This window comes from Oreochromis niloticus, linkage group LG15 (assembly GCF_001858045.2).
Source record: "Oreochromis niloticus isolate F11D_XX linkage group LG15, O_niloticus_UMD_NMBU, whole genome shotgun sequence".
Taxonomy (NCBI): Eukaryota; Metazoa; Chordata; class Actinopteri; order Cichliformes; family Cichlidae; genus Oreochromis; species Oreochromis niloticus.
This window is the reverse complement of record NC_031980.2, coordinates 29,993,340-30,065,428: the sequence shown is the minus strand read 5'-3', so window position 1 is coordinate 30,065,428 and position 72,089 is coordinate 29,993,340. Positions and strand designations below refer to the sequence as shown.

The window sequence follows — 72,089 nt, the reverse complement described above, 5'->3', positions numbered from 1 at the left end:
TGGCAAACCTAGTGGATGTTAAGAGTCTCTGTACTGAAAAACACATCTAAAAATCTACATATGCAAACTCAAGTGAGAGAAGTCTTGTTGCAGTACAATAATTGTTTCAAATATTTTTCATTCTCCAGTTCTGCACCTGCTCCTCATTAGGCTCACAAATAACGATCCTGCTGCAATGGATGGAAGAAAAAAATGCATTATGTTCCTATGTAGAGTACAGTCATCAACTTTTCTTTTTTCTGGATTCCCACACGATATCTCTTTACCCCCTACTTTGTTTTGGATTTCTTGTGAACTTTGCACACTTCAAAGCATGTCGGATTGACAGTACTGCAGAGTGAGAGATCCTCTTCATCTGACTTTTGGAATTATGCAGACATCTCTCCGGAGCACCACTTCAGAACCTCATCTCTTTACTTTAAATATCTGGCCTCTTCATAACACCTATGCAGCACCTGAAAAAGAAAATATTTGTGAAGAAGTGGAGGAGGAAGCAGAAGGGGGGGAGACCTAGTTTAACACAATTCAATAGCAGATCAGTTAAACATCTGACACGCTGATAAACAAAATGACACCAGCAGGCATTGTTAAGATATGATATCTTGGAGAAAAATAAGCATAAGTTTCTCCTGGACTGAAGAATGAATCTGGTAACAAAAGCAAAGTAAAGCCTAATGAATTTTTTGCCTCACTTTGTCCCTGTCAGTCTCCTGTCCTTGGGCAAGTCTCCAGCTTCTCAAGTTTTAGTCTCTGTTTTTAAGCATTGCCTTGCCAGCATAGTGTGGAGCCTTGACTTCCCTCACCTCTAGAAACCACCACACTGCTCTTGTTGTGCCTTCCATCACTGCTGTCATTTATCTGTTTTACATGTTACACCATGTGGTAATAAAATGCAGACTATAGTGTCTCACAGTAGCTGGAGTCAAGATAAAAACGAGTATGAGCTGTCAGATTTATTTCAATTTTGTGTCAAGAAAACAAAGAGATCTCTATTCTAAAAAAACCCCGCCTGAAATTTACCCACACAAAATTAATGTGACACAAAAGACTGCGTGTCACAGACCCATTTTTGTACCAATTATGCCATAATCAGTCAACAAGACCAACAGCTAATCAGCTAATACCAACACTTGGTACATTGTTGTGTACTATAATATAACTTCTGAAAGTCAGACCATTTCTTTCAGTTTCGATTCCTCTGTAGTAGTCAGACTAAATCTTTCTAACTTTGACAAATGCAACTCACAGCATGTTACAAAACTGTAAAAAAGTCCAAAAATGACATTTACAGAATAAACGACAGAATAAACCACCACCCAGATGTGACATAGTGCAAATGCAGAATTTTGTTTTCTGTGACTCTTAAATATATGTGGTCCTCAACCAAAGTTGTGACCTCTCTAACCAATGGCTATCACCACTGTGACTATGCTCATTTTTCTTGATATAAAGTTAGTGATTTAGACATTTAATCATCATTTCTAGTTTATTATAGTCGGCAACTACAGGTGGTATAACCTTACACCAAACTGACCTAAAAATCTCTTCTCCTTTTTTATTTTGCTCTTTTAACATTTTTTAAAGTAACCTCAAGTTAACCATGATTCAACACTGAGAAACCCCGTCTTTGCTTAGAATTAATCATTTTGACTTCTTTATAAATAAAGTTACAGTAAGTAAGCAAGTAACTGGTCAAAGCAATCCTACCATTAAGTAATAGTTCAGTAAGGAGAGATCATTAAGAGGAATTTAACATGATTTATTGATATACAGAACTTAACTAAGGTATTTTATGGTAAGGTATTTTATGTTTAGACGCCAAAGGCCCATTAAACCCATACGGAATCCCAGTGGTGATAGGGACTAGGACAGGGCCCCCGAAGTCTGGTGGTGTAGATGAAGAGGGAGGCTAGAATGAAGCCTGAGTAATAAGGGAGAGGCAGAGATGGGGAGGAGGTGGGTGGGAAGTCTTCAATGGAGAATGACAAATGAGCAGTGAGATTTAAAGTACATGGAGTGGAAGCTGATTGGTCTTAGAAGGCCGACAGAAAGATGATTGGCCTAGACCAGTGATGTCACCATGATCTTGACAGCATGGGAAAGTGGAAATGATGTAAAGCTTCGATTAGCCACCAAACACCTGGGAAGCAGACAGATGTGTGACTACAGAACTTCTTTAGTGAACTTACGCATACGCTTCATTTCAATTTTAACCATGAATTTGTTCATGTAAAAGGGGAGTCTTCCTCACACAGTAAGATTTATTATGGAGTTCCACCAAGTTCTGTGCTGGGATCAATTCTATCTAGATGCTCTCCTTAGGTAGTATTTTTAGACTTTACCAACTTTATATATCCATGAAGCAAGATGACACACACCAAGTAGTTATACTGCAATAATAAATTTGGTGTACAGATATACAGGAGAATGAAATTTCATTCTAAGCCTGCAATGTCTTGACTTAATTACCATCATTTTAGAGGTTAGAGCCACTGGGGCAAGTGTAGAAAGGTCCGGGACAGAGTCCAGAGAGCAGAAAGTACACAAGAAGTCTGAGTTCCTCCTTTGATAAGCCCACCACTTTCCAAAATTTCAGGTGACAACCTGGGTAAGAAATAATACAAAAATATAGCAATAAAAAGGGTTTGATACATGAAAAAACAACAACTTATATAACCATATTTAACTTGACATTTTTTTTTACAACATAATCACAACTTATGATCTTGTCATATCATTACAGAAATATAAATACATTTACAAACTTTAAAAAAAATTCTTTCTTTATGATGTTGACAATGTATTATTAGTATTAGCATCCATATTAGTATGAAGCATTGTCATCTTAATTAGACTATTTTTCAACAATGTTATGCCACTTTCTGAAAAAACAAGACACAACACAATTCAAGGCTTACATATAATCCAAAAATCTACACCCCTTGGCAGCAGAGTAAAGTTTAAAAGATTAAAACTAATAAAACAAGTTTTAAAAAGAGACTTTTCCATTTGATTACATTTTGTATGATGGATTATGCAGAAAAAGTAGAATTGGGCTGAAAGATCTATCGCTTTATTACCTATTCAGGTTGTAAATCGTGTTTTTAAAAAGTAACTAAGTGACTAAGTAACTAAGTAATTAATTACTTTTGAATTACTTTTGAAAATAAGCAATCAGTAAAGTAACGGGATTACTTTTTGGGGGAAGTAATCAGTAATTAGTTACTGATTACTTTTTTCAAGTAACTTGACCAACACTGGTTAGTATTCTGTGGTTTTGTATCAATGATGGTTTTTGTGCTTATGTATAGTTTCTTTCCCTTTTGTCTCATTATTTGTCCTAGTTAAGTCCTCAGTCTTCCCCTGTTTGTTGTTGCATTCCCCGCATTAGCTATAGGTTCTGGTCATGTCATGTATACCAAGTGTATTATTGTAGTTCTAGCTCACCTTTTGTCTTTTCTTTAGTCTTCATGTATTTTTATCTTTAGCTTTAGCTAGTCTTTCCAGCAATAAAACTGCCGCTTTAAGTTATGTTTTCTGTCTCAGAGTCCTGCATTTGGGTCCTAACCTAGCCTGTACACAGCTTACCATGACGTGAACCCAGATGACTTCCAGTAACTCGGCCTTGTCTGCCTTGGCTGGTAAACAATAAACATTTATCACAATGTGCTCTCATTTATTACCATGTGGAGTTTGTTAGGTATTTTATGTAAAATGCATCTCCAGTTAGTAACAGTTAGCCTAATGATGAGCATACCAACTTGATGACAATTAGATTCAGTCATATTGAAAAAAAGAGGCTTGTTGCTGTGAGAGCTAAGATTTAGACCATACAGTGTAGATGCAATCAATATGTTATGATCGACTTTGCTTTGTAGAATGCACTTTGATTGCTGCAGAAATTACAACAGTGTGATTACAAGACTAATTGTGCATAACAGAGTAATTGTGTTTTAACCACGACAGCCTCAGTAGTATTATGAACATCCGTTGAGCACATACAGGATGTGCACTGCTGCTGCTGAACTAGCTCTTCCCCAAGCAAGTTGTAGTAATTTTGGGGGTATAGGCAGCACTCACATCACATTTTTTTCAGCAACTCGAGGCACCCATGCCCATTCGGGAGATGAACAGCTGTTCTGGAGACAGATAAGTGGCTAGGCAGAGGAATCCATCTGACCGTTTACTTCCTGCATCATCCATCATCCCTGACAGCTTTCAATCATCTCTCATATTAATAAAACCATCACATCAGTATTATGGCCCAAGATATGCTCCAGTGAGCTACTCTCTTAGTATCTTTGTAAAGATGTGCACCATAAATTCAAACCTCGAAATTGTTGGTAAATTAGCCCCCATTTTCCTTCACACAGTGGATATACTTTTTAAAGAAAATTTAAATAGGCTGGAGTAGAATTTCTAAGCACTATGTAAACACATTGTAAAATGATCCCATTTTCATTGGCATAAAGTACTATATAAATGCAATTAAAATAAGCTATGACAATGTCTTGATGCAATCTCAATCATCCAGGAAAGTAAATCTCCAAAAGTTGAATCTGTTCATCTGGACGTAGTGTTTTGTGGGAGAAACGTTTCGTCACTCATCCAAGTGACGAAACGTTTCTCCCACAAAACGCTACGTCCAGATGAACAGATTCAACTTTTGGAGAAAGCTATGACAATGTTAGGATAGTTTCCACAGGAATATCAGACTCAGAATATTTTAATAATCCCTAAGGAAATTATGTAATATGTATTTTGATATAGGTTATATTATCTAATATATGAATTATTGCCCGTCTCACACCAACTTTTGTGATTCATAGAAGCCTTTGTTATAGAACTATTTCCAGAATAAGAGTTTTGTTTGCGTTTTATTATTTTTTTCATCTCTACAATAGGATATAATGGAGCATCTGTCATAAAACGATGGAGGCAAATAGGAAGACTTGCAATGACTATACCATCATAGGAGGATTTTATATATCTTCTTCCTAAAGACCTAGAAAAACTTATTGATGCCTCAACTCTAGACTGGACTACTGCAATTCTCTCTATCTGGGTCTTGAACACTCATCACTTAATCACTTGCATTTAGTCTAAAATGCTGCTGCACGGCTTTTAACAGCTGTTTGAAGTTATGAACAGTCTTCTTTTAGCAAATTTACACTGGCTCCCTGTCCGTTCAAAGTTTTAGATGGTATGGTGCACAGTTATTTAAGCAAACTCCTCAACATCTCAAAAGAGCACTGAGATCTTCCAGCCAGATGCTCTTAGTACAGCCGAGGTCTCGATTAAAGCATAGAGGAGATCGGGCCTTCTGGAATAACTTGCCACTTGACATTCATACCTCAGAGTCTATACAGTCTTTCAAATCATTTCTTAAAACTCTCTTTTTTACATTGGCTTTTAATTCAAGTTCAGTTTGAGTATCTTCAGGCTTGTTTTATGTTTGTTTTGTTTTGATGTTAAATATATTACCATTGCCTCATCTAATGTCTTATTTTTTATTATTTGTTTTTCTATTGTTTTCTCTTGTTCATAACTAATTGTGAAGCACTTTTGTCAACTCTGTTGCAAAAATTTCATTACTTTTACTTAATAAGAGTCAAAATTTGAGCAATGACACGTAAAACGGATGACATTATATCAAGTTAAAACAGAACTTGCACCAACTAAATCATTACATTTCTTTAGCAGCTTAAGAAGCAGTCAAAATGCCAAGTTGTACCTGTCATGGTTTCTATGTCTTGGACGCTGGGCTTTGAGTTTTTTGTGAGTTCACGATTCCTTTTGATTTTGAAAATGATTTATGTTTGAGACTTTTGATTTTTTTTAAATATTGGTTGTGCTTCAATACCTTCCCAGCAGGCTCTTGTATATATTTTGTTTATATTTATGGTTTATTCCCTAGTTTTGGTGTTTAAATCAGAGTTCCATCTATAGTCATGTCTATGTTGGTTTCTGATAAGTTGAAGGTTGTATTTACTAAATTCCCTTTGTGTCTCCTTGTGTCTCTATTCTTTGTTTTTCTTTCTGTCTTACCCTGCATTGTTAATCTCTTCCCCCTGCTTAATTGTCTTATTATCTGTTTTATTTTGGTAGCTGTTGTCCTCTGTGTGTTGTTTCATCTTCCCCTGTCTCTCAATGTTAATTATCTTCAGCTGTGTTTAGTCCCTCACCAGTTTCCTCTTCCCTCCTTAGCTCATTACCACTTTTGCATATATTGTTTCAGCTTTCCTTTGCCCTTTGTCATGTTGTACAAGTTGCTGTGTGCCTTTTGGGATGAGTTTCTGGGCTTTCCAAGGTCTTGTATTCTGAGAAATGTTTGGATTTTCTGGATTTTCTGGATTTATCCTGTTTTGGCAGAATTAACAGCTTGTTTTCAGTTTAATGTCTGTCAAACTGCATCCTTCTTTAGGTCTGCAAAAATATATGTTCAAAACACACCTGTATTTACATTTCCTTTGAGCATTGCTAGGAGGAGATCATAAGGTCATATAAGTCAAAATTACTCTTTAAAATTATATTATTTTGGGACTATTTAAAAAAAAAATTATGTAAGTATATTTGATGGCAAAATATATCTTGATTTGGGACTGATAATACTATCAGTCAAACGTTTGGACACACCTTCTCTTTTAATGGTTTTTCTTTATTTTTACTACTTTCTACATTGTAGATACATACTGTGGACATCAAACATATGAAGAAAGATATATGGAAATATGTAGCAAAGAAAAAATTGATAAATAACTCCGAAAATATCTTATATTTTAGATTCCTGAAAGTAGCCACTCTTTGCTTTGTTGACAGCGCTGCAAACCCTTGGCCTTTTCTCAATGAGTTTCATGATGTGGTCACCTGAAATGGTTTTCAGGTGACAGGTGTGCCTTGTAAGGGTTCATTTGTGGAATTTCTTGCCTTCTTAATGGGGTTGGAACCATCAGTTGTGTTGTACAGAGGTCAGGTTGGTACACAGCTGACAGCCCTATTTGACAACTGTTAGAATTCATATTATGGCAAGAACCAATCAGCTAAGTAAAGAGAAACGACACTCCATCATTACTTTAAGAACCGAAGATCAGTCAGTCCAGAAAATTGCTAAAACTTTGAATGTGTTCCCAATTGGAGTAGCAAAAACCATCAAGCGCTACGATGAAACTATCTCAAATAAGGACCACCCCAGAAAAGGAAGACCAAGAGTCACCTCTGCTGCTGAGGATAAATTCATCCAAATCACTAGTCTCTGACATCGCAAGTTAACAACACCTTAGATTAGAGCTCAGATAAATGCTACACAGAGTTTCAGTAGCAGACACATTTCGACATCAACTGTTCAGATGAGACTGTGTAAATCTAAGAAACCACTACTAAGGAAAAGCAACAAGCAAAAGATATTTGTTTGGGCCAAGAAGCACAAGGAATGGACATTAGACCAGTGGAAATCTGTGCTTTGGTCTGATGAGTCCAAATTTAAGATCTTTGGTTCCACCCGCCGTGTCTTTGTGCAATGCAGAAAAGGTGAATGGATGATCTCTACATGCATGGTTCCCACCGTGAAGCATGGAGGAGGTGGTGTGATGGTGTGGGGGTGCTATGCTGATGACTCTGTTGGGGATGTATTAAAAACTGAAGGCACAAATGCAATCCCATCCTGTTTGCATTTAGTTGGTTAATTGTGTTGAGTACTTTGCAACTGGACAATGAGCCCTCCAGGTTATGTGACCAAGAAAGAGAGTGGTTGAGTGCTGCGCCAGATGGCCTGGCCTTCACAGTCACCTGACCTAAAGACAATCTAGATGGTTTGGGATGAGATGGACCACAGAGAGGCAAAAGGACCAACAAGTGCTCTGTAGTGAAACTCCTTCAAGACTGTGTGAAAACCATTTCATGAAGCTCATCGAGAGAATGCAAAGAGTGTGCAAAGCAGTAACCAAAGCAAAGAGTGGCTATTTTGAAGAATCTAAAATATAAAACATGTTTTAAGATAAGATAAGATAAGATGGCCTTTATTAGTCCCACAGGTGGGAAATTTGTTTTGTTACAGCAAAAGTGCAAAGTTATGTAGCAGAAATTAGAAAACACTGGAATGCAATAAAATACAATAAAATAAAATAAAATAAAATACTATATACAATAGAATAAAATAGAATAGAATAATATATACAATAGAATAAAATAGAAATACAAATACTATATACAACTGAGTAGGAAAATACAAAAACACAACTTCGTCAGAAGAAGAATTGCACGTATAGCAGTCTTATTGCACATGTGTGGGTTTGTGTGTTTGATCAGCTGCAAAAGTCTTTATTGTAGAGTCTGACAGCAGTGGGGAGGAAAGACCTGCGAAATCTCTCCGTCCCACACCGTGGGTGCCGCAGTCTCCCACTGAAGGAGCTGCTCAGTGCTGTCACAGTCTCATGCATGGGGTGGGAGATGTTGTCCAACAGGGATGACAGCTTAGCCACCATTCTCCTGTCACTCACCACCTCCACTGGGTCCAGAGGGCATCCTAGAACAGAGCTGGCCCTTCGGATCAGCCTGTTCAGTCTCTTCCTGTCCCCAGCAGAGATGCTGCCCCCCCAGCAGACCACACCATAAAAGATGGCTGAGGCCACCACAGAGTCATAGAAGGTCTTCAGGAGTGGGCCCTCCACTCCAAACGACCTGAGTCTCCGAAGCAGGTACAGCCTGCTCTGCCCTTTCCTGTAGAGGGCGTCTGAGTTATGAGTCCAGTCCAGTTTGTTGTTCAGATGAACACCAAGGTACCTGTAGCTGTCCACAGCCTCGATGTCCATACCTTGGATGTTCAGTGGTTGCAGTGGAGGATGCTTGTGCCTGCGGAAGTCTACCACCAGTTCCTTGGTTTTACTGGCGTTGATCTGGAGGTAGTTCAGCTGGCACCAGTCCACAAAGTCTTGAGTCAGTCCTCTGTACTCCTTGTCGTCCCCATCAGTGATGAGGCCGACTATTGCAGAGTCATCAGAGAACTTCTGCAGGAAGCACTGGGTGGAGTTGTGGGAGAAGTCTGCAGTGTAGATGGTGAAGAGGAACGGAGCCAGAACCGTTCCCTGTGGGGCCCCCGTACTGCAGACGACCCTGTCCGACACACAGCCCTGAGTCCTCACATACTGTGGTCGGTCGGTGAGGTAGTCCAAAATCCAGGTAGTGAGGTGATAGTCCACTCCAGAGTTCTCCAGCTTGTCCTTCAGAACCGAGGGAAGAATGGTGTTGAAGGCACTGGAAAAATCAAAGAACATGATTCTCACAGTGCTCCCAGCGGTCTCCAGGTGAGCGAGGGAACGATGTAGGAGGTGAATGATGGCATCATCCGCTCCAATGCCAGGCTGGTAGGCAAACTGAAGTGGGTCCAGTGATGAGCTCACAAGGCGCCGAAGCTGAGCCAGGACCAGCCGCTCCAGGGTCTTCATCAGGTGGGATGTCAGAGCCACCGGCCTGTAGCTGTTGAGGTCCTTGGGGCGTGAAGTCTTTGGCACTGGAACAACACAGGAAGTTTTCCAGAGCTGTGGGACTCTTCCCAGCCTCAGGCTCAGGTTGAAGAGGTGCTCCATCACACCACACAGTTGGTCCGCGCAGGACCTGACGACCCTCGAGCTGATGCCATCTGGACCCGCTGCCTTCTTGGCTTTAATCCTCCTCAGTTCCCTCCGAACCTGGGTGGTTGAGAGAGACAGGCTGGAGCCTTGTGTTGAGTGTGTATTGGATGCTGTTGTTGGGGGTGGGGAGGAGTGAGCAGGGTGAATAGAGGAGGTGTGAAGTGTCTGAGGTGTCAGAGGTGGAACAGCAGCAGTGGGGGTGGGTGAGTCTGCAGCCGATGTTGGAGACTGCCTCATGGCTGAATCAAATCTGTTGAAGAAATGATTCAGTTCATTTGCCCACCTCACATCCTTCCCAGGCAGAGAGTTCTGATGTTTGTGGCCTGAGATGGTTCTGAGGCCTCTTCAGACTTCACCAACATTGTTTTGCTGAAGCTGGTTCTCCATCTTCTGCCTGTAGCTGTCCTTCCCATTCCTTATCAGTCCCCTAAGCTCTCTCTGCACCCTTTTCAACTCCTCTTTGTCTCTGGATTTGAAGGCCCTCCTCTTCTGCTTGAGGACAGCTTTAATTTCTGAAGTAATCCAGGGTTTGTTGTTGGAGAAACACCGTACAGTCCTGGTAGGTACGGTGTTATCCACACAGAAATTAATATAGTCAGTAATGCATGTAGTAAGGCTGTCGATGTCCTCTCCGTGGTCGTCACAGATCACCTCCCACACAGTCGACTCAAAACAATCCTTAAGAGCCTCCTCGCTCTCCTCCGACCATCTCTGCACTGTGCGGGTGGCTGGTGGCTCCCTGCGCACTAAGGGCTCATACACAGGGACAAGGTGCACCAGGTTGTGATCAGATCTGCCTAGGGGAGGGAGAGGTGATGAACTGTATGCCTCTTCAGCATTGGCATACAGTAAGTCCAGTGTTTTATTGTCTCTGGTTGGGCAGGTCACATACTGGGTGAAGGTGGGCAGTGTGGAGTCCAGTGAGGCATGATTGAAGTCCCCTGATATTTTGAGAAATTTCACACTGTTTTGTTTACTACATTATTCCATATGTGTTAATTCATATTCTTAATCCCTTCAGTGAGAGTCTACAATGTAAATAGTCATGAAAATAAAGAAAAAACATTAAATTAGAAGATGTGTCCAAATTTTTGACTGGTTGTGTAGGAAAAGCACAACTGAAAAGTAGAGATCAAGGAAATCAGCAACTTCAGCAATTTGTAGCAATGCCAGGCAAAAATAATCATTAGTGATTAATCTTAACTTTAAGGCATTTAGACTGAAATCAACTAGAGCAAAGGATACTGTTTGAAAAGTAAGGTCAAAATGGGAGACGCCCCCTAGCTTGGTGGAGAATGGTCGAGCTAAGATCCTGTGGGACTTAAAGACGGACAAAATAGTGATGGCTAACCTACCGGACATAGTAGTGATAGACAAGCAGAAGAAGATGACTGTATTGATAGATGTAGCTATACCGAATGTCAGCAACATCAGGAAGAAGGAACACGGGAAGCTGGAGAAGTACCAAGGACTCAGAGAAGAGCGCAGTCCTAGAAAAAGCAAAGATACTGCGCAGGACCCTGAAGCTCCCAGGCCTCTGGTAGTGGACCTGAGCTTGAAGGATACATAGATAGATAGATAGATAGACAGATACATACTTGCATTACAGTAGTGTGCTTAAACTGAGTTTGCCATCCATAGCCCTTGTGCATAGCCCTCATGAAAACTAGTACACTAAAGTACTGAATCAAGGACTCTAACTTGTCTGCATTGAGTAGATGCATACATTAGTTGAGTGGAAATTTAGGTCTAATGCAGATTATATAAGTAAGCATTAGTTTTGAAGGTCTGTGAAGGGTCTCAGTGATGGGGATGTGACCAGAATAATGCGCTGTTGGATCTCTGAGAACTTCAAAAAGCAGAGCATTCCTCAGATGTAATCTCCTTTACCTGGATGAAAGGCCCAGTCATAATGGAAGGTCTCCTGCTTATGAGGCCTCTGTGGAACAGCTCTGCTGCTTAGAAAGAGATTACAATGGATTTACAACAGATCTCACACACTTCTTCTCAACTGCCACAACTCCACCACCCCCTCCGAACAGCTGCTACTACCTTTACCTCCCAAAAATGCTTCTCTTGTGTGTTTGTCCCCAGCGTTGTTATTGGTATGTGAAGCAATTGCTGATTAGCTAAGACTGAAAGCTTTGAGCCAAAGTGGAAAGTTTACTGTGCAGTCATTCAGAGGGAGCTACATTCATGTTCTACTTAACTAATAGTGATTCTTCCTCTCAGCTTAGGAGTTTGTGGAAATTTGGGTCACTACACAATAATGGGTTGAGGATGCAATCATAAGGATGAGGTCATGAGGGGAGCTGTTCAAATCTCTCTTTGCTCTGCTGATGAAAGACCTCGCCGTCTCCCATCGAAAATGCAATATAGGACAGTCCTGAAAGGATCTGTATGCAGCACATACACAAGAGGGTGGTGCTGGGGTTGACAATGAATAATTAATTCGGCTGGAAAGTTAGGGAAATAATCCAGTGTTTGTGCACCAAATCAACGGGATGAACAACACCTAGCTGTGCATGCAGTGCAGCATCAAAGGGCAAGTATCAAGGGACAAGGCATAGTTGTTAGTGATTAGTCATGTTTATTAGTGCACACATCAGAAATTTCCTATATGGAGGAAAGGGAAAGAGCAAGGATTTCATTATGGCACTTCCAATCTGTTCAGGGGAATTTGTCATGACAGCAACACAATTGTTTAAATGGAAGTCAGTGTATTTAATTTCATGAAAAATATAGAAGAAGAATGAATTACACTTCAAATTATGAACATATTAAGAAAATATTACTATTGGATGTCTGCATTTAATTTTCTTTCTGCAAAATATCAGCTTCTGACAAGTAGTTTCATTAAACTGGCCGTAACTTAACTACAACAAAGCACACATTAAAGATCTTCATCATCTGAAATGAACAGAAGTTTGTTAGAAATGTGTGCCTGGGGTTATCATTAACTTAGCCTGTATGTAAATCCTAAAGCTCACTTAAAGTTCATGACTCAGTATTCACAGATTCGACTATATGTGGATGTTTTCATAGAGCATATCTAAAATATTCACTAATTATTTCATTTTATTTTACTATTTGACTAAATAGATTTTTATGACAAAAAAAGATTTACTAATTTTCAGATATTAATATTAATGTAAACATGGTGAAATATCAATGAAATTTTTCTTAAAAAAATATTTTCCAAACGATGTCAATTCCAAACACAAAGCCTTTAGAGGGGTCTCAAGTTTTTTTCTGGATTTCAGCTATTTGTGGGCGGTTGTGGTCACTAACTAACCCCAGCAAATATTGGGGATCGACCATATTTTATGCACTGAGCCTTGGAGTATTAAGTCTTGCATATTTGCCAGAACTAAAATATATTTGTGTTTTTCTCACTGTAATAGTAAACAGACAAGTGTACTGCAAAGCACATTGCAAAATCCATGTTGTGATTAAACTGGTACTACCGCTTTTCTCTTGTATTACTGTTCAGCTAGAATCTAGGTCAGAATGCACCTTGAAATTGTAAGGATTTTTTCAGTGGCAAAGGATAAAGGAGCTCCCAGAGAAAACCCAATTAAGCACAGTGATAACAGGCAAACTCCACACAGAAGGGTCCTGCTCAGGTTTGAACTCTCTTGCTATGCTAACTAATAGTGCTAATTACCGAGCCACCATGCTGCTAATGTCTATGCTGTATTTCACAGTATAAAGAATACAATGGAGTTATAATAAAGAAAAACAAAACCTTTGGCAATAATTAGTCTTGTTCTTGTGATATATTTTTAAAGATATTCAAGTGTAAGGATTTGTCTGTGCATTCATTTTGGGACAATAGCTATAGGGAAAAAAATTAAAGTAATATGTACAACTAAATGAAAAAATATCATACACACGCATTTCAAGAATTCCATTTTATAAGATTTACCATGTTTTTTGAGTGGTAGAGTGGATATGTTATGGTTGACAGAAATTTTGAAGATGAAAAATATACCCCAAAGAATATAAAACAAAACATCCAAGCATACATTATGTCATTTTCTCTTAGCAGCATCACTTAAAAACTGTTTTATGGTGTACAAACACACGGTCTGATGTGAAGGAATATGAAAATTATGGACAACAATAAACAAAATAAAAGGAAATAATTAAAATCATAACAGTTAGACCCACTTTTACTGCTTAAGTTTTCTTTTAAAATCTTTATATATCCTTCTTTCTTAATTATTCCTTCTACCTTGACAAAATTCCTTGTTTGAGAGAGCATACCAAACCCATCACCATGTTTTACTGTGGCGATGGTGTTCTTTGGGTTGTACCTCTCTCCCTTCTTTCTTTAAACCAGCATCTCTGAGACCAAAGAGCTCTGTTTTCATCTCATCTGACCAGCTGTGATTCAGGAAAGATCACAAAGTCTTTCCTGAAGAAATGCTTTGTGATTCAATGTCAGGTTTTCCTTAGCATACTTCAGACAGAAGTGGAGTTTCAGCAAAAACTTCACTTCTGCAGAAGAGTGGAGTTTTTCTTGGTGTGCAGCATTGTAGTCCATTCCAGTGCTTCTGGTGATTGTCTTCATTGAAACTACAATTCCAGACTCCCAAATAGTGTCTTGGCAATTGTTCTGGGGTCTTTGCACATCTCTCACACATCATCTTTTGCTTCCTACCTCTACCAGCCCAGTTCTGTACTGTGTGGCTCTCTTTAAATTTCTTGATAATACTTCTCACTACAGTTCTTGACTGGGTCAGAAACCCTGTGATAACTTTGTGTATCCAGTTCCTGTTTTGTGAGCATCCACAATTCTCTTTCTCAAGTCTAAACCGATTTGGTTTAGGCATGATGGTTTCTTAGGTGACAGCTAAATCCTTGCTGAGTTTTTATACTGTGTGTAAAATGTATAATAAGCCTCAGGTTTAACTAGATTTTATAAGTTTCAAGCATAGTTAAGCAAATTAAAGCACACGACTGCACAGCAATCGTTTGTGCTATGACACAGTGAAGACAAAAGTAATTAAAAAATCACCTTAATTAATTCAAAATTTTGCCTGTGTTTATCTATTTACCTATTTTTATATTTTGAGCCCTTAAACTAGTCATAAAATTCAACTTTTCTCTTTGAACCTAGCACATTGCTCTTTTCTCTTACAATTCTATTAGTTCCCACACCAGATGGCTACTTGGTCACATTAGTGTGAATTTTATTTTTAAATTCAGTTTTTTATTGTTGTATTCCTCAATTAATGGATGAGTGAAAATAACTGAAAGCTATTTTTTTTATTGTTATGCATCCCTGCTGTTTGCCTTCTTGGGGGTTCTTTGTCATCTTTTTGAATATTTCACTCTACAGCTCTTGTGTTATACTTTGCTGCTTTCACAGTTTACTTACGTTTAATTACAAGAATATCTGATGTGTTTGAATATCTCATCAGACCTATTCAGAAAATTAATCTTATAAAGGTCTCATTAAACCATTATGCATAAAGAATTTTTTGACTCGCATAACAACATCACACTTTCTCCATTCAGGATTTCTAATACATTTCAGCTTTTAGAGATTGTGTCTACATTAAATAAAACAGGCACTTTTCAGTAGCATATTACCTGAAGAACTGAGTATGACAGCTTTTAGCAGGAATAAAAAGAAAATGAACTGAAATGCCCTAAAGAACAATTCGTATTGGAGAATAAGTGAAGCAGAAGAAATGCTGGATTTCTTCAAAATGTTACCTTGAGAAGACAGTGGCATTACTGTCATTTATCAAATGTGACAATTATATAAATCATGGCCTTAAAGTTTTGTTTTATGTGGTTTATTCTTAATAATAGTCTCATATATCTGCCTTGTTTGTGGTGCTAATGTGTACTACTGGATTCATTGTAATTTTATTTTGGTAATATATGTCTGTGGCTGGAGAACACAAATTTCCACAAAATGTTTTTAGGATTTTCATCATATGAAATTTGAAAGCTTAAGTGGTCAACCAAGACATAAGCCATTCTTCTATTCTTTTTATTATAAACCTTTAATGCACAAGACTTTTCTGAAACCTACTAACAACTTTATTCTTTTAAAATGTTCCCAAATTTTCTAAAGTTACAAATGTATAAATATATAAAGAGACCATCTTCCCATAGGATCAGTTCGATAAGGTGTCTGTGAATAATCACCAGTCATTATTAATTAGTCATATGTAAGAACACAGCACTTCAGAACTGTGAACTCTTCATTTTGATCTCACTTAGTTACAAATTTTTAAAAAAGATCTAACTTCTAACTAACTAACTTCTTGCATAGTTGTGACACTGTTGCAATATCCATCCAGAAATGATTCATTTTATTAGGAAGAAATGAATTGTTGTAATTAGCTAATCATGTGGTCAAAATTTGTAAAGCTTGGCATACTTGGGTTCTGCTAATGTTCAAAAGAATGAGGAAAAAAACTGATTTAGTGACTCTGAGCTTGGTCGTTGGCACCAGACCAACTACTGGTTTGAGTATGAAACACATTGGGTGTTAGCGTTAATGGTAATTGGTGAGTTTACTCCAAGAAACATGAAGCTACAGAATCTTGTGACCATAGCTAATTTTCTTCGAGGTTCTGGAGTAGGCTTTCCTTTTTTTAAAAAAAAATAAAGTTTATAGTTATACCTTGCACCGTCCCATAGTTACAGTGCAATAGGCCTAGGCTGCTGGGGGCTTCTGAAGATAAGTGTGTCTTCTTAACTGCTAGATCTGTTTATACACTGCTATTGCTTTTAATTATTTTTAAACTCTGGCTCTATCCCACATGTGTCCCACTGCTCTCTTCTGTTTTCCCTCACCCCAGTCATGGCAGATGGCCGCCCCTCCCTGAGCCTCATTGTGCTGGAGGTCTTTTCCTGTCAATGGGGAATTTCTCTTTCCCACTGTCACCAAGTGCTTGCTTAAAGGGGTCAACTGATAGTTGGAGTTTTCTGTCTATCATCCTAGGATCCTTACCTTACAATATAAAAGTTATAATTTGGCACTATTGTCGAGTTTTTCTCTTGTGTCTTTACCCTACAATATAGGGTTCCTGGAGGTAACAGTAACTGCTAATCACCAACCACTTGGTTGTGTATCTCACTGTATGCTGTCCCATTTTGCATTTTAAATTTAGCTACTTTGTAATGAATAGTCTCCTGGGCACCTTTGCACAGCCTTGGGCCCTGTCAGCTATGTTAGTCCCAGCTATGTTCGATCTGGTGCTTACACCCTGTTCTTGTTCTGCCATGCTGTCCTTTTGATTGACCATTTATAACCACAGGTAGGAATTGTTAATGCCAGCCACTTCCATTTGCTGATAACACATCCCATGCAGGGGCTTGGTTGTTCGTACAGTTCCTCATCACCATCTGTCTTTAGTTGCCTGAGGTAGTCATGGACCTGCTCATTTTGGAGGGCATTTTTCTCATATATTTTCAGATGTTCCATACTTCATCTTGGATTGTGGCCCTGACACTCATTAGTTCTCACCCTCTCTCTTATCATATCTCATAGAACATCAGGGACTTTTTGATGAAGATCTCCATGCGTTGTGTGGAGTTTTCATGTCTTGACATCTATCTCCTCCCATGGCCAACTTGTTATTTTAGCTAGGTATCTAATGACCAGTAGAACACATGTTTTGATAGCTTAGATTTTATTACTGCCATTCTGATGTGTTCCCTGAAGATGTTGGAATAGCACACAATTAATATTCAGTTAATTGCCATTACTGGTATGTAACTAGTAACACAACCACAAATGTTTATAAATGACAATGGTGTAAATCAGCAGGATGAACTTTTTATTTATTTTTCTCTTTGACTTCACAGTCTGAGTACAATCAGTAGAGTTACACTGAATTATTCATGTACACAACCTTATCATGTGGCAAAATTAGGAATCTGCTTCCTTTAAATGTGAAAGTGGCTGAATATTGATGTGCCCGAGTTCAGCAAGGACGTGAAGTTCTGGACTGAATTTTATTTTATAACCATAATAAGGCAGCAAAATCCCCTGTCATAGGGACTGGCTTGAGAAACTAAGGGTCACCATAAACAACAAGGACTAAGACTTTATGAGACCCAAGAGATAAATAGGAGCTACAGAAAAAGAATTCTTGTTAGAGAACATATGTTCCGCTTACCTCTCCTGTGTAAAGGTCATAGTGAGAGAGTAATAGCTCTGGTATATTCATTGTCGTGCATCTTCATCCATTTGGTGCAAATGAGCAGTGGGGACCCCCACATCATTTACGATGGCGAAATTATGTACTCAGTTGCTGCGAGGGGAAATGCAGAATTATGAGTTCCAATATTATGACTTTCCAGGGTCTAATGAAGATTTCACTTTGGTACTGAACTGCACAACTGTTGCTGTTTTGTGCTCTATTTAAAGATATTATTGAACATTTGTACACTTTTTAATAGAGTTGGCCACTCTACAATGTGTTTTATAGTCACAGTGTCACCATTAGTACTTCCTTTTATTTATTTCCTCTCTGAACCTATTAACTGAGCACCCTAAATGGATATTAATTATTTCATGATTTTTTTTTCATTGGTGGTCAGTGAGCTGTAGGAACAGTGGCAGCTTTCTGCTATTGCTTCCAAGAATTTTCACAATGGGACAAGTAAGCTACACAATTAAAGCAGAAAAACAAGCAAGGAGGTTGTTTTTTTATTAAGATGCAGAACTGAGATCTGCATATTGTTTTACATAATGAGGACTTTCAGGTTTTGGATGTGGTGAGCGGTAAAGAAAGAAGAGTTTCAAGTTTTTAGAGTATACATAAATTGCAAAAGCAGAAAGCTCACAGTGCCTTTATTTACTTATGTATTTATTTAGAAACAGATTATTTTACCAGTGCAGTGCAGACAAAATTACCAAGTGCACACCAGAGCCAGCAAGTTACCGCCACAACAACAACATGTACTAATCAGTGGCACTATAACAGTTACCTCCACCTACAGTATTTATACTTACCTCAAGACATTATTTGAAGTAATCTGTGACTAAAGAAGCTATTGTCCTGGAGCATGCATAAATTGTTGTTTGAAAATATAAAATACTTTGAGAAATAACACGTTTCATCACAGAAACGAAAAAAAAATCCGTAGATAGTCTAATATGATTAGAACAAAATTCTGGAGTTCCTAGATGGTACATATAACTGAGAAATATGTTACATATGTAGTGAATGTTTTTTATTTTTAAGACCTGGGTCAGTTTGTCTCAAATGAAATCAAATTTTTATTTTCTGTTAAGCATTGTCCAATTTGATTCTGGTGCCAATTTATGATTCAAAGTTTGAACATATGTAATAGTGTATAATATATAAAAATAATATTTTACACACTTTACACACACACACACACACACACACACACACACACACACACACACACACACACACACACTTTTTAATTTGCTTCATATAATTTCCAAGCACTAACATCAGCATCATATTTCAAATATGTGTTTTCTTACAGAACATATTTTTTTAGATCATTTTTCCTGCACTGCCCTCACAAAGATACTCCCTCTTTCGCACTCCTGTTCCATCCTGTAATGCAGCTTGATGAAACTGACAGACTGCAAAGCATCAGGGAATTGCAGGGTTTGACAAAAAAGTGACTAAACTGAAAGCAAGAACCCCATATATCTTTCTTGGCAACTGCAGAGTATGCTGTGTCAGTGTTAAAGGTCAGAGGTCCAGTCCATTCGGTGCAGTTTCGATTCTTAAAGCAGAGTCATGTAGGACTCAACACAACATAAAGCAGCACTGGCCGAGGGCTACGCTGAAAGCACACATCTTATGAAGTGGAAAATGGAGTAAGGGAGATAAACAGTCTTGTGTTCTCAGCTTTTAGGTGAGGGGGGAAATATTATCCACATGAAACAGAAATCAAATATGTCTGCACATATGAAGGTCATCACTCAGTTTTATTTGTCACTATTCCTTGCTTTTGCTGAAGTGGGTACGATTTAAACTTGCCTTGCATCTCTTGTTTCTTATGTTCGGTAAAAATGTAAAAGTGTATCCAAATATTTAAAGGTGATGGATGTTACAAATAAAACCTTTATTTTAGAGTACTTCCTGGTTAAAAATTCGGCCCCAGTAATTGCACAAAAAACCTCAACTTGCAGAACCTGACAGGAAAAATATAAAAGACCATAATGTTAAATGTCCATGAACCAACTCTATCTTCTCAAGCAGAATTTAGACAGTAAGTTATGGTAAAATTAAATTGCAGAAGGGGGTTTGAGGTCTTTCTTATCCTTAAAGACATTTTTTGGTTTTCATCAGTCAGAGGTTACAACAAAGCAAGCAGTGATATGCAGGAAAAGGTTTGGGGCAGACTCAAAACCAGGCCCCTGCATTAGCCCTTGGCATATTAATCACCTGCTCAACCGAGTCTGAAGTTTAGGTGCTTAGCTGACTTATGTGGGTGAGATTCTTGTGGTTTATCCAGCGTGAGTGGATATTCTGCCCCCTCAAGCCAGCGTCTCTATTTCTCCAAAAGTGTGTTGGCTCCCAGCAGCTCCTGCTTCTCAATACTGCAATTGTGCTCTTGGGGAAAAATGAACTAAAATAAGAGAAAAAAAATAGACAAGAACATAGCTCATCAGAACTTGACCATTGCGAGTGGATGGCAGCAACCCGTTTGCTGGAAGCATCTAATTCCACAGTGAAGTACATTGAAAAATCAGACAGGAACAGGACTGGCAAAACACTTATCATGTGCTGCATGACACTTCATGTTGTTTAGCAATTTGAACTGGACCCTGTTTTTGTTTTATTTGGTAATGAGACAAGAATAGGTAGACAATCTGTATGGAACTGTATGGCCACATTTTGTCTGCTGGCTGCCTCTGACAGACCTCTGTAAGCTCATTAGGAAGTGAGCATTCAAACATAAATAAATATAAATTTTGCCTTTTCTTTGATAAATCCCCCATCGGTTCCTGCTTTTTACATCTTTGTGTGAAATTAAAATATAACTTTGGGGCTTTTATTTTGAAGACCACTGAAGGCAAACAAATGCATCTTCCGTGTATATGCGTTGGAATTGATGTTTGAGAGCGTGATATGGAATATATAGAATATAGAGTTTTTAACAAGACATGAACTTCTGAGTATTTATTAACTGAAGTCAGAGGTATAACTGCATACTTAGAGTAGACTGCTGTGTTTAAGGAAAAAAACCAAAAAAACCAAAAACAGAAAAACAAACTAATTAACAATAAATACTCGTACTAAATGTAGCTGTATTTTCTCGGGGCTAAGACTGTCCTTTAAAAAAATAACCTTACCAACATTTTTCTTTTTGATTTATATCATTGGATGTGCTAATAACTCTCAGCAGATAGATTTAATAGTGAAGACATTTAAAAAACCTCTGACTATGTTTGTACTGAGGCAAAAAACCCCAAAACAATAGAACTTGCCTAAAAATCCACTCATTTCTTCATGCTTGATATTGTCATGGTCCTGGGTTTTGAACTCAGTTATGGAATCTCTGGAATCTTTCTTTCGTATTAAGTGTTTTATTTAGTTTGTTAGTGTGTATACTTGTTTATCATTTTGAGGCTTTGTGCTTTGCTTCAGTTAATGTTTTTGCCATTAGTATCCCACTTAGAGTTTATTCTCTATAGTCTCTTGTTTTCTTACTTTTCCCCTTGTACCCTCCTGTGTCAAGTTTGTACTGTGGAGTCTGTTGTCTTTGTTTAGTTCCTGTCCTCCTTTGGTAGTCTTTGGTCACTTGTGTTTGTATTTAAATTTACTTCCCTTGTCTTGTCTGTGGCAATTAGTTCATCTGTGTCTTGTTTTCCCTGGCTGTCTCCACTTGCCCTGATTGCCCTTCTGTGTGCATATGTAGAGCTATTTCCCCTTAGTCTTTGTGAAAGTGTTTGTTTCTGTGCCCCTCACTGCTGGGTCTGTTTGTGATAGTTTTCAGTTCCCTCTTGGACTTTATGTTTTGCCTGTTTGACTATTTTACAGCATAATAAAACAAATCGCTTTCTGTTGAATACTGCTTGCTTCTGGGTTTGCATTTTGTGTCCTCAATTTCACACTCCACACACTCTGTAAGCTAGGATGACTCATGACAGACCTGTATGTTCAATGATTCAGAGTAAAGGAAACCTTTACTAGTTAATTTGTCAAATTAAACTTCTGATGTGAAAAATGGTACAAAACGGGGCTTGAGCAGTCTGTCTCACCCTGGTAACGCATACATATGTTACGTGTCTTTGAATCAAAAAACATCAGGCTTCTTCTTAAAACTTAGTAGAATATGTAAAAATGACACATTGCAATAACGTCACAGATTGCTGATGAAAGCACACCAGCTCCTGCATCTCGGCCTTGTTGGAGCCTTCCGAAGAAAAACAATGTGGTAGACCTTTAACTAATGACTAATAACAGGGTTGGTTCATGTTTTTTGAGACAAGTTGCATTCTTGTATTACCAGTGACTGCTTGCTGCATCCCAGTAATTATCATTGAATTTGACTTTTACAGCTATATAGCCATAAGTAATGTTTCTGAGAATTAATTGTGTGTGTGTTACAAATGAGTTGTTAATTCCACCAGTGACTTCACCAGGTTCATCATAATCCAGCCAGATTTCATGTGCCGATTCCGGTGCATTACATTCCATAGGTTTTTAGATCAAATGGAGAGGTGAGAACTAGTGAATAGTGTGGGGCAGGGGTCGGCAACCCGCGGCTCTGGAGCCGCATGCGGCTCTTTAGTCTTTATTTTGCGGCTCCAGGTGGTTTGGGAAAATAAATTAGAAGTATTTAGCTGAAGTGTATTTTATTTGTGTTTAGTTCTTTTTTTAACTTGTAGTTCTAAATTGGAAGATTATTGTGATTTTGAAATGTAAAAATAAAATTATATCTTATTATTTTTTCATCGCTCAAAAAAAGCGTCACACTCGCGGAAGCCGGTGCATTTATCGAGACTTTCGACACCAGGTAGGCCAATTATGGATCTGGATCCACATTATGTCGGCAGCTGTTCTCCACCGTGAACTATGTTAAAAACAAACACCGCTCATGCCTCACAGATGACAGCTTACAGTCCTGCGTAAAGATGAAAGCCCTGATTTGCAGACGCTGTGCGCAGAGGTTCGGGACCAGAAGTCTTATTGTAAACATATCACGGCAGACTCGACGATGTTTGCATGAACATGCTTTTCAGCATCTCTTTATTGACCACTTTTCACACACGGTTGCTGTACGCACACAGCCGGCTGTAGCTTTTCAGCTCACAGCCCGACAGCACAACAGCAGAGAGAGCACAGACTTTAAGGCGGCGAGGCGTGATTGCGGGTGCCGCCTCCCATGCAGCGGCACTGCAGACCACGCCCCGCCACACACATTAACAAGGTAAAACACATATTTAGGCATAATTTTGCAAATATCTATTTTTTTTTAGCAGCATAGTGCTTTTTTTCCCAATTACTTTTTAAAAGTCAGGTCAAGGCTCCAAAAGCCCAAAGGCGATATAAGGGTGGCGGCTCACAACAGTTTTTGTTTGCTACATGGATCATTTTAGTTCAGCTGGGTGTCTTTCCTTTTGTTATATTTCTTTAAGAGTTTAAAATGTGTTATTTACTTAAATAAAATGTAATTTTCTCTGTAGCACTTCATGGATTTCATAAGCAACACACCTTAGTTGTATAATGTCTATTGATTGTATTGTTTATTTTAATATTTGTGTACAGCGCTTTGTGACTGCCTGTCTGTGAAAAGCGCTTAATAAATAAACTTTACTTACTTACTTTAGTTGTTCACACAAAGCATAAAGGTAAAAAAACCAATATATACAGTGTTATCTTCATTTTAGATTTCAAAAAGTATTTGCGGCTCCCAGTGTTTTCTTTTGCATGGAAACCGGGTCCAAGTGGCTCTTTGGGTGTTAAAGGTTGCAGATCCCTGGTGTGGGGGAAGCAAGGACGAAGAGCACAGACTGGAGACTGATACCATACTGGGAAACAGGGAAACACAATGTTAGTTGGAGTTGGTAGAGAGTGGGCAATGGTATTCATTGAGATTTAATGGGCTTGTCTTACTTGTGGTCCAAGGCAAAAAGGTGGTGAGAGAATGTGTCAGTGGGCAAATTGGATTCCAGATCAGGGAGAGCTGGCACGGTGGAGAGTAGCCAGGCAGTTTTGTGTCTGGTAGAACAGATTTCAGCATGTGAGAGTGAGCCGGAGGTAAATGTGGGGATGAATACACTAGAAAATCCTTAAGATTGATCCGGTTTGTCCTTCAGATGAATAAATGGGCACTGGGTCTTGGATTCTGTATGGAAGATGGGAAACAGTTGTGAGAATACTGTGAGCCAAGGAATTCAAACACATAAGCTGGAGCCAATTTACCACTAAAGTAAAAAGTGCAATTTGGCAGAGAATCCGAGCCTCAGCCTGTCTTTAAGTTCTCAGCCTCCTGATGGCTAATGGCTAGAAGGTGTGGGGAAGAGAGAACCCACCCAAAGGTGGAGGCATTGAAGGAGCTACCTAAAATCACCTGGAGAGGAGATGAGGAAACTCACCCAACCTGTCCTGGACCTTAACAGATAGAATTCTTTGTAATGGTCAGTCCGATTTTCAACACAGTTTCTATAATTAATTTTACATGTTTATATGACAAAACTTGATAACAGCAGGGTTTTATGTTTGTGAAATGTTTAACGAAGCAATGTGACATCTTGATGTTCAGGACTGGACGCAGAGTGGATGCTTATTTTGTGTGCATAAAGTTTGTGTTTAATTTGCTTGGCTGAACACATCATTAACAGTTTACATTTGTTCTTAAAGGATAAAGAGGTCAGGGCACACTTATAGATTTCCAGACAATGATAAAACACCTTGATTTGTGTGTCAAACAGCAAGCTCAGCACCTTCACAAGAAAACAGGTGCTTATGGGGTGTCTAAGTACATAATGGTTTTTATTGCAGTACTATGTTGCTCCTGTTTGATTGTTTTCAGTCTATTTTTGTGTGTTGGTGGTATGTATAGTTTTCCTTAACAGACCAACAAGTAGTGTTATGAGTTGTCAGATTCATGAAAAAGGCAAAAAGACCAAAATGGTCTTCTCTGCTACATGAAGTTGATGACATAGTAGAAACAGCATATCTGATAGTGATGCTTTCCTATGGCAGCTGCCCCTTGAAGGTATGCTTTACATTAGTTTACTTTAGTAATATTAAGAAATAGCAATTAAAAGTGTCCTGTGTTCTTTTAATTATAGGCACGGTTAAATTCACTCCAAAAACGAGGTCTCTGATGAGATGATGGGTGTGAGAAGGCTTGAAGAAGAGAACGTGGTACTTGTGATAGAAACACTGGATGGAAGTTTCGAGAATACCATATGTGGAGAAAGGTATGAAGAGAGGATGGGTATTAGCATAATTTCTTAAGTATGTAGAACCTTAGAAAGAGCTTTTTAAAACATTTAAAATATTAAAGTTTAAAAAAGTTGATCTACAAAGTTGGTCTACATTGATTGCCTATTAGAAGGGCTAGAAGGGCAGTAATGTTATACTTATTTCCATTTTTTAATTTATCTTACAGATATGCAAAATTCCTAGTTTGAACGTTTCTTCCGGTACTAAAAATTAGGCTTTCTTTATCTACTTTCATCTGGCAGTTATGTCAAGTGAAACGAAATGAAAGGAAGATGGATGACTGTGTTGTGTTGTGTGTAACCAAAAGGCGCTGATTCAGGTCTGCGGTACATACTGAGCTGGAAGATAAACAGCAGGTATACTTGAATACCTCAGGATCTTCTAGACTCTCAGGACTCATGCAGAACTGCTGAAGGGGCTTGATGATGAAGATGACAGAAGGATGATTGACAGCACTTCAAAAAGCTGTTCAAATGATAAGGATGTGTAACTGTGTGACACCAGAAGAGGAGTAGGTCTTATTCACTAAACATTTTCTAATTTTTTTCTATATTTATATCTGTTTGATAGTAACTTTGATTTGTACCTTCTGTTCAGGACCTTGGGGCCTCTTCTACCAAGGCTTTTGCTATGACCTTATTCCCCGTCTTCCCCCCTACATACCTGGGAATGACAGCAGACTGTTCTGTCAAGCTTTTTTATAAAATCTGTTAGAGTCTTATAAAATCTGTTAGAGTCCACAAATAAAATGCACAATACTTTTGTCAAATCTAGCAGCTTGCTTCTCAAAGTCATCCAGCTTCACAGCAAGTGTGTCACGAAGCTGTCAATAAGAAAAAAATGGTCACCCATTCTGAGCATGTTGTTTCATGTGCACTAAAGATAAGACTTTTCACCGAATGTGGATCTGTGTTATCAAATATTGCAAATCTTTGCGAAAGTGAGTTTTTTTCTTTAAAATTACAGTTTGCAACTATTTGAGATTTTATTGGTACTTTTTTGATGTCGTCTTCTAATTTATTGTTATGTGAGTACAAAACAAGTCTATGTCTTCCTGCTACCATCCAGGATAGGCATTATTTATGTACTTTATATTTTCAACCAAAGATATAATTAAAAAGCTGTGACAAAACAACACTGCGTATGATATTACCTTAAAACACAGGTTAGCATGTTAGCAGAAAAAAATACCACCTTAATTGTTGGTGTTTTTTCTAGACTTTTGCATGTCATGTAATTCAATATAACATCATACTCTGATATGATGATGACTGAAATAAATCATGAACCTTTTCAAAAAAAAGTGTGAATGTTTTATATACTGTGTATTTTACAGTTTCATTAAACCTGTATGGCTGAAACTGTGGAGATTTCTGTGATTATAATGCGAACATGTACTGCACTGTAACTGCACGACATTCTTTATCTCTTTATGTATAATGACAGATTTTATGTCCTACTAATGCAATCAAGTTTGTAATTCAATAAAAAAACAATTCTTCTCTGTTATTATAAGTACACATATACTGTAATAACCCTAATTTGTATGTGTTTATTCACCGTGTGAACTTATAATTTACATAAACCCTGTGAAATCACAGCTGAGATCTATTCAGCTGTGATTGCCGACCTCTGCTAGTGCAGTTAAGTTTATAATTCAAGAGAAAAACTGAATTCTGCTCCATTATAGGTACATGCAGTGGGACATATAATTATTTGATTTGGATTAAAATTAAACTACCATAAAATTACAGAGTGCTCAATTTCTTTGTAAGTGAGCAAAGTTACAAATTCAACATGAGAACAAATATTTCCTCCACTTTATCTGCAGGCCTGGTTTTAGCCTTTATCAAAGCATTTTAATATGTGGGTTGGTGTCTCTATGTAGTTATTTTTGTGAAAAGCACATTTTCAGTAGGTTTCCATGTAGAGGTCTTTCCACCAGAAGATCATATTTGAATTAATGAATCACACAACTGAGTTACATGAGGCCAGTTTTTAATTTTCCTACAAAAAAAAGAAAAAAAAATGACTGTTAAATTTGCATATTTAGTGATATCATATGGTTCTGTAATTTGACACAGATGGGGGTCAGTACAATAAATTTTCACCTGACAATCTGTAGCAGTCTACGGGGTTCTCCTTTTGAATTAGCCAATCAGAGCATCTTTCTTTTATGAAAGCAATCTAAAAAAAGGAAAATATTGTATAGCTCTTAGATATGTTCTAATGTCCAGCATAAGCTAGCATGTCAAGGTGTCCACAGCATAAGATTACTTCATTTTTCCCACAAAATTGGAAACTATTGTTCTACAGCAGCCAGTGAAACAGCATTCACAAGATTTTCAGAAAACTTGACATCTGACCTTTGACCTTGAGACTGAGGTTACGGAGATTCGAACTTTTAGTAGATACATCTATGGTATCAAATTGAATATCTTATGTCAGCTAGCTCTGGAGTTATCACTTTTACAAACGTAGTTGTCCACACCACCAGCCCGGCTGCATGACGACAACCCCATATATATATATATATATATATGAGAAAACCCAATATGATACAATAAGTTTAATTATATGAATTTAATTATATGAATCGTGTCTGTCAGCTGCACCCTTACTGGACATGCAGCTGAACACCTTCTGTAGTAATTGTTTAAGCTTTGCTAAGTTATCTATCCTTGTATGGGCAAAGCTTAAACAATTACTACAGAAGGTGTTCGGCTGCATGCCCAGTAAGGGTGCAGACGACAGACACGGTTCATGTATTATCTGCAATCAACAACCACAGCTATAGCCATTTGGATGGCCTCTGTTTCAGCTGATAGAGAAATCTAAACTATATGTTGGCTGGATGCAAACAGCAATGATCAATTCTGTTAGTGCGGGACCTGCGTCACTCCCTGTGCAAAATTCACTTCAGTTTTTATTTGTATAGCACCAAATCACAATAACATTGTAAGATAAACATCCTATGATAAAAGAGAGAAAACCCTACCAATCAGATGAACCCCTATGAGCAAGCACTTGGTGACAGTGACAAGGAAAAAATCCCTTTTAACAGGAAGTAAACTTTGCCAGCGACAGGCTCAGGGTGGAGCACAATGCTGAACTGAAGCATGTGCAATGTAAATAGAATTGGTCAGAAAAAGACTTGCCATTTATATGAACAAATTAGAGTCTATTAAATACATATGATTCAAACCACTACACTGCAATACCTTTATTACCTACAGTTAAGCAGATTAACAAGTAATTAATGCAACTATTCAGCAACTATTAGGAAAGGCAAGCGTGTTAATAGGACACAGTTCATATGTGATGGTAATTTGAAGAGCTTTGCATATGTAGAGCCAAAAGAAATGAAAAAATAGTTATGTGTAATAAATCAGTTAAAAGAGTTGCAATACTAAACCATACAGAAAAAGTTTTTAAGAGTTTTGAGTGCACCTGAAACCAGCCACAGAGAAATTGCTTTTCTTCAGTAGGTATTGCCTGTGTATTTCTCTACAGTGATATGAGGTCTATTAGGTGTGCACTCATAAAACCTTTTAAAGAGGTATTTACATCATTCTTTGCAAAGAAGTAACAGTGCTTTCAAGGCCTTTCTGTGACAATGCAATGACAAGGTATGTGATTCATACAATATTAGTCCAATGGGAATATTCTACTCTAAATGTTCATATTAAAAAGGTAAACTGCTTAATGGGATTAAAAAAAATGTATTTGAAATCTGTGACTGTTTAATTCTGGATGAACACTGCTACATCGCATGGACTGCATGCTGGAAAAACAACAGCTGTCATTAGATGCAAACAAAAAGAGGAGGCAGTGCATTCTCACACTAGATTTTTTCTCGTGTGCCTTCTACAATCATTTAATTCATGTTTTTAGAAGAGAAAGAACTGACTGGTTAACAGAATTTTCATTCACTATCCGACTGGCTCAGGTGACTTCAGCTGGATAGTACTTGTATCTCAAGCCACTCCATTAAAGAACATTTCTTTAATGTGACATTTTTATGACATTTTTATGTCATAATTCTACTCACTTGTCATTTGTGTTAACACACAATGACAATAAAATGATTTTTCTAATGGTGTATGCAAAAAATACACTCACCTTTTGATAACCTCCTACTCTACCCAAATCTATTTAACTGCTTTTTCCAAAGGTACACACAGGCACATACGTCTCCAAAATCACCAAACTCATACCCATCTGTTACAGCTTGAAATATTTATAACTTCAAAACAAATGTTAACGAGATCTGATTTGATTGTTGCCTCTAGATGCTTTTCGTTTTTAGGTTATATCATAACAGCAACTTTCCACAAGCTTCTCCAAAGCCAATGCTTAGTATGCATTTACACACAAGAAAACTGCAGTGACTTTCTTAATTACTTCTAAAAAATTATTCCTGAAACAGAGACAAGATAGCTCAGGACAGTTCATTCCAGACAAGTGATCTGTCATTTATAAACCACAGTTTATAAACAGTCTGATGGATTTACTACAGTATCTAATTACCAGAGTATCAAAATATAGCTGCCAAGTGAAGAAAAGTGAAACCTGAGACGTTATGTACCATGGCTCAGAGGTGGGAAAATATGAAGTACACATACTTTGTTACTGTACTTAAGTAGAATTTCCAGGTATTTAGGTATTTGTATTTTACTTGAGTATTCATTTTTTTGACATTTGTCTTTTACTCCCTACGCTTTGTAAACAAATATCTATACTTTGTCCTCCTTACATTTTCAAAACAGGCTTGTTACTTTAGGTTTATTTGTAGCGCTTATACTTGGGGGGGGGGTTAAGTGGGCTGAAACAGGGCAGTACAATCATAGTACATGATATGTGTTTGGATAAACTATGTTTTGTGAACTGTCCTGCAAAACACTTTGTATTATTCAAATGTTGCATGAAAGTCATGTGGAGTTTAGTCCAGGATAAACAGGGTTAGCTTGCAGTATTGGAGTTAATTGTTTAGTAAAGCCTTTCGTTGGACTGCTGCACAGTACCTGTGGTGCTCACAGTCAGAGTTAGGTTTCATCAAGTGTAGCAGATGATGCTTAGATTCAGTTACTGAATTTCACATTTACAACTTGTAACAACTGTCTAGTATAAAGATAGTTGAGTGTACTGTCAGTGTAGTGAATGGAAATCAGCCAAGGTAGCTCGTGAAACATCTGCTTACATGTTGCTGAATTCAGTTTTGTAAATCCACAAAGGTCACCTGATCACAGCCTGTACTGGAGCTCACAACAGAAATTATTGTGAGTTGTGATTCTTTTCTTCACGCTTAGCCACTACAATAGATTTAACCCTTGACTGCAATCATTATATTATATTATATTATAGATATAAAGGTTTAGTTACCTTTGCATATAATAGATAGGAAAACTGTCTTTCGAGGAGCTACTTTCTTTCTTACGTACATTTCAGAGCCGGTACGTCTGCACTTTTTACTTGAGTAAAAAAGTTGCCTTGGTACTTTCACTGGAGTATTTTTAAACACAGGTATCTATCTGTACTTCTGCTTAAATAAAGAATGTCTATACGTTTGGCACCTCTGAACAGTGCTGACTAATTTACAGAAATGTTGCATGTTGTGGTTCATTTCAGCAATGTTATCTGAATGTCCTTGTGGAGAATGTTCATTCAAAAGTGACCTGAGTCTGGCACAATCACAGTCTTTAATAGACTGAGCAAGCAAGACATTTTAAACTAAGCAAGACCGAAAGGGGATCTATTTCAACAACCGTGATGTCAAAGTGATGATTCCTACAGTGTCCTCCTATGTTAAGCTGTACCTCATTCTTCTTCTCTCTCTGGAGCTGCTGTTCATCCAATCATATTGATATGAATGTGAAAAAGTATATATAAGTGAGCGTTTAGCCAAGATGAACAAATGTTCATGACCGTATAAAGAAATAGCATGCAGGCAGCAACTGAATAAAAGGACACCTACCTACAGAGTCTTATACAGTATTTTCATTTTCTCAGTGATTGCCTTGGCAGTCTCCTTTGTCAGGGAGATTGCAGGTGCAGAAACATTGTGATCACTATGCCTTGCCCTGGGTTTTCATGCATCCTAAGCAGAAGAATGACTAACAGATGGAGCAACTTAAGTTTTTAGATCTAAAAGTGTTGAAGTGTACCATTTAGCTATTTCAGAGAATAAAAAAATGAATGTTTGGAGCTTGTGGGAAATATTTTTATAACACTTAAATCCTTACAAATCATAAATATGATTTCTAGTAGCTGATCTGTGATATTATGCCAGTGTTATGTCTACCTTGTGAATATTATATAATATTTTATGTACGTTATGTTGTTGTTTTTAAAAACATTTTCCTAAACAATTGTTGGTGCAGTGGCACTTTAGTGTCATGCATATGTGTAAATAACTGTTGATTAAAAACAGTGACGCTAACAGTGTCTGTAGTTGATTATGTTGTCTTATACAATAAACATGTAGCTTGCGAAGAGGAAAAACAATAAATGCAAGTTTCTATTATTTTTATTTATTCATTTGTTTGGTGTTTGTGAACAGCTGTTTTTACCATGTTGCTTTATACAATGACAGAAAGAAGATGAACAGAAAGACATGACTGCTGCTGTACTGTACTGTTTTGTACAGCTTGCCACATTCAGACAAGCACTTCTTTCTATGCCTAAGTACTTTTTCTGACATTAAAACTCTCATGAATGTGTCAAAGAGCAACTTGGGGTTTAGTATCTTGCCAAAAGATAATTTGAGTAGAGTAGAGCAGCCAACATTTTGAGCATTTCCAAAATTCTGGGAACAATCTTATTACTATCCCAGAAAGTTGATTCTCTTCATCTGGACGTAGCGTTTTCAGTGGGAGAAACATTTTGTCACTTATCCAAGGGACTTCTTCAGTCTCAGCTGACTCCAGCTTTCCCCAACCTTATAAACAGTACATTTGCACAGTGACTGAAACTAGCACCACTGAATGAACAATTGGCTGTAAGGTCAGTTTATGATCATTAATATGCAAATTGTCATGACCATTGATCAACAACCACTGATCAATGGCCATGAGTACCATTCACAGAGTTGGGGAATGGCTGCAATCACAGCATTGTAAGATGGTGAAAGATGTACCCTTAGGCCCCCTCCTTGATTCAGAGATGGTCTTTCCCTTTTCAAGTAAATGGCCTCCTTGACTCTGCGCTCAAAGCAGCATTCCTCCCTGTGCAGGATCTGTACATCCTCATCGTTGAAAGAGTGTCCACTGGCCTGTAGGTGTAGATAGACTGCAGAGGTTGTTTGGTTTCCCTTATGTATAAATCATGGCAATCCTCCTGGCACTTAACAGCGTACACTATATTACTCTGATATTACTCTATCCTGAGCCTTGGGGTGGACCAGTTTTTTGGCGCAGCATGTTTTGGGGTTTGAAAGCCACAGAGACGCCGTGTTTAGATGAAATGGGTCTCATCTGTTTCTGATACACCTGACACATAAGGGATCACTAAGGGTTAAAACTCAACACAATAAACAGAAAACAACAGCTACCAAAATAAAACAGGAAATAAAACATGGTTAAACAGGGGAATGAGATTAACGTGACAAAGAGAAGACAGAGTCAGGGAAACATTACAAGACAGAAGAAAAACAGAGAGGTGAGACTGAAGGGAAGATATAGATAGATAGCCTTCAAAGACATCAGTACTAACAAGAAACGAAGACTTAACAAAAACATAAAATAAAGCTTAATAAGGCAACCATAAAGATAATCCGAAAATAAACAAGACTTCTGAACTTCTAAATAACAAGGAACTAAAATAAAGCAAAAAAAAAAATTATACAAATAGCAAACTAAATATTAATTAAAACAAGAAACGATTCTCCAAACAGAAATGAACCACAAACAAAAAGGAACCAGGTGTCTAAAGCTTGTAGAGGTACATCTAGGGAAATTGGATGTTTAAATGTAGGTTTTGTAAATGTAGATAAAAATTAAACACACTGAAGTGTATAAAAAGTGAAGAAGTCTAAATTATTTCTGGTATGCTGTATAAAGTATACCAGAGTTCATCTGTAACCTGTTTGCTGCCTATTTAAGGCATGGTGTGCTGAGTCATGGGGCATTTGGTTGCTGGTGAAAGCATCTGAAATCTGAGCTACATGGAAGTTGGCTTGTGTACAACAGTAAATCAATGACATGGTTGTATGGATATCAAACCCAGATAACACACAATGAACATGAATGTGGTGGAAGAAGAAGACATTTTTATTTATATCCTGCTTTTCAGCGTTAGGGTTAACTTTGACCCTGGTGCTTAGTTAAAGTGCAGAGTTGTGTAGGTGTGAGATGTGTGTGCTTGTTGGTGAGATGATCGTAGCCTGCAGGCAGGCAGCTGAGGCCTCCTAAGACATGAGCTTATGACCCTGAAATCACGCACTCCGAGGCACAACAAGGCCTAAGCAGCTGAAATTAGACCCCCTCATTCGCAAGCACACACACACAAAGAGAGACTCCACCCCAAGCTTTCACCAGCGTTAGCCACTGAGGTCTGTTAAGGGACAAATGGGGGAAAGAAGTCAACATCATTCTGACTCCACTACCAGCAACCAAACATGACCATCCCTGCCTTCAAAGTGCCAAGCTAGTAGTTCACGCCTGACATTGATCTGTACTTCAGAACCACAACAGAGCCTCATGTTCCATCCCTCAGCTGACAGAGGCGATTTGTCGAGATGGGTACTCCACAGCCGTGGGTGCTGACAACCAGCAGAAAACCCCCTCCCTAGCCCAACCTATCCACCCCACATCTGAACTGACAAGTAGTGTTTTTGTTTTGCAATGCAAAGCAGGGTTTTGCTCTGTGCTTTTCTGGTATTTCAGCACATGACCAAAGACATGTGCCACCCAGGCAGCCAGGAATGTCTTTTTCCATCAGTATCCATCAGCAGAATGAAAGTGAAAAAAAGCAATTGAGGTGAGGGTCAAGCAATTCACTAACTTGATACTGCAATTCACTGAATATTTATGAAACCTTTTTTTCGTGAAAACATGACTTCTATTTTAGGTCACCGAGTTTATTTCTTTAAAGCTTTTGAACCCAAATAGAAATAAAATACAATTAATAAAACTGTTAATTAAACACATATCTTAATAGTAGACCTTAAAATGTATTTGGAATGATTCACTGTTTAGACAGTGAATCATTGTGTGACACACTGTGTGTGTGTGTGTGTGTGTGTGTGTGTGTGTGTGTGTGTTTAATTTAAAGTATCAGCACTATTGAAATCCAGAAAATTCCTTACCATCTGCCTCAAGATTTAGTTTATACTTATATATATACTATATACGTGTACTCCATGTAACATCATCTTTCACTTAAAAATAAAAGACTGATTCATAAGTTATTATTCAAACTCAGTTCAGTGCTGCTCTAAACTAGTGTCATACCCATAGCAAGCTATGGATTTAAAAAGTTATTGACCTTGGTAATTTTTCTGAGGTAAAAATAAAACTTTAAATTGAATGTAAAAAATGCTGTCATGAACAGTTCTTTGAATTCAAATGCGTGCAAGGAAATGTCTACAGTATATGGGGAGAAAGGGTGCAAGCTCTAGTACCCAAATTCATGTTCAATGTTATCACTTAGTTTAGGTTCTGTATCACTACTAGTCTGTTTAATTCAATTCAGTTAAATTTTATATTTTTATTATACAACAGTCGGATAAACATGCTTTATTTTTTAAGGTAAAGACCCTACAATAATAGTTTTAATTATAATTTAATATTATCTGTATCTTAGGGTTTCCTCACAAACTGTCTAAACTGACTCTTGTGAAAAAATCCACTGTAAAAACTGTTAAATGTCTGAAAGAAATGGTTGCTTGCTTTAGAAAAATATCGCTGGGTATTTCACGAAGTATTAAAAGAGATATACAGATTTCATTTTTTCAAAAAGGGGATTTAATTCTGGTACATGAAACTGATACTTTTGATTGTGTCACCTGTGTCTGAAGAGGAAAATATGAGACTAAGAATACTGCACATATTAATTTCATTAAAAGAAAAATGTATAAAGACTGTGGTTAGATGGTTAAGTTCTGAAGTTGTTTACTTGAAGTTCATAATTACTATATAAATGTTACATTGAAACCCGTAAAATAAAAAATATACTCTAATAGGCTTCAGAGTATATAGAACTATTCTGGTATAGTTTGTTTACCATTTATTCACAGAGATTAATTTTGCCATGGTAATACTGGAATAACAAGACATACTTGTATACATAACAGGGATACAAAGTTATATAAAGTCATGGACTGAAAATTCAGTCGCTCAACAGCATAATGAAAAATGTAATTCTTAATCCGTAATCCATGACTCAAGACTTAAATGATGACATCTACACACTTAACAGACTTTTAGAGCCTATATTCTTCCAGCCAGAACAAGAGGAAAAACAGACACATTATATGACTTAACTTGGCCCCAGTTCTTTGACTAAATAATCACAAAAAATCTTCAGAGTTTAAGAAGTGAAATTAAATTCAGTCAGTTCTTGTCAGTCGGGCCAACTGGAAGCTTGTTTAGGATAGAGTGTCTTTCCCCTTAGCTACAAAGTGACCCAGAGGACCCTGTTTGCTGCTTAACCTCTAAACTTGAACCTTTTGGGAGGGGTGGGGATAAGTGCCAGATCCGAGCTGTTTCCCAGAGATGTAATTTACATTGTGAGTGAGTGAGTAGATCTCATATCAGACTGGGAGCAGTTGAAGTTTACTGCAAGCTGTGCTATGTTTCCTATCAGCAAACTGCAGACTTTTCCAGCCAGTCGTCACTAACCCCTGCTGACGACAAATTCTTTACGCTTCCCCTACGCCATTCGTGTGTGATCCTAATTCACCCATAGGCCTCTTCGTATATGTAAACTGCCCCTAAACGGAACAGCTCAAGTGACTCTTTGATTTGTCTCGGCACCCAACAATATCCCTAAGAAACACAGCCGTGCCAGGGGAACAATATTTCACCCATGCATAATTCATGTTCTGCTTGACTTTTAACGAGGTGCTAAAAATCCAGACATGTGGCCCACTCAACACTTGATACCGCAACATAAATTCTTAATACTTCTTTATGAACTGCATCACTCTGATGTGTTTATCTATAATAAAAATCTTAAATGGTAACTTAGTGACAAAACATTACTGCCCCGCAGCTCAGAGAACATGAATTAATGTCTCATCCCAGGGTTTTTTCTCACATCGCCATCAGCATCAGCTCTCCTGTTAGCGATTAGCTTGAGTGAGAAATACCAACCAAGGGTACCCACGGTGTTCCTTGTTATTCAACACTATTTATCTGAAAGCGACGTGAATTTGCGCCTCAATGCATTTTAATGGTCTTTTTCTCTGTCAGCGGCTTGTCACAGGCCCAGACTGTCATTACAGCACTAGCTGCAAATACATTGTTTATCAGGCTGCCTTTCTTTAACCAGGAGGAGTATCCACATGTGTGGGTGTGCAATCTCAATATAGTGTCATAAAGAAGCTGTTCGCCACTCGCATTCCTCGTCTCGCTATCTCTCAGCATGAGTAACTAGACAATATTGTCTGAGCTTATGATAAGAGGTGTGGGGAAAAAATAAGTCTCCGTGGTTCTGGACCATGAAAACGATTCCATGTGCTGCATGCTCACGCCTGCCTTTCTCCATAGCTCAAGATGCGAGTGGGCGGGAGTTTCACACAGCGAGATGAATATTGTGACAAGTGTGTCATGTTTTTTGGAAATGACATGACCTATAATCAGCACGACCTTCTCCTGCCTTTGAGGTTTTTCTGTTGGCAGAAGAGTGACCGTCTGCCACTGAGGTGTCTCGATTCATTTGTCCAGTACAATGTAATCATTTTTATTAAGACCTTTCTGTGCAGGTCGCAACAAATCGTTTTGGTATTAAGAGTCAGTGATTACATCTGCCCTTCTATTTGCTGCAAAATATTCAGACATCTAACTCCTAGACCTTTGTAATCTGACAAATCTAAAGATAAAAAGTAATTAAACCAAAAATACTGCATCAAAGTATATAAGTATGCTTCACAGCAGATCGGTAGATTGTTATCACTATTCTTACAGTTTTTGCAGATCAAGGATCCATGGTTGAATGTTCCATAAAGAATGGACAAGTAAGTTGACCTTAATTAATTTAAAAAGTCAATCAGGTAAAGGATTATTTGATTTGCCACCAAATTAAATTGAAAAACAAAAAGGTTTTAGAAATACACACTAAAACTCCATGCAATGTTCTGTGAAGGCACAAAATGGCTCTAAATTAGCAGGGCACTGACATAGTTGTCCTCAGGTATCCATCACCAATATATTGGCACTGGCTTTTCTGGTTTGACTGATCACTCAACACACAATTAACTTTCTTTGTATCACATCTATGGCTAGTTTAGAATCACCAATTAGCCTAGCATACCTTCCTTGGCCTGTGGGAGGAAACGTCACAGGAAGACTTTAACTTGAACCTCATTAGAGCAATATCAATCATGAGTGGTAGAAGCTCCATCCTGCTTCTCTATGTCATCCAGTGGTTCCTTTGAGACCTAATGAGTTATGAGATAAACAGGTCAATAGTTAAGGCTCCTCTTCATGCTTGTTCAATAGTTTCTAAAGAGTTTTTGAGCTGTGGCGCAGTATATTGTCCTGCTGTCCTTTAACAGTCACATAAAAGCCATGACCCAGGATTTCACAGCAGAACATTGCACTGTGTTATTCATGAAACCTACCTTTCTTTAGTAGCTTAAGATATTTGCTGACGTTTCTCACACTGTCTGTAGTGGAATAATCGCTTTTCATGTACCAGGAACTTATAAATTCAATTTGTTATACCTCATAGGTTCACCTAAGGATCACCTTTTTTTTCTTAAGCGTAATCATTCTAAACAATAATTATATATTGCTTAGGAGCTTAAAGCCGTCCTTATATTCTTAGAACTGTACTGTCTGCCTCTAGAAGACACCCCTGGTTATATCAGACCAAATGTGGCCTCAGCAACAAAAGCCCTGCATGAATTTAATTCACCAAGGCTGTGTTTTACTGTTCACATACCATTTAAAAGATTTTTTTTCATCTTTTAAAGCAAAACTTTTTTGCTTTAAAAGTATTTGCTTAAGATTTCAATACGCATTCCTGTCTGTATCTTAATACAGATTGTGATATAACCAGAAGCTGAGAAGGTTGTCTCATCACTTCAAAATTAAGGGACTGCTTTGATGCTAGTAATCTTTTCATGTAACAGACGCTAAAATACATTTCATGAAGGATCTAGTGGGTGGCTAACTCTGGATGAAGTGCTCCAAAAAAAAAAAAAAAAAACCTTTAGCACTGTTTCTTCAGCAGACTGTGCAGTTATGTAATCATCGTATGGTCCATCAAGAGTTTTGACCAGAAACACATTATAAGCATCCTGAATGTGCTCATCAGAAATGCACATAACCAGGCCTAATTAGTGGATTGATCCAGGCTAAGAATGAGCTATATTGACCAACCAACAGTGACCTTGTGACAGAACTCCACCATCTGTTAACATGGGTCATAGAGACATGCTCCCTGCTGAATTCTATTGATCTAGCTGTGTAAATACTGCCACAGTTTGCTGCTTAACACACCACAGATGTTTTCCAGGAAATCTCCCAATACACTCTCTGCCTGTTTGAATTAATTTTTCTCATCCTAACTTGAGCTGCTCCAAAGTCCACAGGCTGAAGTCATGCTTAGGTAGAGGCTTGTAGACTTTACTGTTTTCTTTGATTGACTTTTACAGTCCGTGTTACAATGGCCGTTCATGCTTGTGTGCAACTACACAAGCACGCCATCGTCCTCTGTCAAAGCCTGATCACTATAACAAATTTATGCACCTGGCCTGCTGTATTCACCCTGTGAACTCACAGTGAGCCCAACGTCATCCTGGCTGGTGACAGCACCTTCAGCTGTTTCTGTTGGCTAACTTGCTGCCTGTACTGTTATAACTACTAGTACCTCTTCGCATGACCCCAGACACCAAAACTTTACATTTGTATCTACAAACACCTCGGGCTCCACTTTCATTAATAGTTTTGCAGCAATTTTCATGCATAGCTATGACCACAACTGTACTTTTCTTTAGTTTTGCTGCTTAATTTGAAAGTGCAGTAGTGATTATTGTATCATTATTGTGCACATGGATGAATCCATCATAGAGGAGGAGCTTTATTTAATAACAAAATATTGCAACAGCTAGCCTCATAACAAAGAAAGCGCATTTAATACACCAAAGGCTGGTGTAACTGATAATGTGCTATTTGCTAAGACAGAAGAAGAGAGGACATCCTCCTCAGCCAATTGGGAAGAAAACATACAGTACTCACATCCCGTGCCGGTCCAGTGATTAGTTCTAAATTTGTTCTTCAATTTTTATGTTTTTTTTCTTTTTTGTTTGTTTGTTCAGTTGTAGTAATGTGCTGTGTTAGTCAGCCTAGGCACTAATGAAGGACTAATGAAAAGAATGGATTTGGATATTTGTTACAAAGTGGCTGTCCTCTGATTGAATCTGAGTGCCACCCCACTGTTAATAGGATGTATGTATGTTACTGGAAATATGATCCTTTTTTTTTTTTAAGTCCATGGTGTTTTGTACATATCTACAGTATGTCATCATGTCAACATCTCTGATTACTGTAACAATACTGTGCACATAAATGTTTACCATAAAGAATTACACTATACTGTTAAGACAAACAACACATGATAACAAGTATCCTCATAATTAATCAAGAAATTTGCTCATTTTTCTGTTCTGAAATGTCATCTTTACACAAGTGTAATTTTTATCAAATAGACTGAAGGATTTCTGTGTAAGAGCTATTTAAAGGATCAGTTTATACGAAAGTTGACTATTTTTAAAGAACCTCTTGTGAGATCTCTCACTTAAACTGGACCCAGCATGTCAACCCTGACATACAAAATACTGTTGCTGTTGGTCTGCTGCTTTTACACCGCAAGTTGACAGTGAAGCGCATAGGGGCCCTTCTTTTTCCACACCAGCTGACAGCTGACACCTTTCACATGAGCCCAAACTAAACTAACAGAATGCATCAAAAATATTAAGGCACCTCAACACGTGATTTATATACAGTAGTAGCCCTAGTAATACAGTATTAGGTTGTTTAAAGACAATTTTATCACAAGTCATTTTTCCAGCAGAACCTTAAATTTTGATTTCAGCTTAATAAGCAATAAGTGAGGAGCTATGGCTGTTCATTCTATTGATATTTTTGTATGTTTTTCTGTCATTTTGACGTGGATATCCTGGGAAGCTAAACAAAGGTCTATTACTTGTTATTTTTACCCTTATCATAGACAGAGCAAAAGGTTCTCGTCTTTGTTCTCCTCTGCACTTTGTTAGCTAACAGGCTAAATATATTACAGGTTAGAAATTGAGAGAAATTGACAGAAGAAAGCAAGTGCAAATCAAAAAAGTTGCAAAAGAAATGCAGAATGTTTGCAAGTTAAAGTATGGAAATAAGCATGAATGGGGTGTCTTGACAGCTCATTGAGGTACGTGGTGCGTCTCCTCCTTGTGACCTTTGTTGCATGTCATCCTTTCCCTCTATGCTGTCTCTTCTGTCACTCCCTGCTGTCGCTGTCCAGCAGAGCAGAAATGCCACCAAAATAATCTTAAAAAAAAACAACCCAGAATTAACCATGACAAATCAGTGAAGTGTTTCAAAAACTCCCAATACCACTCTTTGTATTGAGCTATTTTTCCTTCGTGCACAGATGCTGGTCGATACATCTGTGACAACTGGAAGCGGCTGTCGTGTGCAGCATTCCTCTGTAAATTGTTCAAATTAGAAAGGCCAATATCTGATTTCCAGTTAGAGGCACTCATGTGAAGTTGTGGCATATTAATTGAGTGCATGCATGTCAGTAAGATGACTTTGAGCGGGTGTACAGAGTACCATTAGATGGAGAGTTGTGGAGGCCCTGTAGTCAGACAGCAGGATGTGAGCTGCATTGAGTGGAATTGCTACACGACTTTAATGATCAATCCACTGGGTAGATGATGACTGCCACATCAGATCGCACAGAAGCGCTTTTAGCATTATTGATGATGGGGGACTTTTCAGTTCAGAGCTTTAAAGCTGCACTACTTTGATAATATAAAACTATAAAGCATCAAATCTAATGTGTTGGTTGTAATTAGAAATCCACTGGGAATCCAACTCTGCCGTTTCCCTTTGCTTCATAGAGCCATTTAGCCTAGCTTGGATCATTAACAGGGTTTTACAATGAACACAGTTACAAACACTAGCCCTCATTCTAAATTATTGTCACACCTAATTGTTTAAATTGATCTTTTGCACAAAACCTATTAGTTTTGGACTACCTTACATAGTCTAAGGAGCTTGGAAAGAAAAGTATCTGGACTTCAAGTTTCCTTGAAGACATTTCACCTCTCATCCGAGAAGCTTCTTCAGTTCTAAGAGTAATTGGTGGAGAATCCCACCTATTGCTTACGACACCAACTGTTCGTCTGTAATCCAGTTTTGATATCCCTTCCCAGACGCCTTAAAGCCCTCTCACATCCTGTGCCATTTGATCTCAGTAAAAATCACATGATTAGGGGACTTGGCTTCACCCAAAACCTTGACTGATTGTGACCTACACCCATTTTCACACCTTGGCCTGTGTGATTAGGCAGAGGATCAATAGGGGGTCCATGACCCTCTTAGGGGATACTCCCATAGGTCTTAAAATCGGGGACTTTCTACCAGTTGCTCTTAGAACTGAAGAGGCTTCGCGGATGAGAGGTGAAACATCCTTAAAGAAACTTCAGTCCAGATTCTTTTCTTTCCAAGCTCCTCGACTATGATGACCTTGATGACAGAACCTTCACAGACAGACTAAATTACATAGGACTCAACTTTAGCCACATGCTAAAGAAGCAATATTTTAGAATCCAGATGTTACCTTGCAGAATCTCCCATTTTTCATTTATATAGTTTTGTTATGAGATTTCATAGGGTATGTCAGATGGATGAGCATTCTATATAAAGAGGTAGATATGAACCTGACCTGTTCCTAGTCTTCAACATGTTGTTGACCTGATAAATGTTGAGAGTTAACAGATGTCTGTTCAAAACTCTGAGGGTCTTAAAGGAAGGAAGAAAATCTTTTTTATTGAACCAGAAGTTAAGGACTGAAGAGGCAACCAAAGGATACTTACAATGCCACTTGGGGGTGGGGTTGCAGCCCAGGAAATATTACATTAACCAGTGCACAAGTCCTCTATTGCAAAGGCACACAGGTTCGTTGTTGACAAAGGCAGAGGCATGGCATTTCAATTTCAATAATTTCATTTAAACCTGAAAATATGGAGCTCCACCAAAGAACACAACAAATTAAGTGGCAGGACTAAAAATACCACAAGACATTTTCATTAAAAACACTTTATTAGCAGACATTGCTTATAAACAAAATTCATGCCACTGTGTTGCTCTAATTAAAATTGCAGTTCCACAAAATAATTAATACAGTTAAAGATGAGCCACTTGCGAGGTAGCCTACAACCTCTTCACTAAAACAAAAGTAAAATAAAACTAACACAAGTAGCACAACTCAGTAGAAAATATAAAAACAACAGTATGTATAACACCTTTAATCCAGTTAAAAGTACCATAAGGCACACCCATGCTGGATACCAACAAAGTGCAGCAGAGCAGAGGCGCATACAAACAGCACACAACAAGATTAAAACAAAAGTTAAAAACAACAAGGCAGCAGCAGGGTAGACCTATAACAAGAGAGAAGAGCAGTTATCTGGGGTCCACCTTCCTGTAAACTAAACTGCACAACCCATACGGGGATCCTACTCACCACACTGTACAGTTACATAGCCAAACAATCGGCAGGGGGAATGAATCAGATCTACAATGCTAAGTTCACGCTGTGATCATAACTACCATATATGACAGGAATGAGTACCAAATGCCAGGAGTCAGTGAATAAGCCACAGCTGCTCCTTATAACCAACCTCTGATTAGTGAGCTAGGGGACGGGGAAAAGGTCCATGCTGCATTCACAGACACCATGCAGGAATGGAACATCTTCTAACCAAACCCACTGCATATATATTGTCTTAATCTTTTCTTGTCCTTTGTTCTCTTGTACTCTGGATTTAAACTTCTCTTACATTTTAACTTCAACTTCCTGGGTCCTGCTTTTGGGTCTGCAAAATAAACACTCCACATTCTACACAGCTTAATATGAAAGCATGACATGGACACAAAGTTCAGCCGCAAAGTTCAGCTATTACGAGGAGTTTTAATTCCAGGTTTTTGGGCTTCATGGATAATGGGCTACTTCTTTCACCCTTGAAAGGAACAGGTCAGTCCAGATTCAGGTTAATTGGGTTGTTTTATCTAATCTGAGTCACACAGAGTATGCGGTCAAATTTTTGGGAGACTGTGTGATGTCCAGATCCTTGCAGTACACAGTCGGCCTTTCACTGCTGCATCCAGTCAGCAGCATGCCGCTGCTGCAGCAAGCCACCTCCTCACCCCCACTTCAGACAGCCAGCTCCTCACTGCTGTGTAAGGTAAAGTGAGACACGGGTTCATTAGTTGTCACTGCCAGAACCAGAGCTGGAGTTACTGCCCAGACTTTTAGCCTCAAGTTTGCCTTCAGAGATCCTGTTGTCCGGGCAGTCAGATGTCCTGCTGCCTGGTGGGGTGTTTTCCCTTCCATGCCAGGCCCAGCTTCATCGCTGTGCTGCCATGGGCAGAAGATGCCCAGTTGGTTGCCTCTGTTCCACAAATTCCCTTTCCAAGAAGAATTGGAGCTCTTGACTTCATTGTTCCCCACGACACGTCAGTCCTGCTGCTCTGCTTACACCCCACGATGCCAGTCCCCAGCCAGAGCCTGCATGTCCACCGATATCTGCTGATGCTGGGCCCTGGTAGTCCCTGTACCAGTGCTGCTCCTCTAGTGAGGTCTAAAGCAATGTGGGAAGACTTAATTCTTTGTTTACAGGATTGCTGATACTAGGTATTATTTCTCCTTTCATTGATCTCTGCTTAAATACCAACCTCTGTTGCTTTTGACCACTTCAGTAGTCTTAATCATTAATGAATTAAGTAGTTAACCATCTTAACCAGAAACCAGAAACCAAGATGTCAACAAGATGTTTTCTAGACATTCATGTTTTATTTTGCCTGTTAAAGATTGTTTTTAACACAGTGGGAATACAGTAAGTGTGGTGTCTATTATCAATAGAAATCTACAGTCTGGGCATGTTCCTGCTTATTTTAAAGTGGACACGACACCCAGCATGTAATAAGGCTATTTTACACCTTGGAGCCTTAATCTAAAAAAGAGTTAACAGCACCTGTTATGCTGGATTTAAGAAATATGTTTTTTGAGCATGTTTAGCTTTGTACTCATGTTTAGCGTACAGAGCCTTATGTCACAGAGTTGGTTCGCTGCTTCTAATATGTTAGCTAACGAGTGAACTGATATGGATACTAAAACTAGAAAAGACTCTAAAGGGTCACTTCTGAAATCAATCGCGGATATCGAAATTAATCTGTTTTAGTACATTTAATTAATATATTGAAAAAAAATTTCATCCTCAGAGACAAGGAGAATTAAATATTTCATTTAGTTCCTAAAACTGGTGTGTCATGCCATTTCAGCACATTGACTTTGCTTTAATTCCCATTAGTACAGGCTAACAAACCATATTTGCTCTGTCCCCTCCCTTTAACTAGGTGACAAATGCATATATACGTTTGGAAAATGACACCTCTAACTCAACAGTGAATAGCACAGGATAAAAAGCTGTTTAACAGAGGCGCTTGTTGCAAAGGCTTTCCAAAGAGGTGACCATACAACTGCTCAATCTCCCTCCTGTTCCCCTATTTCAATGTGAGCTGTCACATTTTGATGGCTGAACTTGAGTTTGGAACAAATTATGTGTGGGAGTCCAATAGAAAATATGCTGGCTGCTGCTTGACAATGTCTAATGAAAATGGATGCCACGATAGTGCGAATGGAACCAGGCACCTGACAGTCTATTGTCTCCTTCCATCAGTGCAATTCACAACACTCAGCTCAATCTGGTCACACATCTCTCCTGATGGAAATGAAGATGTCCTGTCTAATGCTAGGCCAAAATACTGTGGACAGATGGAAGACATATCGCTTTAGCCTAGATTCCACTGCTCCATAATGAAGGCATGGCATGTTGACAGATAAGGGTTGGAGAAAAACAGGAAAGAGTGGTGTATCATTGTTTAGTAGCCAGACTTTAAAGAACACATAGGACCATGCCAAAATACTCCAGTGCGTGTGCGTGCATGTGTGTATGGTTGTGCATAATATAACTCCCTGTGAGTGTGTCAGGGAAAAGTATGGACGGGCTCTCCTGACTGTCCCTGCCTCAGAGCCTTGGGTCAATACAATACATGCTCACCAGGATATGAGGACCCTGGCAGGCAGGTCATGTCACTGGCTGTAAAAATAGCAGCTGGCAATCCAATAGCTCTGATTTATGAAGCATGTCAGTACTGAGATTGTAACAATGCACTAGCTGGGAGATGATTGGTAGTCTCTCAGTTGGGCAATAAGCACAGCCTTCCTGGAAGATTGACACTTTACACAGCAGCACAAAGCCATCATCTCAGCTGTAAAAGGACTCAATGAGTAACAGCTTATTTTTCTTTTCTGGGATTATTCTTTTGTCATCTGTTGGGAAATGGGACTTTGAACACAACTTACCACATTTTCTGAACACAGCAATGAAAACAGTTACTGTAACCAGATCCTTAAAGCAGCATCTATTGGCCAATATCTGAGAAGGAAAAAGAAAGCACTGACTAAAGATTACCTGTTTAAACTTCTCACAGGTATTTGTGGTAATATTCATTTTCTCACAATATAAAATTCCCACTTTACCTCCAACTATTCCTGACAAAAGGCTGGAATTCCATGGGATTTTTATTATGCATAACAATAATTTCATTTCATTTTTTAAAGATTTAACCTTGAAGGATAGCTTGACAGAGCAGAGCAGTGTGTCATGACTTGTGACATGAATCATCTTTAATTTGCAAATTCTGAACCCATTTTTATAACCAAGGTGATTTTTTCTCTCCACAATTAGTTAATATAACAAAATAGTATCAATTCCAATTTAGATCGATATTGTGCGACTGTGACTCACTGTTCATGAAATCTTCTCATGTAAAATACAGTTTCATTTAGTTTTAAGATGTTGATCATACTATGAATTGAGACACAGCTTTTTCTAATTTCCAGGGAAGCATTAGTTCATTTTCCTGGGAGATGTTTCACATTCTGTCAGGACTGGGATGCGCTCTTACCAATGGGAACTGGGAAAGTGCTGAGTAGTACAATTGTCATTAATGAAAAATGGAAACACAGAGGAGAAGGAAAAATGTGGAATGTGTTTGCGGGTGGTGGTGGTGGGGTGCCACTGTTTTTAGACACAGTAAAAAAGAGGGGTTCATGTTGTGTTTTAGGAGTGTTTCTGTCTCAAGTCACCAAACATCAATGTGTCCTCTTATCAGGGGTTGCCTTCATACCCCTTTTATCAAACCACCCCAGCCCTCTATCCCTTCCATCCCAAGCTGGACACATCAAAGACAGAGAGGGTGAACAGCTGAGTGGGGACTGGTAGTACCACCCGATTCTGACCAGCACTCAGGGGTAATGGAGCATTCTTTATAGTGCATTTTTAGTGAGGCTATGAGAAAACATTGAAGTACATTTGATGATTAAAAGAATGAAATGAAGGAACACAACAAAGCTGTACAGATGAGTAAAGCATTAATTTTTCACAATTTATGACAGAACTTCCAAAAGCAGTTCCAGGATCTGATAAAACAAAAAAACAAAAAGGACTCTGTCTATACAGTTACATGAAAAGTTACGTGTTACTGTTATCTTTGTATCCTAATCAAGGGGTTAAAACCTTACCAATTACATTTGCACGAAACTTTGTTTTCATATTATTGTTGTGCTGGAACAAAATGACCTTTTACTTTCTTGCATCACAAAAGTGAATATTAGTCATTTGTAATTTAGTTCTAACAGCAGTAATAAATCTAACACTTGCCTTTGATTAATGGTCGGATTTACAGTTTAGAAATTAAAAAGCATGCCCATGGTTATTTTTGCAGTTTGCTCTATTTTGCATGTGTACTTGTAAGAGTTTTGCTGTCCTAGTAAATTTACTAGAGCAAACATGTGGAGCGGCTGTGCTCAGGAGGTCATCTACTAATTATTGGAGGTTGGTGGTTCGATCCCTGGCTGCTGCAGTCTCCATGCCAAATATCCTTGGGCAAGATACTAACCCCAAGTTGCTCTCTGATCCATCCATGCGAGTGTGAATGTGTTTGAATGTTAGATATAAAGCACTTAAAAATTCTACTCAGGTAGAGTAGAAAAGTGCTTTATAAGAACCAGTCCATTTTAGCAAACAAAATGTCGTTTACTAAGCATCACACAGTTTACTACAAATGATTGTGAATTTAATGTAGGTCTTTTTGTGCTTACTGTGATTGTGATATTTTTTGCTAGTACATAATACTACCTGACTGTGTTAGCTAATTGACCTGCTAATTTGGCCCACTCTTAGCAGAATGGTAGTGATAACAGAAATAAACTGATGCATCTTTTGTTTATGAATTAGAACATCGTTAGCAGATCACTCACAGAACTTTCCACTCCCATCCACACATTTTTGCAATGGCAGCGTCATGCCAATTTACACCTGTTTCCTTCTTGCTTGCTCTGTATACTAACTAACACAGTATTTTAATGATAATTATTTCACAATAATTCTGGTCTCATGTCCATGTTTTTCTCTTCCTGTTGTCAGACAACAGAATGATAGAATAAGCACAAGGAAAACCCGCTGACAGGCTCCAGCCATTAATCAAGCCACTACTCTGCATCACTGAAATCAACATTGTCTGACAGTTCCACAAAATGAGCTGCGCTTCTCTTACTGGCTGCTTCTCTGTCTCACTAATGAAAAGGGCATGTGAAGCAGCCATTCTAGTTCACTTTAACGCAACAGAAACTGAAACAGACCAAAAATGAAATGCCAATCCACAGGTATACAGACGTATAGTTATGAATCACGGGACTCTATGTAGTCCTGTAAGATTAAGAGGGTAAAAAAAAAGTTTGGTTCTGCTAATCAAATGCACGTGATTTATTGATCATCAGAATGTGTGATCAGCTATAGAAAGGTTTTCTGCAGCATTCAGGTGTGAGTTAACACAGTGCCACAAATCTTTCCAGGAGTGGATGTCCCAGGTCAGATCAAAACTCAAGAGCTACGTATCTCAGTCTATAGGTTTCAGATAACATGTTAAATGTTACGGCCTGTTCTCTTCAAAAAGAACATGGCAGGAGGGCTTAGGTTTAGAAAGTTGCATCTGAACAAACCACAAGAGTTAAGGAACAAAGGCCTTTGGACCAACAAGATCAATGGAGACCATACTGCACAGCACTACAAAACACAATTTTTTTCAAAAGTCACAAAAAGTGTTGTGACTTTTGTAAATAATACTTTTAAGGCTTTTTCTTTTTACATCATTTTCATATGAGAACTAATGCTTTCCCATTTAAAACAAAAGTCCACATTCAAAAGATTTTAGATGACTCTTTCACCCAAAATTGAAAATCTTATTTCAGAAAAGGACATAAAAAAATAAAGAAGGTGGTGTAAAAAGACCTCTTGCTTAAGATGTCCCATGTCTTATTTATTATCAAGTTTACTATTCTCCCCAGCTCAATAATAAATACTAAAAGAACATGTTTGCCACTACAGCTGTCAGCTTCTAAAAAGCCCTTTACCCTCCAGTGTTATCTGGGAGTTGCGAGATGAAGAAAAACATCTTGATTCTTCCAACGCAGAAGCCTCACCCCATGGTGAGCTGCAGAATGGTGTGGTGGCATCATTCCATGCATTATTCAGCAGTGTAAATTAACCCTGAGTGGAGATACTCCATCAATCAAGAGTGATGGGGGTGGGGCTGCAATAAAAGTATGCTGGCTGGGAGAGAGAGAGAAGTGTGAATGGAGGGTGGAATGCCGGTGGTGGTTATCTGTGTGTATCTGGGAGTCTGTCAAATGGAATGTAATGGAGAGGGAGTCAGAAGTCAGAACTAGAATTAGCCACCCACTATTTCAACAGGTGGCCCTGACAGTCACAGGAGGCATGTGGACAGGCTCGGGCAGAAACTGTCTGACCCGGTGTGGAACCAAAACACTGAGTGGACCTGAATCAGAGGCTTCGAAGTTATTAGAAGGTATTGTTTAGAAAAAAACAATTTAAAGCCATGCTGTTGCTATGCAGTTGCTATCTCAGGGTGAAGTAAAATAATACATAAAAAATACTGCTGCTGTCCTAGACTACCAGTACTTTCAAATTTCCCTAAATAAAATATTTTCAGAACCACTGATTTGTTACCAAAAAATGAAATAAAAAAGACAGTTTAGCAATTAGTTAGTAAAACAAGTAAGAGTCAGAGCCTGCTTACTAGCTTTATCTTCTGTACCTTTCAAGAATATTTGGGGTTTTCCTCAGAGGGCCAAGTTAATTCCTTTCTTTCTTCTTTTTTCCTCGACTTTTTAGGAAACAAGGAAAATAAAAATAACAGCAGCATGGCTGTATGTATGTATGCAATGACACACTTGGTTTCCAGACAGGGATGACTGATGAGTCCCTGACAGATGATACCATGGGGATTTGTGTTGATGTCACAATATCAAAGTTTATTTTCTCCAATAAATAAATTGTTATACTTACCTTAAATACCTGCAAACCTGAAAGCATTCTGATCAACTATACTTTTTTGTGATAACATTAGTATTTGCTCATCATTTAATTGAAGTGCTAGTGTAGTTGTAGACTCTTAGCTTTTTACTTCTTATTGTGTTCTGTGAAGAAAAAGTCCCTGACCACCGTAGACGATAAGACTCATTGTATGTCACACTCCATCAGTATTCGGATGAAGGCAGTGTACATGGTTTGGTTTACTAAAGAAAGCATGTCCATGACTTTCTCTGGCTGCCAAGTCTGTGTTTGTTTGTTTTGTTTTGTTTTTTCCAAATTAAAAAACAGGACATTATTATTAATTATAACAGACTTACCACTGTCCATGTATTTAAATTTATGGTATGTGTCTGTTTCCAGATGTATTTGCCTATATAAGTGTGCTCCTGTGTAGTCCTGTAAAATCCCTGTGCCTTAGTCAAACGCTGATTGGCTGACAAGTGGACTGGAAAAGGGAAGGGAATGGTAGTGGAGTTCATGAGGAATGGGAGAAGTGGGAAAAAAAATGTCAAAGATAAAACAAACAAACAAAAAAATGTGCAAAATATAGACAGTGGCTGCAGTGGAAACCTTTCATTATTTTTAAACATTTTTTTTCACCTTTTTAATTTCAGTTCCGTTCTCTATACTGTATGTTATAAATTCACTCTTGTGCACCGCAGACGAGAGTAAGAAACCAACCAGTTGATGACATATTTTTGACACTGCTCCCAGCTGATCACAGACAATGTCTGCAGGTTCAAAGCTCCCCATAGACCCTCATTGCCCTACCACTGCTGAAGTATGATTTAACCAATATCCAGAGCTAAACTAAAATGACAATTTTTAAAGCGATAATTCAGAAATAAAAAAATCACATAGCAGTTGAACAAGCAGCAATTAATTTTAAATACAATATATTTGGCAGCATTCCAGCATTGTCTCATCCATGCCTGGTGAAGGCATATCGTTTAGAAATCTCAATGCATTCTTCTACTTATCCAACCCAAGCATCCTGGGGGGGCTGGAGCCTGTCTCAGCTGTCATAGGTCAAGAGGCAGGATACACCTAGGACACACTGCTAATCTGTGGCTGGGCTAAAACATACAGACAGCAACCATTCACACTCACATCCACACCTATGCTAAATTTAGAATCTCAAATAACCAAACCCTATGCATGTCTGTGGACGGTGGGAGGAAGCTAGAGTACTTGGAGAGAACCTACACACATACAGAGAGAACATGCAAACTCCACATACAGAGGCCCCTGTCTGGACTCGAACTCTGGATCTTCTTAATATTCTACATCAATGTAAAGTATGGAAACTGCTTTAAAATTAGAGCATCAACCTTTAAATATATATACATTAGTGCTGTCACAATTAACTAGTTAACGCAAATTAATCCGCCATCACGGTCAACGAGATTATTATTTTTAATGCAATTAGCGCATCTGGAGTGCAGAATGACTCAAAATCCCTGAAATGTTTCTGTCAACGCATTTCGGGCAGTTTGTCCAAGTAGAGTTACCTTCGCACATGCGCAAATGGGCAGTTGATCTGGTAGTGGCGGGCAGCTGAACCGATCAACTCAATATGGAAGATGATAAACGCATATTGGCCCTCTCGATGGGAAATTTGACTATTAAAAATATAACAAGATGGAACAGTTGACCGACATAAAGCATTATGTACATTGTGCAAGAGGGAATTTTCTTTTCACCGAAGCACTTCCAGCTTAAAATATCACATTAACGCAAAGCATACATTAGCCGAGGATGCTGCTAGGACTTTGGCTAACGCATCACCCAGCTTGCGACAAACCACTCACGGAGCATCGGGGACTCAGTAAGTCTACCTCGGACATATTGACCGACACATTTGCCAAGTGGATTGCAACAAACTGCAGACTTATTAATATCGTTGAGAACACGCTCTTTACATAGCTTTGGTTCCTTGTTACAAGGACTTGAAGTGCCTCCCCAAGGGTGACAGAGAGAGAGTGGATAAATGTTTACAGAATTTTTTGTTAACATGAATGTGCAAGATGTTCAATAGAAATGCTAAGTGCGTATATTTTCCCTTTTTTCTCGAGTCTGTTTGCTCATGCAAAATGAAAAGCGATTAATATAGAATAAAAATGAATGATATTTAATTTTAATTAAGTTGAAAAAATGTAATTGCAACCAGGCTATTGATCAAGTAATTGCAATTAATCACAATTAATTACAGAAAATTGTGAGATTAATTAGTTAATCTTTTTTAATCTATTGACAACACTAATATACATATATATCTTTATCTTTGCTAAAGATGGAGCACAGCTCAGCCAGGATTTCTGTATATCAATTTAGTGACAGTTACAAATAACAAAGAAACGCATAGGTCTTTTTCAAAAAAATGCACCAAAGACTCATTTCAGGCCATGTGTAGGTTCAGTCTGGAAATTCTGTGTACCATCTCGACCTTCTGTATAGCAGTAGCTTTTATGTGTGTGCATGTGAATTGCATGTCTTTGGACATTTCAAAAGTTCAAACTGTTGTTTTCTTCTCACTTGACGCCGTTTTCCCAATTCATTTATTCGTTCCTTCATTCCCATGTGAGATTCAATAATGTATTGTATTGATTGCAAAATAGCTACATGGGGACATTTCCTGAGGCATTTTTACACCTTCTGTACAAGAAGACTGTGTTTGTCCGTTCCTCCTTTTATGCAAAGGAGCAGGAATGAGGAAACACAAGCTAAAACACTTAATTCTCTGGATTGTAATGCTGAGCAGTGCAGAGGCAGTCATGATGATGTTTGGAGACGGATTACTGTCTAGAAAGTAAGCATTGTCTTCAACCACATCTTCCCTTAATTTGAAAAAATAACCCAACTTTTTCACCAATGTGTAGCAGAGGAAATCAGGTTCTCTCAGAGGAACACTAAACTGCACTCCCGTGTATGCACCACATTACAAATTCAAGGCATTATTCAATAGAGAGAAAGGCTATTAACTCTGCTGCTTTCTGGGATGCAGTCCAAGTCAGATCAGAATTCTGGTGTGGTTAAATCCCCATAAGGGTTCCTGAGACGGGGCTGGTGCTTTCTTCCCATCGACAAGCTGAGGACACAAGCATAATGACTTTAGGCACGGTGGTCCTGTTTGGATGCTTGTTTGTTTAACAGCATATTCATTGGCTGTTTGCTGATAAAACTAGTGAGCACCATTGCAAAGCCACTGCTGATGAATTGGTACAGAGGTTTTTTTGGTGATCTCTATTGCTTGTTTCTCCTGACTGGGAGAAACAAGGCCTCTCATCAGGAAGGGTAAAACTGTCTTTGAAAAGCAGGATAAGGCTGGTGTCAGAGGACAGCCCGCGGTTCCCTTCATTGCGTTATGCAACCAAAGTCTGCTTTTGATTTGTACAACTTCTGTTACTACATATGGGTGTTTTGTAAAGACAGATAAAGATATAACACATATTAAAATGACAGTAATTGTCAAAATCTGCTTGTGTTCAAATGCAATAATGACAATTACAATTGCTACTTACAAAAGTGAAATCAGCTGTTTGATTAAGCGCTTCTTTGTTCATGGCCTACATCTGATTCTGTTTTTGAACTATTTTCCTTGTGTGTGTGTGTGTGCTGTGTGTGTGTGTGTGTGTGTGGTGTGGGGGGGGGGGGGTAAGGAGAAAATAAAACATTACACCGAGACTAATTTCCTCAGGGACATTGAATCATCTTTCATGAATTCTGTGGATGGCTGTCTTCGTCTGTGACTGGGAATCTTCGACAACCATTATTATTGTACATCAATACCAATTCCTACTTGATGAAACAAAAGCAGTATTCATGGTGTGTCATTCATGGATTTTCTTTGCCTTTTTGATTGATTCCAATTCACCACAACCCATGCAGCTCATCTTTGTAACCTTCAGGTGTTCCCCTGTAGATTTTTAACAAAATAGGCTACCAGAGCTTAAACGTTCCAATATAAAAGAGGACACCAATAGATTAGGCGCTATTCTGTCAGCCTACTCACAAAAAGTCTAGGGATCTATAATTCCATATCAGGAAGGCTGAAAAAACAGCAGGAGACAGATGGTCAAAATGGTCAAAATAGAAGCTAGAAATACTGAAACAGAACACTACATCTTACGCCCTCCCATAATGCAACTGGACAGGTCATTTGACCCTCTTTATCTGTGACTTTCAGACTGTTCAAAGCTGGTTTGTAATGCAGAAACTGGCTTCAAGCCCAAGGCAACATACCTCTCTGATCACTTTTCTATCACTTGACAAAAACAGTGAATAAACTATTTTCACTGGTGGAGTTAAACCTCCAGTAACTAAAATGACTTGCTGCTCTTTAGTTTCTTTAACTAGTATTTTAGAAACAGTAGTTTTTGATTGAACCATTAAACAGCACCAAATGAAAGACACACATTGAAACTGCTTCTCCAGACTTACTGCAGATGTCTGCCATAGAGTGGCAGCAATCAAACAGCAGATACATTGAGTGTTAGAGAACTTACACTCACTGAATCAAGCAAAGGAGTCTCTCTCTCTCTTATGTCAGACCCAACAGACATCCTCTTTTATATTTAATAGCTTAGAATTTCTGATATTAGTGTATGGACAAGTCATGGAGTAAGATGTTAATTGTGTAGTTGGGTCGAATCCCAGGCCTCCATCTGCACAAAAGTGAGCAAAGAAATCTGCTTTTGGTCTGATTACCAACCAGCTGTTGTTGGCCTGTAGCAATAAGAAATGTCCAAATGCAAGACCTAGTGTCTTATGTTTCAGAGCAACCAGGTGGTCATAAAGTGTAAGCAGTTTCATAACAGTCCTCTCAAAGATATAGTATTTACGTTATATCATTCCCTACCGGCCTCCAACACACACACACACACACACACACACACACACACACAATTAAATCCTGAATTAACTGATCCTGAATCCATAATGAACTGCATTTGGCCTCTGAGTTCAATTTTATTGGCCACACCAATTCTTGATTACTTCCAGAGCAATTAAATCAAGCAATAACTTAAAAAGAAGCTGTTAGTTAACTGAGTGTTCCTCATGTATCATCTTTGGAATTCAAGTGAACCAAATTAACAGCCCTTATCCACAAATGGAGAAAAAATATACAACAGTGGTGAACCACCATAGGAATGGCCTACCAGCATCACTCAAAGAGCACATTAACGTCTCATCCACGCAGTCACAAAAGAATCCTGGGCAACATGTTAAGAACTGCAGGACTCACTTGCCTCAGTTACAGTCAGTGTTCATGATTCAACAATAAGAAAGAGGCTAGGCAAAAAGGATATAAGTGGGAAAGTTACACGGTGAAAACCACTGCTGACCAAAAAGGAAAGGTCTATCTCCCATAGTTGGTGTCCTGTTTTATCTGGCATTAAACTAACACAGCATTTCACAAAAATACATCATACCAAGAATCAAACATGGTAGTGGTAGTGTGTTGGTCTGAAGCTGGTTTGCTGCTTCATGAACTGAATGACTTGGATCCAGAAGGAGAATCTCCAGTCATCAGTTGAGCACTTAGATTATGCAGTAGGACAATAATCCAAAAACCCAACTGCAAGTCTAACTCTTAGTGGCTCAAAAACAAAGGAGGGTTTGGAGTGGCCTACACTGTAAAAAAAGAATTGTAATATAAAAGTATTTTACTGTGTATTTTACAGTTTTGTACTGTTTTTCTAGAATATCATTAAATTTACATAAATAGACTGTGATTTTACATTTCAAATGTAAAATAACATAAAATCACTGTAAATGTAATAAAACATTATTTTCTTGTTTTTTAAATATATTTGTCTGTACATATGCATATTTAGATTGTTAAAATACATTCACAAATGTATCATAATTTCACAAATATTTGTCCGTTATTTGAAAGATTGAACTGTTAAATTCAAATGTAATACTATGGAAAAATATATAAAATGATTTTTATAAACTTTTTTTACATCAAACAATGTTATTTAGGGCGATCGTGGCTCAAGAGTTGGCAGTTTGTCTTATAATCAGAAGGTTGCCGGTTCAAGCCCCGGCTCGGACAGTCTCGGTCGTTGTGTCCTTGGGCAAGACACTTCATCTATCACCTGCTGGTGATGGCCAGAGGGGCCGATGGCACGATATGGGAGCCTCGCCTCTGTCAGTCTGCCCCAGGGCAGCTGTGGCTACAACTGTAGCCACCAGTGAGTGAATGAATAGTGGAATTGTAAAACACTTTGAGGGTCTCAAAAAGCACTATATAAATGCAATCCATTATTATTTAAACCAACTGTTAACTGTATATTTCTGTACATTTAAGAATTATTATTCATATTGCCGCATTCATTGACCTTGTTTATAGGTAATTTCATTGTTTAATCCCATTAAAATGTTCCTAATTTAATGTTTAAAAGCACTTGAAAAAGGCAAAATCCCATGTAAAATTAGGGCAACAAACTGTATTGTCATTACTGAAAATAACCGTATTTTTATGAGAAAGTTATTTTCTGTTATTTTATATTATTATTTTGGTGCCCCAGCTGCCGGAATATTACAGTTTTTTTAGGATTTTCTTTTTTACAGTGTAGTCAAAGTCCAATGAAAGACTCACTCACAGGCAGACTCTGTTATCACAAACACTTGATTGCAGTTTTTGCTGCCAAGTGGGTGGCACAAGTTATTAGATTTACAGGGCAATTAGTTTTTAAAATTCAATTACTTTTTCTTCATGGCACTGTACTAGCACAGTTGTGTGTTTTGATTAATGGCAATTCTGCATCTGCCCAATGTCATCCAATACCACAAAGGCCCAATATTTGAGAAACTGTCAAGTCGAAATCCTGTTACAAGAAAAACAGCATCATCAATGAGAGTTTTTAGGTTTCCTGTGATGCAGAGTTCAACAGTACAAGCTGTGCAGAACCTGGAAATTGGGGAAGCCTTTTGTCCTGATGTCTTCTTCCTTGGTGGCAACAGCAGCCCACCTCCCTTTCTGCCTGACTGAGGAGGAAAACTGTCATGTCCATGGCCCGATTCCATGAGATAACACAACTTTAATAGTCGATTGCAGAAGCCCCTGACACCCTTAATGAAAGAAGTTGACATAGTAACATGAGTGTGACAAGCAAACAACAGTTCCAGCAGGGAATTATACAGAAACACCTGAATAAGAAATAATGCACATTCTCTTTGACTATTCAACAGCCCACTGACACAAAGGACTTTGATGTCCCCTTAACTGTGTTAGCCCTGACAAAATCTGGTTATTTGGTAAGAGTTCAAGTGCACCAGCAGGCATGGACCATGAAGTGTTTGATTTCATCAGAAAAGTCTCTTCTGGGGCAAAAGAGTCACTTTTCATCTCTGGACCAAATGCTTCAATCCGTTAGTGATGCCAGCTGCCCTGCTGGATAAACCCTAAAAGGTTTGAAGCCAATCTCTTGGGGTGGGGAGCTCTGGTGAATACTCATTGTTTTGCCTGAACTCTGCTGTGTGAAAGAGTTGGGGTTGAAGGGGAGCAAGAACATCAAGCCAATCGTCTGTCACATCAGTCAGGGAGATGTTCATCCAGCAATCAGTCAGTGAGCTGGTGGTGGCGTGGGCATCAATAAGGCTGGCTGACAGCTGGCTTGAAGAGACAGTAACAGTTGTCTTCCTCTTGGAGTGTGCCATGAACACAGAGATATTAGAGAGCCTGACAACACAGTTTTAGTCAATATCCCAGAATAGCTCACAATTCTACGATTCATACTTTTATTCAAGTCTTGAAAAAGGGTTTGGATGGAGCCCTGGCTCTGTGGGAGGATTCTTTTTGTTTTGTAGTTACTGTTGTCACACAGTTTTATTTGTTTCTTTTCTAAGATCAACTAATTGTGGGGCGACCGTGGCTCAGGGGGTTGGGAAGGGCACCTGTAACCGGAAGGTTGCCGGTTCGATCCCCGGCCTCTCTGTCCTGGTCGTTGTGTCCTTGGGCAAGACACTTTACCCTACCGCCTACTGGTGCTGGCCAGAGGGGCCGATGGCGCAATATGGCAGCCTCGCTTCTGTCAGTCTGCCCCAGGGCAGCTGTGGCTACAACTGTAGTTTGCCTCCACCAGTGTATGAATGTGAGCGTGAATGAATAATGGCATTGTAAAGCGCTATATAAATCCAACGCATTATTATTATAATAAGAAATATTAACTATCCTTCATAGTTCAGGAATCAACTTGAGGATGGCTGCTGTATACCAAATGATTTAACAGTTAGACTTTGAAAGCCTATCTGTTTGACGTGGCAAAAAGCACAGTTTGTGGTCTACTGATCATTACTGATAATTGCTGTGCCCTCTATGTAATTAATGAAACACATCTGGAGCCTATAAAACTGCAAATATTTCATAAACCAACAACTTCAACTCATGTTTCATGTCTTCAAAGCTGGGCTGGACACATGAATTTCATTCGAAACCTCTGACAGTTTTTGTCTATGCAACTCGTGTAAACTATCTTTTGTGCACACTCTGTGATGGACCAGTATTGGTGGTGAAATATGGGAAAAGTCTAAACATCTTTATATTTCGAGGTAGGAGAACGTTTAAACCTGATATGATTTTGCATAAGATTTTGTTTAAACGTGAAAGCATAAAACTTAAAACAAAAGTGTTTGTCATTAAATTAGAGACTTGTGTTGAAAAACCAGTTTGCTAAAACATTAGTCAACTTTATAACAGATTTATTGATTTATGTATAATGTGAATGCATTTTCACACTTATTTAAAGTAGCTAACTTTAGACACTTATTACTGCTTCACTTTATTGTTCGTCTATGGCTTGTTGCAAGTTGTGGTACTGTTGTTATATTTTTACATCTGTTTGGATGTATGTTCAGATATTGTAAGCAAATTCCAACAGGATATGACACAGTAGGGGTCCCCTGAACATCAGTGACTGAACCCTCTATTCAGAAAAGAACCCTCTATAGATGTTTAATTTCTTATTGTTTATTTTTGCTAGAATTATTTTATTGAGTCTATGCAGAAATGTGATGATTTTCATGGATGAACCCCTTAAAATACCTCTGAAACAACTATCGTGCAAAAAGAATGTTTCCAGAAAGAGAACAACTGCTGCTGAAATGAAAACATCACCAGGTCTTTTCTTATCTATCAGTTCAACTCTGTCTCCATAGTGCTCCCTATATAGCAAGGTGCCAACTCCATGTCTTATATTCAAATCAAGTCACGGATCTCAGTGGGAGTCCCATTGAGGACAAAAGCAAGGGGACCTGGACCATGAAAAGAGATTACCATTTCACAGATTTAAATTCTGAGCAGCCGCAGCTGCTGTTTCTAACTAAGCAGATGAAGTGTTTGTTTACTTATTGTTTCAATACTGATTAAAATAATAATAACCTTTGAGGAACTGAGAAGGCATTACAGTGGCTTTGCCACTCACGTGCCACAAGTTAGGAGCTCGTTAAGACAAATATCTACTGACAATTCAGTTCAGAACTGACAGTTTAAAAGGCTGCATGTTCCTGGAAATTGTCCAAATGCTGACAGCTGGTAGTCTCCCTGGTAGTTGCACAAAATAGAGTATAACATTTATTCTGTTCTTCATCTGTCCAGCTGGACTGTATAATTGTTGCATTTATGGTGATTTGATCTATATCATCAACAGGGGTACAGTCAAAAAGCCCATTTCTTTTCCTGCAAGTACAGTCTGTACAATGGATGGGAATAATCTGGCCTCTTATTATTGGACCTTAATGGTAACTATGTATGTAAAGATGCATGTGGAGATGTTTAGCACCAAAAGTAAGTTTAATATACAGTGAGCTTGCTGCCCTTTATAACAATGGGAAAGTAAAATGGAGAAATTCAATGTTTATGTTGTTATTGAATCACGAGACAGATACAACTCTTAACAACTCTCTAAAATAAAAGCAGTGTGCAATAAGGAATATTTTCAATACAATCTGAATGCTTTTGTAAATTGGATTATTAGATTAGACTGGTTTTTTTTTTCTGAAAATGTATTTTAACTATATTTTCATTAGTAATTAATGACAGATTGGTGGACAAATGCACATTTTCATCCACAAGCTAAATGCACATATATGTACATTTTTAGCCAGACTAAGTTCCATTGAGACCAGTTCCAGAGTTTTTCCTCCCACATACCTGCCATTCATTTGTTTGTTTGTGCAAGAAAAAGAAAGAATAATAGTAAGTTTATTCTAGATTTTAAGGTTTTATCATTTCATTATTTATTTAAGTTAAATGCAAAGGATTCAGTACTACCTGTCTGATATTTTGCACACTGGTAAGAAGAAAAAAGTGTGTTTTCACAGGAAGAAGGTTCTGGGTTAAAATCTTAGCCTTTGTTTAACATGTTCCTAGTGGGTTTTCCTTGGTCTAACTTCCCCCCACAGTCCACAGACATGTACATTAGGTTAATTGCTGATAGTAGATACAATAATATGGGTATTTCATCTTGCATCATTTCAAAAGGCATTTGTTTCTTTCTGTCTTTTGATCATTGTATTAGGTCTACATTTTTACCCAATCTCAGCCTGGTCTCTGTTGGGTACAAACCACAAGGGAAACAAATAAGTATTGCTTTCAGGGGTACACTTCAGTACTGCACCAGTAACATGCCTTTGTAATCCCAATTGTCCAATAATGTACTTTATTTTCAGAAAGTGTGGTGCTGAAGATAAATCTCCTGCTACTTTGCATATTTATCAATCCATAAACTGTGCCGTTTAATGAAATGTTTACATCACAGAGCATAAGTGTTGTAGAAATGTTTTATAAACATCAGCTTAAGCTTGCGTCCCTTTATAACTTCGTGGATGTCAGATGAAGAAAGTAAACATCGATTTATTTACCTGCCGCTCAAGGCAGATGCTATTCTTACACTCAAATTAAACCTTAATAAAGTGTGCAAAAACATCAAAGAGTCTGAATGCTTTTGTAAAAAAGTTCCATTTTTTGATTATAAACATTTATTTTAATTACTGAGCAGAGATCAATAGGAAAACTGGCAATTTTATGAAAACACAAAAACAGGGCATAAAAAAAGCAAACAATGGATTTAAAATGAAGCAATTAAGATGAAACTAAGTGCCGGCTCCTAGAAAAAAAAAAAAAAACCCTGAGAAAGTGCATGTATTTTTATATACAGTTTCTTTTTCCGGGGCTGAAATTACAACTGACTCATTTTAGGCATGACTCAACCTAAGTCTTCCAAAACAAACGAAGAGTGAAAACATTAGTGACCAAAGCAAAGGTTTGGTAGACTGAGGGAAAAAAGAACTCGCGGTGAGCTAAGCAAAGAAAAATACCCACAGAAGCCAACAGGGATGGATGATCATAGAGAAACCCCACTTGATAATATTCAGCCAAGTGACGAACACTTAACATTAGTGTTTTTACCATTACAGCTCGGTATAATGCCGTTTTCCCCAGGATTGGATGTCCAAGCAAATTCACCCCAAGGTCAGACTGTGCAGTGCTCAGAGAAATTGCAGGGAGCCCAAATCCTACATCCCAGACTCCACAGGCCTCAGTTAGAATATTAAATGTTCAAAAGACTAAACATGTATGGATGCATAGAGCCCTGTGAAAACATGATCACATGACACTGATTAGTACCAGTTAGGAAAATCGTAAATTGCTTTCCACATCTTTTGTAAATCCTGATAGAACCAAACATAATATCACAGGACTTTGCACTTTGTTACATTCTGGTTTGGCTAATCTTTTTTGGAATGTTTAAAGAAGTTTATATATAATTTAAACATACAAGTTTACATACAAGTGTGGCAAAGTTTTTCTCAATATTTTTTATATTTTTGTGATTTCCTCTCTGGTCTTTAAAACATAAATGCAGACTTTGCATGCAAAGTGATGGAAATGTATATTGGATCACGACACTTAGTTGTGAATTTTTATTGAAGAGAAATACATTTTGAAACCAGGTTTCAGGGGTTTTAAAAAAAACATTTCTATGCTATCAGCCACAAAACCAAATTACTATTAAAAGTCATGGTACTGGGGTGCAGGTAGAAATTTTACGCAAATCCAGATGGATAGTGTTTGGGGGTAGTGAAACACAAGACTGAACACAAAGCACTGTTTCTAAAAGGTGCAAAGACATGCTTTCTCGTGCTAACTCAAGCTCCTCTTAATTACGTTATTCAAACTCCCTCCTGTGTGCAGAAGCATTTTCTTCACTTTTAGTTGAGCATGCTTTTGCTTAGTTTACCTAATGTAAACTTTAAAGATAAGAATAGGGATACTTGACTTGCAGAGATGATACATTTATTTGGTCAGCTGTATTGAAAAAACCTTTAGAAAGATTTTACAATGTGACGAAGAGTGATTGCTAAGTGACGAGGAAACATCACAGGAGGGGAGTGACAGGTGCCCCGCCAAAGACACTATGCTGTCCCATCCATCGTGTGCCCCGGTCAGTCAGCTTAAAGGCCCCTTCATCAAGTTCTGTCAGTGGGACAGAACTGCTCACTGTTTGAAGGCACTGCCCCGAGAAAGAAGTGAATCCTCTATCCATCTGTTGTACTATTGAGCCGTTAAAGCCTGCATGACTCATATAGCACAGGTTTAATGAAAACAACAGGAAATAACAAACAAGGAGAATTGTCTCTAATTTAATAGATAAGATGTAAATCTGTGTCCTTGAATGGATTGGTTTCATTGGATGTAGTATAGGTTAGCATATCAGGTTAAGGTTGAAGTGTGAAGTTGTTAGTGAGTCTGGAGGTGTATGACCTGCATGAGGTGCTTACCAGAGGCCAGCGGGTCAAACAGGTGGAGGGTGAGGTGCAAGGGGTCACCTGTGATGGTCCTAGTTTTCTTAAAAGATGGGAGGATCTGGTGATAGCCTACAGAGGTGGCAGAGAGCAGCCAATGATTTTTTTGCAGCAGGGAGCTGAAAGAAAAGCATGTTCCTATTCCAGGAATCGAACCCAGGCCGCCTGGGTGAAAACCAGGAATCCTAGCTGCTAGACCATATGGGATATGCAGATAAGCACATTCTAGAAGCTTATTAAAAGAACTTCTGTCACCAGAAATTTGATAGTTTTCTGTAATAAACCTTGGTTGGTTTAGTTAGCAGTTGGCAGCACAAATATAACTTGATCACAACTAGGCCACAACCGTAAATCCATGGTTAAGATCAGGGCGTCATCCTTCATGACAAGCCACCATGACTGTTTGGTAAAAGGAAGTGACAGCCCAAGATTTCACCTGTTAAAATCTGTTAAGTGGCCAAAATGTTACTACATCCATCCATTTACCCATCCACTCCATTCTCCTTCCACTCATGAATGAGACCCTGAGATATACAATGTCTTGTGTTTGTGAGAAAATCTCACATGTATCTTCTAACAAGACACAAAGGGCCCACCAAGTCAGTGCTTTGTGGATATGGCAGCAGTTAGAGGCCTTGATGTTCTGATCCCTGCCTGTTGTCTTTTCCATTACATTGAGGCAGGCCCTGTAGGGTTTTTGTGGGGGAAATGCAAGGCAACCAGTTACTCTTGGACTGGCAGAACATAATAAGTCAGCAGACCATCAGGAGCAACACAATAACTGCTACATGTGCGACTTAAACAAACTTGTTACTTCCATTCTCAATGAATAAATCAAGTCTCAAAGGTTGGAGGCATATTTCTGAATCCTTCACAAGTCCCAGTGTATTTTTTGTGCTGTAATTTCTTTAGAACCCACTTGGGTAACACCTGTCCTCTAATCTCCTCCCTAATTGTTAGAAATGCACAGAGCTTCATCTTGCAACTCATTTGGGAGACATTTTTGGAGAATTACTTGTGTGGGATGTTGTAACGCAATTATATCTCAGCACGCAATGTTGCTCAGGGCTGCTGGAACAACATTAGATTTGATGGATACAGCTATTGAACCCATTTTCATGATTGTCATGTGGCAGTCAGTAACAGCCTCTCAAATATCCTCCCACGTATTCCTGTGTCCCAAAAGGAAGCTATTACATTCACTTTACACTTTCTGTATTATAAGTGACAGACCATTTTAATAAGGTAAATAAAGCAGAAAACTACCATGATAAATATTTGTATGCCTTCTGCTGTGTTATAATGAAAACAATAAATCAGATGAACAAACCCTCATCTCCTGTATCTTAATAAACAAAACTGACACTAATTATCAAGTGTGATTTAATGACTCCTTGCTCTTTGACAACTTTCACAGTTTTTACTGCAACTATTAAAATTATCTCAAATTATCATCTCACACTCATTCACATTTTTCTTGCAGCTACAATATTTTATGTTGTTAGTCCTGTTTTTATTGCATTTTTAACTCCTATTTTAATATTATTGAATTTGTTTATATATTTATGATTATGTCCGGAGGGATGCTTGTTTTTTAAATGGAGCTATTCTATAGATATTTGAATTTCCCCTTGATGATAAATAAAGCATCTATCTGTTTGTCAGTTCTCCTACAGCTGCTAATATTTTCATAGGCAGCTCTCAAAATTTTCACCAAGAGTTCGATGACAAGTTATTCCACATTGTCCGTGTTGATGGAAGAGTAGTTCAAGACAGCTGTTTTGCAAACTCAGTGCTTTCCTCAGGCACTATGGGAGGTTTGTCCACAGAGGCTGAGATGTTTGCAGGCATTCATGGGTCCTTTTTGAAGTTCTGATTCCCATACGCACACACACGCACACACACACACACACACACACACACACACACACTTTTTAGGGTCACATTCGAACACATAAAAGGATGATATCATTATAATTGATTTGGGTGGTTTTGTGAGTAGGGTTTTCTGGCACTATTACTATCCCTGCTCAACCCATCATTTTTTGTTTCATGTACAACAGAGCTGGAACCGCAGAACATAACAAAGAATAAAATTATTTCACAGTCTTCTCTTTGTTACCAAATCCCAATGAAAAAAATCCAAATGACTCCCATTAATAGCACTGTGTTTTTATCCAAAGCTCCCTTCTGTTGTACAAAGACAGAATATCCAGACAGTGAAGTAGAGGAAAAAGCTCTTATGTAAACACTGTAATAGAGATTTAAAGCTTTAAAACATTTTAGGCAATGTCTATATTAACATGTTATAGACACTAGGACCGCGTGTGTCCAGTGAATGCTACTTCAGTATTCTAACCCTGTTTAGAATAGAATAGAATAGAATAGAATAGAATAGAATAGCTTTTTATTGTCACTGTTACAAGAACAGTGAAAGGCAGTTTGGCATCTCTCCATGTGTGTGGAGTACACAATAGCAGAAGTATTTACACAATAACAGACAAATTTACATTTACACAAGAAAGATATGTACAAGTTATACATACACCTGCAAACATACACGCACATACATACATATATGTATATGTACATATATGCATCCGTACATGCATACACACACATATTTCCACATACACGCTTACATCTATATACATACACATACATGCCATCTAACTAGCAGGTGCATTGAGAGGTGCAGTGTGATCAGTGATATTGCACATTCAGTGTGTGTGTGTGGGGGGGATGATATTGCACATTGAGTGTGTGTGTGTGTGTGTGGGGGGGGGAATGATATTGCACATTGAGTGGGGGGGTGGGGGGTGGGGATGCTGTTGGAACTATACTAAATAATGTTATAATAAATACAGTTTAAAAAGGTAAGGGTGTTGGTTGCATTGAAGTATAAACAGAAATACGATTTATAAATAAGGTGTAATGTCCATGAGTGTTGGCAGTGCAGTTATCCTCCAATCAGGGTGGAGGCAGGGCATGTTTGACAGCCTGTGGGAACTGCCTTAATTCCTGATCACATAGATTAAATTAGGTCCACAGAGATTTTGATCCATATTGACATGATAGTATCACAGAGTTACTGAGAATTTGTCAGCTGCCTATTCCTGATGTGAATCCTACAACTTCCCAAGACATTTTAGTGGATCTGGTGCCTGTGGAGGCCATTTGAATTTTTGAGTGCAGATATGAAGCCAGGGTTATAGAAATACAAAGATCCACTGCTAACTTCAGAAATGTTATTATGAGAAGAAAAATAATTAACAGGTAATTCCATTGCACTTTCAGTAAACCTTCTTCAGAACATGAAGGTGTAAATGTCATTTCAACTTGCACACTGTGAGGAAAAAAAAATAACTTATTAATTTTATATCCACATTTTGTGATATATCCTACAACAAGGATATAACACAGCTTTTTTCCTAAAAATGCAAATTTAGGAAAAAACCTGCTAACATAGCAAACTAATTTAAATTTCCTTTTTTTCTAATTAAAAACCTTTAGCAAATTGTTCTTTATGTTTTAACATTTGCTCAATTTTAGACAATGCCCGTCCCAAGCCCAGATAAAATGATGGTTGTATCAGGAAGGACATCCAGCCTAAATTCTTTTCCAAGTCAAATGTTCAGATCATGAATTTATTGAGATTTCCATGTCAGATCACTTTGGCCCCATGCTATCAACAACTGCCTCTGTTGATCAGCAGGGTGCCAGTGGAAACTGTGCTACTGTTGGCCAAGACAGAAAAGGGAGAGGAAAGGGGGAAAGCATTTTAGGAGGCAGTGGGAGAGAAGGAAAAGCAGGACAGTGGAGGTGAGAGTAGGGACTAAATGTTGGGACTGTAATTGGTAAAGGAAGAGAGTTATCTGATATGATGGAGGAGGAAGGATGGAGGAAGGTAGATATATTATGTGTCAGGTGGAAGGGATGCAGGCGAGGAGGATGGGAGGAAGATTCAAGGTGGTCTACCATGGTGTATATAGAAAGGGAAATGGAGTTGGGGTAATTTTGAAAGAAGCATTTGTGAACAGTGTTGTGGAGGTGAAGAAAGAAGCTGGAAATCGAAGGGGTGATGTTGAATGTTATTATTGTGTATGCCTCAAAGATTGGATGCCGGTAAGACGATATAAAGTAATTCTAAAGTAAACTGGATGAACTGGAGACAGGAATACCAGGAGGGTAGGCTTAAAACAAAGACAGAGGTGTCAAACGCTAAGTAAAAAGCTTATAGTGACCTGCATGTGAGGCTGGATACCAAGGAAGGAGAAAAGGAATTATATCGATTAGCTAGGTAAGATTGAGTTGGAAAGGATGCAGCAGGCTAGGGTAAGTAAGGATAGAGGTAGAAATGTACTAACTAATGAAGAGAATGTTTTGAGATGATAGGAGTAGTTTGAGGAGCTCAAGAATGAAGAAAATGACAGCGAAAGGAGGATGGGTGGAATACAGTTAGTGAATCAGGAGTTGCAGAGAATTAGTAAGGAGGAAGTAAGGGTAGCAGTGAAGAGCATGAAGAGTGGAAAGGCATAACTGTGAGGGTATGGAGATGTGTAGGACAGAGGGCCGTGGACATTTTAGCCAGATTGTTTAACACACTCTTGGAGAGTAAAACAGTGCCTGAGGAATGAAAGAATGTACCGCTAACAGTTTTTTCAGTAACAAGTACAAGTCCATCTATCTATCGATTCTCGTCTGCTTATCCTTGTCAAATTCGCGGGGAGCTGGACCTATCCCATCTACCTTAGGACGACAGGCAGCGTACACCCTGGACAGGTCACCAGTCTGTCACAGAGACAGACAACCGTTTGCACTCACATTCAAAGCTATGGGCAATTTAGAATGACCAGTTAACCTAACCCCACTAACTCCATGTGTTTTCACTGTGGGAGGGAGCCGGAATACCTGGAGAGAACCCACGCAAACACAGGCCAGGTGACAGGATCAAACTCAGGACTGTGAGGCAACAAAGCTAATCACCATATACTGAAAGATAGTTAATTCTAAAGTTTTATAGCACAAAACTCTATTTTTTAGAGTGACATGACAACTAACATATACAGGTATTATTACCTAGAGAAACTGAAAAAAAATCCTAGAAATATGATGGAGCAGTTTTGTTGTGAACATTATACATTAGATTTCCAAATATGTAATCCAGCATCACTGAAATATTTAACCATGTTGATCTACAGAAGTCATTAACTCCAACAAAATGAGCAGTATAAATGCACTGAACTGTGGATTGAGAGTCTGCATTACACTCATCAAGTCTCTGACACTGCAATGAATATTGCATTCGAAGACTTTGCTATATGATGGACCTTGTCAAGTCTGGACAGAATGCTGTGAGTGTTGATATGCAGGAAATGCAGTCCTCTTAATTAAATACAGTCATATTGGTTGGACTTTACTGGTTGAGATGTCGTTAATGACAAAATAGCTGAATCCATCAGTGAGCAATGTGTCAAGGACGTCCAAGGTAGCCAAAGACCTCAGCCAGAATACCCAAGTCATACACAGATAGAAGCGCTTCATGATTATTGTACTACAAAACACTTAAATTAGTCAATTTTGAGCATAAGTCACACTGGTTTGTCCTAACTTTGTGCCGTTTTTATATGGGTAGGGGGTTACTTGCTCCCTTTAAAAGAGAAAAATCTGTGACATGTGCAAACCAACCAGTAACGCCAACCTCCTCCAGAATGTTAAGAGAGATGGAGGCAGATGACCTGCTGTGGCAATCCAGAAAGCAAAAAGAAGAAGAAAGCATATTTCAAAGTATAAAAAGGTCAATAGTTCTGCTACCAAAGGCAGCTTCTTTTCTTTCAGTTTTCAATGCATTTTCAGAAGACAAAATGAGGAGGCATGTCTGCATAAGAGTTTTGTGAAAGGACGAGAGAAACGTACAACTTGTTTCACAAACTAAAGTTATGTAAAACTCTCTAACAGATTTTTTTTTGTCTCTGTTGTTTTAAGAAAATTTGATTTTCAAGGTTCAGCACTCAAAATGAAGCAGACCTTTAAAGAGATTGTTTATAGTGTATCCTAAAGACATGCTTTTTTTCTGCTAGAATGATAAACACGTGATATGCTGTGTGTAGAAAGTCATTTTCCCCTCTTTCCCCGTAAAAGCCAACATTATGAGGCGCTTTGAGCTGGAACTATAAAGCTTTCATGAATTGGTTAAATTGTGTTTTATGTTTCACAAAGAGCAGTAAAATTGGAATGTGTTTATTAGCAAATGTCCCAGATTGTTGCTACAAATTCCCTTAACAACCTACAATTGGAAATGAAGGCTACACAGAGCAGCAGCTTCTCCGCACTGTGCAGCTGCCAGTAGCGGCTGACTCCCAACAGTCCTGCCAACTGCTGTTTGTCCCCTCTCTCTGGCAGACACATCTTTTTAAGGCCTCTTGTGACTACAGCCTTTGAATGCAGGACTGGCTGTGGGATACGCTGAAATGAAAAGATAAACACTACACACATTAAAATGTCACAAAAATTATTTCCTGCTTTTTCATATTTTGAAAGGCTTGTTACTTTCATGTGTGGAGTGTTATTTTTATACACAACAGCATTTTAGTTGATTCTTGAAAAATGTCTCTTTTGCTCATAAAAACAAGCCGGCCTTTTTTGCTGGACTTGTTGCATTTTGATCAATACCATCTTTATGTCTTTGATCACTGAGCAAGTCTACATTTAAGTGATTTCATAGATATTGCCAGCGGGTGGATCTGAACTCTGAGAGAACATATGGAGTCAATTAGGCAGAGTTTGCTTCTGGATGAGGTTCAACTGATCCACAATGGGGACCTGGAGAATAGGTGGTCTCAGGCCATTTGGCAAGCCAATTGTGGGCAGCCGGCGAGTTAGTGACATGAAAGTATCAGGTGTTAGCCAGCAAATGATCCAGGAAAGGTGAGGCTGGGATAGCATATTGGCTGCCTTGGTCTGGGGAGAGGAGGGTAACCATGCATGATGCACTGTTCTTTGTACACACTCTATACCCTTTCTCAATGCTCCATTTAAATATCCCAATATTGTGCTTACCAGATTTATTCTGGGAAACTATCAGTGTTGCGTTAGTTATTTGCAATCATCCAGTTATTTAATGCAGAAAATGCAAAATATTGCTATTAATGTACAACTGAAATGACCTCAGCAGGATGCCATGTGACTCACGTCTTTTATTTTAACAGCAAAGGCTGAAAAAATAAATACAGGATATTTGATGCTCTTGTTTGTGATGGTGTAGGTGTTAGTAGACGGCTCAATATGACCAAAGCCCACTTCCAACCAAATAATGTATGTAGTTTTAGTATCTAACGAGTTAATCTAAATAACATCAATTTTCAACTTGTAATGAGAGATGAAAGACAGGCTCAGTGTAAAACTCTTTCAAGTCAACCAGGGAAAAGAGCAAAGTTATGACATGCAAAGTGTTAAAAAGATTGAAAGGTGTTGACTGCAGCCACTGTCTGTGTTTTTCATATCATAGTTTAGGATCTCTTAAGTCTTTTTTCGTGCTTCTCTCATTCCCGGTGAACTCTGCTGTCAAGCAGTCAGCATTCAGCAGATGTAAATGGCCTGGTAAATGGCCTGTATTTATATAGCGCCTTCTAGTCCCTAAGGACCCCAAAGCGCTTTACATATCCAGTCATTCACCCATTCACACACACATTCACACACTGGTGATGGCAAGCTACATTGTAGCCACAGCCACCCTGGGGCGCACTGACAGAGGCGAGGCTGCCGGACACTGGCACCACCGTGATCGTGGCGATCGTGGCGAACTGGATGATGTATACGTCATCCAGTTCCAACAACACACTTTTAGGATCTAGGAGGACTGGAGGGGAATGTGTCTCCGGTGGGTAACCCCTCCCATCCAACTGAACCGAATGGATACGAAATGGGTATGCAGCAATACACATTTGCAGGACCATAAATTACCCTTAAGACGGAGAAACAGATAACAACTCAAGCTCACATACACACCTGTGGCCGTTTAAGAATTACCAATTAATCTAACGTGCGTGTCTTTGGACTGTACGAGACAGCCAGAGTACCTAGGAAGAACCCACACAGGCACAGGGAAACCATCCAAACTCCACATAGAAAGTCTCTCTAGCATAAATAAGCTAAGTATAGCTATACAATGTAACCTGAAACAACCTAGTTGCTAAATAAAGGTGAGGTTAGCGCATTAAAAAAAACTGTATTAGCATTAAAAACTTAATTTTAAGCATTATTAAAACTGTGTTCACTTTCTTTCTGCTTGTAATTTAACTGCATAATTCTTTTCTTCAACAAATACAAAATTTGTCTGTATAACAAGTTAATGTTTGTTGTCCCTTATCTGGTTAGTATTTAAAAATAGCATTTAGTGGTATTATACTCTATTTTTTTCTCAGTACCTTCATCATATCCATCCATCCATCCATCCATGGGTTTTGGGGGCAGCAGCCTAAGCAGAGAAGGACACTCCTCCCTCTCCCTAGCCACCTCCTAACAGTTTATAATAACTGATTACTAATATTACTTAAAACGAACAAAATCTTGGACACATAGAAGTTTTTGGATCTTTATTGACCGAAAGTCTTGTTGAAAAACCTAACTGCACAGTCCTGTTTGTAAATACTATGGCCTTCATTTGAAGCTTTTATACTTAAACATCCCTTTAGTTTATGACTTCTCTGATGTTGAGAGTTGGATCTTTGCTTTCATCACATGAAGGGATTCAGAACCACAGTTTATAGTTGTCAGCAAAGCTACCCTTCAGAAAAATGAAACCGGGGTTTGAGCTTTTCAAATATTCACTTTGGTCTGCAGGGTGAAGTCACTAGTTGTCTCCATGTTGTGTAAATTCGGACGTCAGAGTGGAAAATGGGCAAGGATTAAAAAAAATAAAATAAAAACAGCTGCACAGCAGAATCAAGGGGTGTCAAAGCAATGTGAAAAAAGCAGGAAGGTCTTGTATGTTGAACACCATGAAAAATAAAGCTGATGAGGCTCTGGAGGAGCATGATTCTTCTATAAACACGTAATCTTTGCAAACTTTGGATCCTGGCATTTATGTGGATTTTACTTTTATGCTGTTTTCCAAGAGCAGTTTCCTCACCCAGCAGGATGATGTGCTATACCACACTCCAGGCACTAAAACAACACGTCAGCATGTCAGAGCTAATGTGGTTAAATAATAAAATGAGTATAAAAAGAACATCACAGCCGGGTTGTCAGATGATACAATCACATGATTCAAAACCAAAAGGCAAGAGTGTGGGGCTTGTTTACCTTTTCTGTCACTGT

At 38.4% G+C, this 72,089-nt stretch overlaps 1 long non-coding RNA gene across 1 annotated transcript; it reads right to left on the bottom strand.

The window, feature by feature from the left end:
- Positions 1 to 42,549: 42,549 nt before the first annotated feature.
- On the bottom strand, positions 42,550 to 46,151 carry LOC112842540 (uncharacterized). Its single transcript, XR_003214352.1, has 3 exons — positions 45,866 to 46,151; positions 42,965 to 44,081; positions 42,550 to 42,881 (listed from the first exon to the last, which is right to left on the bottom strand). It is a non-coding gene; the product is annotated as an uncharacterized LOC112842540 (long non-coding RNA).
- Between the last annotated feature and the right edge of the window lie 25,938 nt (positions 46,152 to 72,089).